The sequence below is a fragment of the Amblyomma maculatum genome, chromosome 7 (assembly GCF_055883805.1).
Source record: "Amblyomma maculatum isolate TAMU_Amacu chromosome 7, ASM5588380v1, whole genome shotgun sequence".
Taxonomy (NCBI): domain Eukaryota; kingdom Metazoa; phylum Arthropoda; class Arachnida; order Ixodida; family Ixodidae; genus Amblyomma; species Amblyomma maculatum.
In genome coordinates, this window is record NC_139350.1 from 70786252 (window position 1) to 70858340 (window position 72089).

Below are 72089 nucleotides of genomic sequence, written 5' to 3' on the forward strand. Positions count from 1 at the left end.
CCACTGTCGGCCATATGTCACGTGGATTCGTGATTTCACCGCCAGCGACCAATCAGCGCTCGGTCATGTCATCGGCTCCTGCCATCTTCCGGAGAACCTCCCAACCCGACCAAATCACGTAGTTCCTTGCGGTCACACAATCCGGCGATAAATAAACGCTCGCGCACGTCCCGTGATCTTGACATCATGTCTGCTAATGTTTACTCTGGTGCTATTGCATTTTTAACTGCTGTATAATTGGGTTCAATGTTCGAAAGCGACCTAGAAAATGAAAGAAGGCATAGTTGAAGGGTCCAGGGATTTCAATTCCCTGGGATTCTTTGAGTTTCAGTACAATAAATGGTCACCCTGCGTTTCTCCTCAATCGAAACGTTGCCGTCGCGCTCAGAATCGAACCCGGGCCTTATGGATCTGTAATCTAGCTCCCGAACCATCTATAGGCACCGCAGCAGTCGAGGAAATGCTTATCCGGAGCATAGATTTCCTGTAGGCTAATTACAAAATAACCAAACCTTCAGTCACAAACGAATTATTATCTTTATTAAGAGCCTACTGAAGGTGCTGTAAGTTAAGTGAACCCTGCAGGAACCTCATATTACGATCACATTTCCGTGTCCAACATTACTCAGGCTTATGTTTCTTCCTAGCAGCATAGGGCTTTTTAATTGCCATATCAAAATACGTGTTTCAGGCAGGCTTCATTCTAGCCCAGTGCCCGTAAGTAGCAGTCAATATTGCAGGCTGTTTAGTGCAATTACGCTTTTGTACCTATGTGTAATGCGAACAAATGTTTATTTCCTCCTTCCCTTATTCACCTTCACTACGACTTCAGCGTGCGTTTATTTGCCCCATTGTCTGTCGCTGCCTTCCTTGGCTCCTGCAGAGATAAAGACAAAGCGAACCAAATAGATGGCGTGGCCGTGACAACCAGGCATTCGGAATGACAGCGCGGAGCCTATGTACAAACACATCCCCGCAGGACAGCGTCGGGGCAGCAAGCATGCCACAGCCATCGCCTTGAGGGCCGAGAGGAGCGAGGACACCCACGTGCGGACAGGCGGCGCGAGTGACAAGAGGGCCACAGCGGCCGCAGCCGGCCACCCGATCAATAGAAATGAGAGCGCACGGCCGCCGTCGTGCATAATACAGCATACTAAGCAAGCTCATATACGCGCACGCACGCGCGTTTCGCTTGTCCTTTGTGCTGCTTGTTAGGAAAATGTGATAATGCTTCGACCAAAATAAACTAAGAGATAGTGGCCCAGTGAACTATAAGCAAAGAAAGGAGTCTGCCCAACCTGGGACTGCTGCAGCATTAGCAGCCAATTAATCTCAACATAGAGCGGGCTTCTTCGAGAACAGCGTGCAATCAGCCAACGACGGAAATTAACATATCGCTGTCTATGACGCAAGTTTAGAGTGATCCGTGCTATTTCACTTCTCACCATTTTGCCTTGATGTAGTTTGTCACCAGCGTGCAGAAGTCCTTTCCTATGGCCTTCTACTCAATGTGCAATCAGCAGTTTCTCGATCATTAACGTCGCCTTTACGGCTGACCTGAACAGTTTTTCTTTGAAATAAAAAATACCGATAGATCGCCATTTCTTGATTGTACCTAGATGATCTCGCGAGCTTTCACCATTCACGAGTTCATCCGGGTTCACCTGTCAGTTAAAACCAAAGCTCACACCCGAGGAATGGCGCATAATTGTTATGCGGATACACGCTGAGCTCAGCCTACGCCAAGCGGGCTGTCACCTGCAGCGAACCCGTGCTCGCAGACATCAATAATCTTGACTGTGGAAACTTTACAAGTGCAACGGATATCATCGCAAACGAATCTGAGCATCATTGTCTAAGAAACAAGAAGAGCCTGCTGACGCTGGCTTCCTTGCAATGCGACGGAATGGCAACGCTATAGCCAGCATTATAAGCGTTAGCACATAACAAAAAAAAAAAAAAACAGCAATTTAACCAAGGTTGAACCGAGTGAGACGAACCATAGCTCGGCATTGCATGGTTTTTCATCGTTTAGAGTTTAATTTTCGACGCTGCTCAGACAATTCATAGCTCATTTTAAACGCCGCTAAAGAAAGGGTCGCCCTTCCCTTGCATAGATGGCCAACTAAGCCTGCATATCACTCCCATTCGAGCGGTACCACGTTTATGCATCCTGGGTATTTACACACAGAAAGAAGTTAACCCTGTCTATAATTTATACCTTCTCGATACAGAACCGGCGAACGATTGCAATGGTGCTAACAAAGATTAGGGATTCAAGGAGGCTATTTCACTCGATTTTTCAGCCATTCGTCATCAACTCCCATGTAAAATCATCTGATTGAGAGAACTAGATTGAACAAAGTGTTTTAAGGCAATTGAAAGCGTTTACGGAACAGTTTTGCCGGTTACTCTGAACAAATAAACAATAGCGATAAAACAGATAACAGTATTTCTGTTGTGAAAAAAATTCACATTCAAATTTCTGACCTAGGTTGCCGTAGTAGGTAGTAGGTTGCCGTAGTGAACTCAAATAAAACAGCGAGGAAGCGCCTGTGTTACAGCTGAAACCGGGTTTGAAGATATGTTTACCGTTTGGACAGCCTCTACAATTCCCAGCACTGAAGGAATTTATAGTGATGGAAAATCTATTGGAGACTGTACCCAACAAGCTATCCTGGTTATGTTTTATTTCAATGGAAAGGCTGAAATACTTCATAAAGCCGAGAAGTAAATGTCATAGTTCGATTTGTCACTTACGGCCGCCCTCGCGATGTTGGCCAGAAGCGGAAACCTCTACTGGAGCATACCAAATCCAAATCAGATGTCGGTACGCACACGGGAAAGCTTACCTTTGACAAACTGTATGAAGTATGCACTTACGCCATATACGATAACCTCTCTATTTTGGTCTATTAACACGACGAAAGACTGCGGGCAAATCTTATTGTTTATCACCATTTTCTCTGCTTTAGCTTTATTCTGCACCACAAAATGGCGCCCCTGATGTCAGTTAAATACCTTGTATGCATTAAACTCCACATTACAAGAGATGGTGCGGCTCTGACAGCCATGACGTGCTGCTGAAGTTAACACACCTGAAAAAAGTGCTCTAAGGAGCAATTTAAAAAGTGCTCTAAGGAGCAATTTTTTCAGGTGTGTTATCTTCAGCAGCACGTCACATGGCTGATGCAATAATGAGCACTCAATCATAGTTTGGTTTGACGTATGGGGTTCAACGTCCCAAACGACTAATTTTATGAGACGCTGTAGTTAAGGACTCCGTAAATTTCGACCACCTTAGGTGCTTTAACGCGCAGTGAATTCCCACTGGACACAGGCGATTTGATTTTCGTCTCTGTAGAATTGCGGCTGCCGCCATCGGGATTCAATCCCGCATCTTTGGGCACAGAAGTCGAACGCCCTAACCGATGCACCACCGCAGAGGGGACAGAATCACAACTATACGCAATAAACTACTGTGAGGTATTTTCGGTTTCCATCAATATTTATCGCATAGATCGGTGAGTTCATGCTGGTGATGTTTCTGCGCTTCTATATTTTCTCAGCAATGAATTTATCGATAACAGCTGAACTGAATCCGTTTGGTGCCGACTCATACCAGGTGGCACTTAGGTCGTGTTGTCGGGACATTTTATTGTTTGCCGAATTGCTATCTTGGCGCTTTTTGTCTCTGCATAAAATTCAATGGGCTATTGAATTTTACCAGGTACTGCACTGTTCTGAGGGGCGACAGTATCCAGCCCGATGTCGCATAAAAAAAAATCTAATGGCGGTTACAATACTTTATAATGCGCAATTAGAGCGCCGCCATTTGTAAGGTCTTGCGAATTATTGCGCCAAAGGGTTTGAGCGATGTATATGAAGTTACAAAGTATCATTTATTTTTTGCGCGTGCCAAAGAAATATTCTCGGAAGGTAAAGAACAGGAATTTTCTTTAGTTCCCGACTATTTCGTTCGGTTGCAGCGGTAACGGTATCAAGGGCGATGCGGCTCAACCGTCGAACGGACGCATAAGAGCTGCGCCCTGAAATGAGTTTTGTTAACCTCTAACAGAAAAGAGCGCTGTGAATTGAAGATAATATCACATATCCTAGGATCTGTCCAGTATGTGTCAGAACTGATTCTCAGCTCTAACACTTGACCCATTGTTTTGTAACGCACCTTACAATTTAACTGATGAGTCCATTGCTCCCGGGGTATGTGATCATGATAAAGTTTCCATAAATTCGGTTCTAAGTACTTACAAACTCAAAAAAATATTAACAGCAGATTCCTTTTTTTTTTCGAGGGAGATTGCAGTAGGATTTCAGCAGTCCTGCAGCGCTAGTTTTTGTCGTTTGAATGCATAGCAAACAACATGGACGCAAATAATTTCTGGAAAGTTTTCAAAGAACGGGTTCAAGATTTAACTCGTCTTACATTCCGGGCATGTCAGCCTTTGAACTAACAAAAAGAAAGAATCCACTGGCTCACTAGTTTTCCTGATATAGATAAAAAGTCGGATACGTGCTTTATATTTCAAAACAAAGTCAGTGAAATACTTCCAGAAATAACATTCCAGTCGATACCACTATAAGTTCCAGGTGAAAGAGAACCTGAATAACTTTCTTTTTCTTAAAAAGCCCTAAATTTGAGGAGCTGCAATAAAGCGAAATTGTGGGTATGCGCTAGGACTGCTGCAGCATAAAATATTCTAAATTATGCACGTTTCCTTGCATAACATGTCTGAAATCATCATCTGGCTAAACTTGGAGACGTTCAATTCAGGTCCGTGGACTCTGTGGCGAGTGACGTTTGGCCATTGCAGCAGCTGCAGTCGCAAGCCATTAAAGACTGCCAACATTGTTTCGAAAGCGCCTCGAAGTAAAGGACAAACAACTGAGGTATTGACCGCAGCATCGCGGACGCCGACCTGTCTTGATGGAGTAGGCTGCTCCGGGCGGTGCCGCGGGATGAATCTGGGATACAATCCAAGAATGTCACGAATAAAGCAAACCTGCACTGTCAGCGGCATTTTGCTGCGAAGGCTGCGAAAATATCCCAAGGCCAGGTCGGCACCACTTGCTTCGTGGAACTGATTTCACGGTAAAGATACAAGTATACGGGAGGTTCAGGAGGGGCGCCCGTCAACGTTTGACAGAGCCCTAGGCGCAGACTGCCCAACATGGCGAACAAGCTAAACATTAATGAAACCATGGTGATGCAACGGAGGTGCAGAGCCATGGGAGTTTAGGAACAAAATACGCGGTTGAACACGGCCCTCAACTCATACTGCCTTACAAGGCGGTAGTGGCGATAACGTTTAATCGAAAGTTGAGGGGAGGGATCGATGTAGATGGGGGGACTGCAGTTTAGGACTCCAGTGGCTTCCACTGCTGCCCGTGCTCCCTCGAGGAGGTTCTCCTGATCTCCGATGTTCGCGATGTTTAGAGCCGCCTGCCACCGTACACCGGTTGCCTAAGTTACTACTTTGATTTGTCTGTTCTCTTGGTGGACGCATGTTTCATAATAAAGGCTCGGCTTATCCCTGCTTGAAAGTCATTCTTTACTGCAAGATATTGCGTCCATGGCGTGTAGTCTAAACAATTACTTGGATTTCTGTTTTGCGGAAACGTGCTGTTTTCTGCTGATACCTTAAGCCAGGGGAGGATACCTTCTTCTTTCGAGCCCCATGTTCTGGATTTTGTCTGCATGTGTAGTAAGCACGTCTCACTAACCCAGCTCACCTTCAGAAAAATAGGAAGTAGGAGGGAAAATTATTGGTCGGTAATGCGTGCAACTCTTTCCCCAATCCCCTTAATGGTCAGGTGCGCGAACAAGGTGTATCTTTTCTTCTATGCTCTTTCAGTTTTAGAGGGCACACGCTGCGAACTGGGTTGACGTGCCCTTAGCAGAATTTTAAAATGCCGCTTTCGAATCGGTGACTATGTGCTGTAAGGTTGTGAGGGGTCCGCTAAAACATTAGCAACCTCCTTTGTTTCACTGGTGCTACCGATAATGATAGTGGTTCCGTCTGCAGCAGTCGCGGGTTTGTTTACTACTGACGCGATGACAACTCCGTTCGATGGACAAGCACTATCTACATAGCAAGTGCCCTCCGAAGAGGCGTAGGGTTTTGCAATGGCAGTGAGTTTATTGGCGTTAGAGAACGGCCATGGCCTCGACCTCGTGAGATGTGGTAGGCATGAATAAGATGAAAAGGCATTAAAGAACTCGTCTTTCCGTGAAATTTGAGACGTAAATAAGCGTAGACTTGTTAGCGAGTAAGGAAGCTTACCCTCTCTTGTGTCATGTGTTAATTCATTCCTTGGGTAATACCCAGAATTGTGGCGCAACAAACACAAACATGCCGGGCAAGTTTGACATTCCTTGTGCTTATCTTGAAAGGAAATTTCAAAGAAAACATAAAGCTTAATTATAAAAATAAATCATTATGGCCCACAGCCGCGTCTCGTTTGGGGTGAGCGCCACTGTGGAGGGGACATTTGTTCATTCTTGCCATTTCTTGATGTCTCAACATACATTGACATGTACGACAAGACTCGTTTTTCAATTTTGCTTCTTTTGGACTGCTACCGCCGCATCACAGCATCACGAACATTACCGGATTTTCAGGATTCACAAGGTCGTAGCGACTCGACAGCCTCCATGGCTTCGAGAGCAGGACTGAATAATTAATCCCCTTGCCAGGGCTTAGTATAATGTATTGAGGTGTAAATTATGCTAAGCTTTTTTTTTTTAGCACATAATTAGTTTTAAAGTACAAAGACAGTGACTGCGTTGCCTAATCAAAGGCACACATGCCTTTAGGATCAACACACGTAATGCAATGTGCAATGGTGGCAACTTTTGTGAGCATGCCAGTCGACGCGTAGTGTATCGTTGGTTTTGTCTTTAGGCGGCCCCTATAACTATTCACAAAGCTAGTAACGCAACGTATGCTTGAAAATGAGCCAATGTCATTTTTGTCTTTTACCATGAGACCTGCGCTGTGGGCAACACTGATTTCTGATTTGCTGATACCACCTATCCCTAAAATGACCTTGCATGTTGTGTTCTAATAATTTTCAAGAAATACGAGGGTACATAATTACGACCAAAACTGGAAGGAAATGAAAGCATTATGATTTATTTTTAAAGCGGCAACACACAACGACAGTAGGACACTAGCGAACTCAGGCGCGTATGTGGGCGCCAACTGGTTCTGCGTGTTCTGTCTTTGTGTGTTACGCGGTATCAAATAGTACGACTGCTCGCCGCATTGAACTGAAAGCATGCACCCCATCTGCACCTATCAAGCAGTATAGAAAGGAAGCCCCCCTACTCATTCGCATTTGTGCACAATTCAGGGCCATGTATTCTCCGCGACTGAAAAGTTTAGAACGCCTTCGTGCGCATGGCACGTCAGATTAACCTCCCTGATTAGGCTAGTTGAGACATTACTCTCCGGTATCTACACCGTGATTCAATACTCCAGGCATCTTGAAAACTAGGTCGTAGGGTGCTGCCATATAGGAGAATGGCTGTGCTCGTAGCAGCGCAGGCGATTGTGAAAGCTTACTTACTGGAAGCCCATCCCACAGGCCATACTTAAAACAGGTGCTTCTGAAGGCGGGGAAGAGGTCTATAAAGCGTTCTATATTGTGCTCGCGAATAATATTTGTTACTTTTCAAAAAATACAAATTGACTATTCGTGTATCGAGGCGCAGTAATTTAATACGCTGGAATAAAGAATCAAGATGGAAAAAGCCACTGGGGTAATTAATCTTGAAGGCCCACTAAGTGGAAAAGAGCGCGCCCGCTTTTCCTGTTACCAATGCGGAGCTTATTCGAAAAGATTGAAGACGCGTTGGAGGTAACTACGCTAGCTCGCTACCAACCTCCTCCCAACAATGTGCAGCCGCAGTTTCTGAAGAGAGGCTACCGTGTCGAAATATTATGAGGGAATTGCTGAGAACGGCTAGTTTTTTTTTTTTTTTTTTTTTTTTTCAGTTTTCCTTGTTTTAGTGCGCTCAGAAGAGAGCTCCTATCAGGCGTTGTGTAATGTCTGAAGACTTGCCTTAAATAGTCTTCCCAGCATGAGCACCACTTCTGAGATGGGAACGGAATCCATCAGAGTCCTTAGATCTCGAGTCAGACACGAAAATACGTTTGTGTGGATTGGTTAACGCGTGACTTAGTAAACATGTCGGGGGTGCTCCTTCGCATAATGCGGCGGCTTGCGATGTATATGCTAATAATTACGTGCAACCAAAAAGTAAACCAAAATCAAAACAGATGTGCTTTCGCACTTATTTCGGATGTACCCTGACCATGCTAAATCGGCTCTCTCTCTGTCAATGAGCCACGGTTATCAGTTGACTAGCGAAAAAAAAAAACGTTTTCATGCGCCACTAAAAAATAGTTTGCTGGAACGTTGGATGATGTCGAAGGTGACAAACACAGGCATTTCTGGAATCCACAAATGTTTTTACTTTTGTTGCTTCTGCTTTACACGCGTTCCTTACTATTTCAGCCCTTACATCTCATCTACCTGTAGGGTTAGGTGAAACAAGTAAATTATCATAGGCCCAATGACAGTTCTTCAAGAAACAGCTGGCTTATCGAAGGTCGTTTTGCAACTTCAATGTAACTGTCATACAGTGTGAAACATCGCCTTCAGTCATTGAGGAGACAAGACATACCGGCACTCTGCAGCTAGAGATTAAAGGGCTTAGAAAAGGAACAGGAAACTGAGAAGAAAAGTAGTTTTTCTATTTTTTCCTAAGCGTGGAAAGCAGGAACAACAAGCACATATATAAAGCACTAAAAAAGTAGAACATTTGTGCTCATTCTTGATATTTATAGGTGTCTGCTTCTCTATAGGAAAGGACACTGACGAGGTTGCAGAACACAACGTTTAGTTTATTTGGTCTTCGTTGCATAATTTAGATTGGATGGGAAGCTTTGAGATAAATTTTTAATCTACTGAACCGCTTCTATATGCTGAAAGGCGGCATTTTCGTTTTTCCCTCTTTACAGTAGTTTCTGCGCGACGCGCAAAGTGCGAAGTGATCTACAATATATTGTTTTTAATCTCTTGTTTTGCATATACGAAAGTGGCTGCACGCAACAGCATTTTAACAGCATGTTTAAGTCGCCCGCTAACTCTTCATTAGTTTCGTTTAGCGCTAATGCAGCTCATATATGGGGAACAAAAATGCTTTTTTAATTACAAAGAACGCCTGTCATTCAATTTTACCTTTGGGCAAGAATAACCATTTTTCATCTACAGAAAAGACTTATAGTCGCCAAGTGCACAGATAACAGTGTTTTATTGTTGGAAAACTGCGGTTGGCAGCAGCAATCACAAACATAACAATTTAGCAGAAAGCTTCTTTCCCTGCGGGACAATAATTGCCGTCACGTTTTCTACAGGATTCACTATAAAAAGCAGTTGACCAGAAAGAAATATGCTCTGCATTTTCACATGTCTAAATGTCGTTAGGGCAGATATTCACTGTCACCATAAAATTTGAATGCGTAGAAAATGAACTGGAATAAAAAAAAAATTCTGGAAGTTCCTCTACCCTCGAACCAAATTTCCCGAGCAATAGCCATCGCCCGCAGCCACAAGCGCTGCTGCCACTTCGACCTTGGTTCGCATCCACGTTTGCTAAGTTTGTCAACAACCGTCTAGTTGACTTCTCGTTGTCCGATGTTCTTGGTAGCCTGTCTGGCCCGGTTGCCGTCTCATTCTCTAGCTAGATGGCGTATGTGTATGACATGTTTATGTGGATTAAATGAAGGAAGAGCGAAGGTGGAACTTTGTGAAGACGACGATGTTCAATGAATAGAGCAAGGTTTTCTTGAAGCTTTGCATGAGTTAGAATCGGCTGCGCCGATAACATAGTGCTATCTTGTCTGTACAGGACAATAACGACGACGACGTTGCTGCACGTGCAGGAATAACGTGAAACTCGCAAGAGAAGTGAGCAATGTTAATGCTCTAAAATGAACCTAAACTTGTCATGAACAAATTAGAACACTCTAGGAAGGTGCTGACACAAAACCATAACTTCCACTTCATGAAATTTCACAAATTCAATGAAAAATGCGGTGAACTTCAAACAAAAATTAAAACTGTTGGCAGTTTATACCCACTGACTAGAAAAAAATCTAAAATTGAGAACACGCCCATGGGGGCCGGAATTCAGTTTTGACTCATACCGCACTCAACGAAAATTTGTAATCTTTTAATGTACCGAAATTGCGCAAAGAAAAAAGAGGAGTTAAAGACATCTGAGGAGTAAAGTATAGCTAAAAATGCCGAACTATATTCAATACCCATTTTCACACGGATGATGATTTCAAGGGGAGTGCGATAAATTTTGAATTGGGCATTAAAGATAACAAAATACAATTGGCATCAGTGAGATTAAGCATAGATAACACCGCAAGAAGAACATACAGAAAGGCGGCCTTTAAATTTGGTTGCATGTTTCACTTACGGAAAAATACTAAAAACCCTGAATAGTACAAGAGAACACTTGAATATGAAAAGTAAATTTAACATAAATATAGAGAAACTACGACAAACTAGAGCGAGAAGTTAAGAACATGGGAAGACCTCTTCCTAGAAGATTGGTTACAAAAAGAATGTCGTATTGATTGAACTCTACATAATATTTGTCTATAAAATCAACTCACAACTAAAATATCGGAGACTAAATGCAAAAATAAACGCACTAGGAAAATTAAGGTACGGATACAAGGCCAGAACGTTGTTCCCTCGGCTTTATATTAAATGTAAAATAGAACAAATGCACACCAGCTGCTGTATTTCGTGTCCTTTGAGCCTACTCTCACTCTTAGTGTGCATACTGTCAAACTTTGACCCTTTCATATATATATGTGAAAGGGTCAAAGTTTATATATATATATATATATATATATATTTCTATAGTATTTCAGAAGAAAGCACTATGAACCAGAAATTATATGCTTATGAAATATGACCACGCCAAAAACATAACAAGGTTTTGCTGACGTTTCGACGGGGGATCAGTCTTTATCGTAGTGGCATTCTACAGATCCAGATCAGTATCTATATGGGCTGGAGGGAGGCAGTTACAGTCCGCCCCCCAGTTAGACCCCTATCGAAATAAAAAGCATAAAATAAAATAGAAAGATACAAAAATGCACATAACACGTTATGAGTCAGTGGTCACAAAGATGTTAATAGTATGAGTTAGATGTACATTGGGGCACAACACAATACCCCTGTCACATGGTCATTTTCAAAGGCGATTGAATTGATAGCCTTCGAGATTTTCAATCGAAATTGAACTCGAAGGAGTTGTGCCGCTGCTACACGCAAAACTGGAATGCTGTTGAAATAGTTACGTTGTTCGGCGCAAAAATATTGTGGCGCCACTATCGTTGCTTTCGGTTTTGCTTAATGAACTAAAATCTTTCTATAATTGCTAAATAAAATATTACGGTTTCCTTTTTTTGGCAACTACAGGCTTTAGTTTGGTAGAACAACTTCGTTTATTTTATTTTTTTTTTGACGCGTTGACGCTCATGCTGCTGTGCTTTTTATTGTGTTTGCTTTCCAAGGCGGCGCAAGGTACTCTGGCAGACAGTACGCACACCAATAATTTACCGCGTAAATTAAAGCTATGAAATAATAACGTTTGTGCATGTTTTCGCACCGTAAACGCGCTGTGCACGAGAGTGCGCGTGGCGCTCCTCGGGTCAACGCTAGCAAAGTTGAAGTTCGAAGGCCTTCGAAATCTCTATAGGGTTCTGAGCTGTTCTGTTCACTCGATAGACTATCGACTCAATGGCCATTGAAAATGCCCGTGTTTCTGTGTTTGAAAGCTTTCGAATCGATAGACAATTATGACCCGTACTCCTGTGTCGTTCACTGATTACCACAAGTATTCTTCTGCGCGACCTGATAAATCTTAGACATGCTCACTGACGTTTATGGTCACGCAATTATCGAACCCCCATCGGTGCTTTTGCGACACCTGTACTCAAATCAAAATCGCGCCTACAAGTTATCGCGGGTTGCTTCAGTAGAACTATAGAGGGCTCTCCGGAAAGATCGGATAGCTCAAATTCCGTCTTCATATGAAGAAGCTCCATGTATAGGCCCTGTTACTGCATGAGACCAACGAGTTTGCAGCCATTCCTAGTTTCTGTGGATGCGTGTCTCCTTCGATGAGGAACCGACGTGTGCTCACCGATACTCCTCCAGGAAAGGTGGCTGTGTATGTTGACACGCGCTTTCCTCAGGCCCGCCTTGCTCTCGAAAACTTGTGTACCCCATATCAGGACATATTTGCAGTGGCAGTCACGTTAAGTAAGGCAACTGTTTAGTTGTGTCACTCTATGTCAGACCTTGCGGTGGCTCTCCCTCCTATATAAATCAGAGATGGTTATTAAATATTAGGCAACGATATCCAGGTTGTCCAGTTTTAATTAGTGGTGACTTCAATGCACCTGACCCGGACTGGGGATACTCCACTTTAAGTCCTCACGAGAGGCGAGTGTGGAACGCCTTTACGGATTCGTTGTTTAGTCTCCTGATCATCCCTATACACCGATGAGGGCTGTGCTTCATACTAAAAGTGGAACATACACTCAGATCTTATGTTGTCAGGACCCGGCATTCTCTCGTGGCACTTAGAGCCGGACACCTGGGGGAGTGGCCATCATCCTATAATCGCAGACATCTATCCATCAGTGTCCCGACGATTACGCCGCAAGTGTTCAGTTGTTCACTGGGACAATTTCCACGCCCTTCTTCAAAGTCACTATGTGGAGTCGAAACCACTGCTTTTAGACCACATAAAAAAGCGCACTAAATGAGGCTACAACTCTTACCTGGGTAGAGATTGGTCGGCCAGCACCGGATGTGCCTCTTCTCAACTTGTGGGCTGCTCGTCGACAAGCGAAATTGACTGCCGCTAGAGACCCAACTTGTGCGCAAGCATGTACAAGACTGAATTACATTACTGCTAAGGCTCGAAGGTATGAGCGTGAACTCTCACGGAGGCTATGGGATGTGTGGGGCGAGCATTTCTCCACACATTCATTGAATGCTTATCTCTGGCGAACTTCCAATGCTATGGGGCACAGTTGTCATCCTCCTGATGCAGCACCTACATTAGGCTTTGCAGCAAACTTGTCTCCGGGTGATTTCGCAAGACAAGCAGCGCGCAAGGTTTTCACCAAGTACAACGTGTTACCTGCCCCAGTTAGAAGAACATTCTTGTGGGGCATGGCAGCCCATGTCGATAAGCTGCTATACGCTGCCCGCACCGAGGGAATGGCGAGCCCATTCTCCATGCCCGAATTGATTGCAGCTATAGATGAAGCCAACCGAAGTCCGGACTCCATGACGTACGAGGTTTACAAGAACCTCAGTGGTGATTCACTTCCTCAACTCCTTAACACCATAAACAAGGTATGGCTAGACGGCCATGTAGCAGGAATCTGGAAATCAGCTATTGTGATCCCTATTCCAATGCTGCGGAAAACGCCAATAGACTTTAGTAATGTTCGATGTATATCCAACGCCAAAAATTTTCAAGCTTGCTGAGAAACTTTTTGCCACATGAATCTCGTGCTGGCTTGAAAATCGCGGTTTCTATCTCGCGGTCGAAACTGGCTTTCCACCATCTATAGGCACAGAAGACGGGTTGGCTTGCTTTGCATTCTTATTATTATTATCCACCCGCAGCCGTGGCGGCGGGTGGATAGTTACAGCGGTGGCGTAGCGGTAGAACATCCACCTGGCATGCAAGAGGAGCCAGGTTCAAATCCCGATGCCGCGCAATTCTCCACCGGATTAAAAAAAATCCGCCAGTCGATAGAATTGCATAAAGAGGTTTGGGGTGCGGCCTGATGCCGTTGAACACCTCGGGCAACGCACTCCTTCACCAGAGCAGGAGTTGGTCACCCTGGCGCAGTATTGGCAACAATGTCTCATGATTAGTTCCATAAAACCCCTGCCCTAAGTCACCAGCGCCTGTGGAACAACTCACCACGGCGGCAGTCAGACCTGTGACGCAGCAGGGGGTGTTAAGAACTTCTGGCTCCGCTGGACAGGCCGCCATTGAAAACTGACCGTGGCAACGTATAACGCTAGTGAAGCTAGTTTAGCAGTGCTGTTAGAGGACTAGAGGGTATGAAATGGGATGTCATAGGGCTTAGTGAGGTTAGGAGGCCGAATGAGCCATATACTGCACTGAAGGATGGGCATGTACTGTGTTATCGAGGTTTAACGGAGAGGTGACGACTAGGAGTAGGTTTCCTTGTCAATAAGTATATAGCGGGTAATATAGATGAATTCTATACTATTATTGAGAGGGTGGCAGGCATCGTAATAAGGCTTAATAAGCGGTATAAACTGAAGGTTGTACAGGCCTATGCACCTGCATAATGACCAGGAAGTTGAAAGCTTCTACGAAGCTGTAGAATCGGCAATACGAAACGCAAAGACGCAGTATACTGTATTAATCGGCGACTTCAATGCAAAGGTAGGGAAAAAGTAGGCAGGAAACCAGGCAGTAGGTGACTATGGCAGTGGTCCTAGGAATAGCAGGGTGGAGTTACTAGTTGAGTTTGCAGAGCAAAAACACTTAAGAATTATGAATACCTTCTTCAGCAAACGGAATAACCGGAAATGGAGATGGAAAAGTCCTAACGGGGTGACTAAAAATGAAATTGACTTCATACTGTGTTCAACCCCCGCCCTTATGTAAGATGTAGAGGTAATCAGGAAAGTGCGATGCAGTGACCACAGGATGGTGAGGTCCCGAATTAGCCTAAGTCTGAAGAAGGAATGCAACAGATTAGTAAGAAAGAAACCCATCAACGAATTAGCGGTGAGGGGGTGGACAGAAGAGTTCAGGATCTTGCTACAGAATAGATATTAAGCTCTAACCGAGGATGGCGACATTACCCCAGAAGCAATAAACAATAATTTCAGAAATGTCGTTGCTGAGTGCGCTGTAGAAGTAGGTGGTAGAATAGTTAGAGAGGATACCGGTAAGCGCGGTCTCAGGAGACGAAAGATTTGATTAAGAAACGCCAGAGTATGAAAGCTTCCAATCCAACTGACCAGATATAATTGGCCGAGATATCAAATCTAATCAATAAACGCAAGGTGGCCGATATAAGGAAGTATAACATGGAGAAAATTGAGCATGCTGTAAAGTACGGGGGAAGCCTTAGGCGGTAAAGAAGAAATTGGGCATATGCAAAAACCAGATGTATGCGTAAGGAACAAGGCGGGCAACGTCACCACGAATATGGACAAGATAGTCAATGTAGCCGAGGAGTTCTATACAGATCTCTACTGTAGCCAAAGAAGTTAGGACCGTAATGAGATTGGCGGTAGGGAAAGCCAGTCAGACGTTCCACCAATGATGAAGGACGAGGTCAAAAAGCATTAGAAACTATGAAAAGGGGAAATCAGCTGGAGAGGATCAGATAACTACAGATTTGTTGAAGGACGGGGGAGATATCGTGCTAGAAAAACTGGCCACCCTGCATATGCAGTGCCTGGTGCCGTCGACGGTACCGGCACCATGGAAGAATGCAAGCCTAATCCTCATTCATAAGAAATGAGACCCTAAGTACCTTAGAAATTACAGACCAATTAGCTTAATGTCTGTTACGTATAAGGTATTTACTAAGGTAATCGCTAATAGAATCAAGACAACCTTAGACTGCAATCAAGCAAAGGATGAAGCAGGTTTTCGGAAACGGTACTCTATTATCGACCATATCCATACCATCAACCAGATGATAGCAAAATGCTCGGAATATAACCAGCCCTTATACATCCCAAGTAGCACACAGTTGGCTATGACGTGGGGGCCCGCGTTGGGCCCGTGAGGGCAGCCGATACTGGCCCCATGCGGGATTTGCAACACGTACCCAGAGAGGCCTCGCGTGGGCTGGCCAATTTTGCCGCGATCGGTCCCAATCTGTATCCGTGTGGGCAGCCCAAATAGGGCGGGCAAGGTAGACGAATGTGGGCAGCCCACCAGAATCATTAATGGGTCCCACGTTTGTGCAGGCAGTGCCATCCCATTGATCAAGGTTTTAATTTTTAAGTCGGTTAATCCCTCCAATACCTAAATTGTGCAGGCGCGGGATTTGCGAAAGCCAGTCCGTTTCAGGCTGATCCACGTGCTGCCCTCATGGGTTGAATGTGGCATTTTCGGGGCTGCCCAAGTTCAAATAATCATCGAATGCGAAACATTAAGCACTATTTTTTTGCTTGTATGCGACACTCAGTCACATGAGAGAAATTTATTGCCAGCACTACAATAATATGGGCTTTCCCATATCACTCCTAGCATGTTGGTGTGAATATTTATTTCGGTGGTGCATGTAGAATAGTAACGCCAAAGGAAACATTTAGAGGTCGTTCAGTACATACTCGTAAAGCGGAACAGTTACTGTTGCATATTTTCTGTCGATACTACATAATTAACGTAGTTTTTAGAGCATAGATATGCTTAGTACAGTTATGTGAAATCTCCAGAAGAGGCAATTAGTGGCCGGTATAACATGATTTACAAAATAAAATGGGCATTAAAATAGGGTGGAGACGTTTCAGAGCGGTAAGCCCGCCTACGGCCAATTTGGGGCGCACTGCTGCCTTTCATGGGCTGCCCCAATTGGGCTGATCTTATTTTACCGCATGGACTACGAATATATTGTTACGGACGACATCACGGAAGAAGAAGTGGGCAGTGGCGCGGACAGAAGCGCTCGCACTATGCCCGATAACATTTCCTTAAACGTCATCTCTCTGTCCTCTTTTCTCTTGTTTTTATCGGCTTGCCGCATCGTAACATTTGGTTGGAGGTGCGAGATACTTCATCATCACCCCCACAACCTGGTCCGAAGCATCAGCGCCCTGCGAATTCTTGCGCCGTCAGCGAAAGGTTAGGAGGCACCGCATGGCTGTTCCCCAGCCTGTCGGACTCAGCAAGGCCTTGCCGCTCCTCCGCCCCGTCCCCTCCGCCCCGACTACAAAACACGACGAAGGAGAGACTGACCCGAGACGCCACACATGACCACAAGACACAAGAAGAAACCCGAACGACCACATGTGGCCCCACTGACCAGATGTGGCGATCAAAGATCCCACGACCCACGACACCGCTACATTTCGTCATCCTCCCCTGCCTATGCCATGCGGTGCGTGCCTCGGCCTCCACCATGAAGTCGTGGCAACGTGTGGCCCGAGAGTCTCCTGGGCCAAGGTTCGTCTGGAATCATCGTGCAGGCAAGCCGTTCTATTCTTCCTTTTTCCTCTTCTTCAAGCATCGAGACACGCCCATCATCATGCCATGCAATCATCAACATCGTACACTTCCTCGTCCACGATCGGAACGATCGCTGGGTGGCTCCAGGCCATGTTACGGACGACATCAAGGAAGAAGCGGGCAGCGGCGCGGACAGGAGCGCTCGCGCTAAGCCCGGCAACATCTCATTAAACGTCACTGTCATCGACTATCTCTCTGTCCTTCTCTCTCCTCTGTTGTCCTGTTTTTATCGGCTTGCTGCATCGTAACAATATGTTGCATTTTTCTGAAAGTACCCGAAGAAATACCCGTGTGGGCAGCGGGGGGTGTGCTCGCTTTTCAGCCCGGCCGCAAACCATGCGGGACCTATTCGGCTTTTGCGAGGGCTGCCTCAATCGGACTAGCGCGTCTTCTATTTGCTTTAGGCCCACATTTGCAACGCATCTGCCCTACATTGCCAGCAGCACTTGCCTGCCCGCTAACGGCTATGCGGAAATTATCTAGGTTTTTGGTGGGCAGCCCTATTTGGGGCAGCCCAGGAATTTTCTGCGTGAATTCCACATTTTTGTCTGACCTTCCCTCAAGTACCCCTCTAGGGACCCATGTAGGGTGTGCAGGCATACCCGTATTTAGCCCCGCCGCGGCCCATGCGGACCTATTTGTCTTTTGAGTGGGCAGCCCCATTTAGATTAGCCCATGCTTTTCCTACATAAAGCCCAAATTTTATTTCTATCGGCCCTAAAATTTTCCAAAATTTCTCTTGAGGGCCAGATGTGGGAATATGTACTCAGTTAGCCCTTCCCACGCCTATATGATTCCTAAAGGAGGCCCTCATGGGTGTTATTGTGGTTGCCCAAGCCCAACATACGCATAAGGGCCTCAGGTGGGCCACGTAATGTGTGCTACTTGGGATAGCAATCATGGATTACGAAAAAAGCAGTTGTTTCCGTTGAAACCTCGGCGATGATGAAGGCACTGTGAAATCATGCTGTAGATGAGCCATACGTGAATGTGCTGGAAGATATTTATAGTTGCTGCAAAGCAACCATAGTGCTGCATAAAGAGAGTAACAAAACCCATAAAGAAAGGTGTTAGGCAAGGAGGCACAATATCCCCAGTACTATTCACAACTTGCTTAGAGGAAGTATTCAGAGACTTGGAATGGGAGCAGTTAGGGATAAGGGTAGATGGAGAATACCTCAGTAATCTGCGATTTTCTGATAACATTGCCTTGCTAAGCAACTCGGGGAATGAACTGCAAATAATGATTGATGACCTAGACAGGAAAATTGAAAATCAATATGGCTGCAGAAGACTAAGGTAATGTTCAACAGCCTCTGGAAGGAACAGCAGTTTACATTAGGTAGCGAAGTACTGGAAGTAGGAGGCGAATATGCCTACTTAGGACAGGTACAACCGCAGATCCGGACCATGAAAAGGAAATAACAAGAAGAATAAGATTAGGATGGAGCGCATTTAGCAAGACCTCGCAGATTATGACTAGAAGCTTACCGGTATCGCTCAAGAGGAAAGTATACAACAGTTGCTCTTACCTGTACTCAGCTATGGGGCTGAACGTGGAGGCCTACCAAGAGGGTTCTACTTAAGTTGAGGACAACCCAGATGGCTATGGAACGAAAAATGGTAGGGGTAACATTAAGAGATAGGAAGCGTGCAGAGTGGATCAGAGAAATAAAACAGGTTACCGACATTCTAGTGGAAATTAAGAAAAAGAAATGGGCATGGGCAGGACGTGTGGTGCGAAGAGAGGATAACCGATGGTCGCTTAGGGTAACAAAATGGATTCCAAGGGAAGGAAAGCGTAGCAGGGGGCGGCAGAAAGTTAAGTGGGCGGATGAGGCTAAGATGTTCGCAGGGGTCAAGTGGATGCAGGTAGTACGCAATCGGGGTGATTGGAGAATGATGGGAGAGGTCTTCGCTCTGCAGTGGGTATAGCCAGGCTGGTGATGATGATGATGCAGCCACTATGTACGCTCCGCCCTCGCTATGGGTGTCAAGAAAGCTTATCATAATAACAGTCATGCAGCCATTCCGGATTCAATGGCTCCATTTACCACTTAGAGTAAGCAATTTTCTCAAATCTTTCCTTGAAGGTAGACGATTTGCAAAACGCCTCAGTATCGCTGCCATAGGGTCGGTAGTTTGTGCCTCCTCGCGGCGTACCCCAGGGATCAGCGTTGTCGCCAACATTATTTAATATTGCATTTATCTTCCTTGCGAGCAGTTACATGACATTTCTGATGGCAAATTCTTAATATATGCTTACGACATCACGGTGTGGAGCCCACACAATGACCTACTGACTCAATCAGCTCCCCTGCAATCAGCTTTAGATATTACGTCTACATATGCTTCTTCCATTGGGCTTCAGTCGTGAACCACTGGGGCCGCCGTAAACTAGCTGCAATGCCTATTCGTCTACATCTGTCCGGAACCCCACTTCAGGAAAGCTTAACAGTAAAAATATTGGGTTCAGCAATTCAAGAGTCGGGAACTGGAACTTTATGGCAGTCTCGTGCTAAAAAACAGGCTTTGGAGACTCTGGGTCCGATCAGACGTATTGCTCCAAAAACGGGCGACGCTCGCTCAAATGTTGCAAGACAGTTCCACTATATTTAGCCTTGCACATTGGAATTTGTGTTTACAAATTTCCGTAAAAGTGATATATCTGTCTGTGTTAATGTATACTTCCTTATGAGGATTTAAGTTCGACATCAAATTCTCCTTCGAACTATTGAAGCGGGTAAGTGAAGTGTACGGGAGGATGTGTGCATGACTAGTGTAGAGGAGGGCCTCAGTGAGCCAGAGTATCATGCTCCCTGAGGGCCTGTAGTCTGTCATGCGTACAGTTACGTGCGTTTGTTGGTTGGGCACTAAATGGTACATTTTAAGCTATTTGGTACATTTTCCTTATTCCATGAGATCGAAACCGAGTACTTTTGTACTTCGCTGACGGGGGAGGCGTGTGCAACGTAGGGTGAAGTCGCTAAGATCTCGAACAGCATTCGCTCGAGCTCGGTGAGGGTGATAGTGACCACGACATATTCAGATTTTATGAGAAAGGGTCAGCCCTACCTGATAAGAGACGTTGACAATAATAAAAATGCCTTGATGAATGTTGTGTTGGGTTTTATGGCGCATAAGCAATTGAGGCTATAGATAGATGGATGTATTTATTGAAAGGAAAAGGCAGAGAGGTTAGCCGGAATATTTCAAATCTGGCCTGCTACTCTGCACTGGGGAAGGGGAAGGAGAGAAAAAAGAAGGTCATGATGGGTGAAGATGTGGGAGAATGCATATGAAATACATATACAGACACAGTAGCTTGTTTTACAAGCGCGAATCAAGTCCGCTGGCGCACAAAAAACGGCAAAGAGCACGCACTGCCTGGGCACCCTTCCCCTTGTCCTGCCAAGTGCCCAGCAGCAGTTCCTCCGACAGAGGCCCCCTGTCTAAACGCTTCAAGGAAGCCGCTAGCACACTTCTTTCGTGCGCATACGCTGGGCACACCAATAATATATGGTCCACAGTCTCTGGGATGCCACAAGTTGAACATTCCGGCGAGTCCATCTGTCCAATTAAATGTAAGTATTTGTGCGTGAAAGCCACGTTCAAACGAAGTCTATGTAGTAAGCATGCCTGATGACGCGGAATATCACGCGGAACATAAAAGTTTAATGTTTGATCGAGCCTTCTTAAACGAATGTGTCGGGCTTCTGGCTGGGCCCAGTAAGCTGCTGTAGCATTATTCATACAGCTCGTTAGAAGGCACGTCGTATCACCTCCTGAAAAAGGCACAGCTGTTTGGAGGCCATTTATGAGTGCACGTTTCGCTTCAACATCGGCCTGTTCATTCCCATGGAGTCCGCAGTGTGCAGGGATCCACTGAAACATTATACTGCGGCCTTGCAGCTGGGCAGATGTGAGGAGCTCCATAATTTTTAGTGCCAAGGACTGATAGGCGGTGTGGCGCAAGAAGTTTTCCAAAATTTGTAATGCCGTTTTTGAGTCCGTGAATATACACCATTTTTGAGGTGGTTCCCCACGTATGTAGCGAATAGCTTCCCGAATGCCTGCAAGTGCAGCAGCGGTTGATGTGGAGGTATGTCCCAAAAGGAAATGCAGAGTCGTTTTCTGAATTTGTATGACCACAGCTGCAGCGGATGCCTGTACTGACACAGATCCATCGGTGAATACGTGAATATAATGAGGATATTCTGACCAGATGTGCGCCAGAGTAAGTTGTTTGAGTCCACTAATTGGTACCTCTGATTTCTTTAGTATTCCGGGAACACGAAGGTGCACCAAAGGTTTATCCATCGTCCAAGGTGGTTGGGCGGGACGATGTGGGAGGGCATATCCTGTCGGTACTTGCGACTGATGGCAGCGGAGTGCACTTGTAAAACTGCAGTCTGGCCTTTCATCCAGAATCTTGCTGAGTGGGTGAAAACTGTGTCTTGTAAGTGCTCGTAAATATACACGAAGTGGTTCGTGTGACAAGTATATGGATATTGGGCGAGCATGTGCCTCTTCAATTGTACCTTTGTTAGAGCTGCATCTAGGCAGTCCAAGGCATATTTTCACTGCCTGCGATTGTACGCTCTCTAAAGTCCGCAAGCATGAAATGCTCATACTAGAGAGTGCAGGAAGACTGTACCGAATGTATCCAATAAACAGGGTCTCGTAAAGCCGTATTAAGGAGCGCTCAGTTGGACCCCATTTTATGCCAGCTAATTAACGAAGTACATGGCAAAAATTAATTAGCCTTTTTTTCACCATAGTAACATGTTTCGACCAAGATAGTCGGTGGTCAATAATTACTTCCAAGAATCTGTGCCTGGAGACGTATGGCATTACGACTCCATGAAGGGTAATCGGGTAGCGGTTGACACATTTCCCCGTAAACGCAATCACTGCACACTTTTCTGCCGCTAAGTATAAACCTTGACGCCGTAAGTACATCGATGTCGATGACACAGCTCGTTGCAATCTCGCACGTAGTTGTGGGCGCGTCGAACCAGAGGCCCAGATGCAGATGTCGTCAGCATATGCACTTATGTGGATGTTAGCTGGAAGTTCACTCACCAGGCCAATTAGCGCAACGTTAAATAAAGTTGGGCTGAGGACTCCTCCCTGTGGAACTCCATGGCCGTCCTGAAAGTGGGTAGTACCTCGTTCAGGCGTAGTTATGTAAACAGAGCGGCCATTGAGATAGCTTACAATCCACAAGTACAGCCGGCCACCAACTCCCACGTCGTCAAGTGCATCAAGACTAGCATCATGTAGGAGGTTGTCGTAAGCTCCCTTTATATCTAAAAAGACAGCAGCTACTAGTCGACGGTGACGCTTTTCGTGTTGTACTGTCGCCACAAAGTCGATGACGCTATCAACGGAAGAGCGTCCGCGGCGAAATCCAGTCATCATATTCGGATAAAGATCATTACTCTCTAGATACCACTCCAGTCTTGTCAGCACCATTCGCTCCATAACTTTTCCAACACAGCTTGTTAGGGCAACTGGCCGGTATGAGGTAAGTTCGAGAGGAGGCTTTCCAGGCTTCAAAAAAGCAACCAGGCGGCTAATCGTCCAGTGTTCAGGAACAGTACTAGAAGCCCATATATCATTGAAGTAATTAAGTAGTGCAGTTCTGCCATCCTTGCCTAGGTTTGCTAAGGTTGTTTAAGTAATCCCGTCAGGACCAGGTGAAGATGAATGCCGACAAGAAGCAAGAGCGGCGTTTAATTCAGCTATTGTAAAGGGCACGTCGTATTGGTCCTTCTGCGAAGGTGACGCGAAAACCTCTGAAATTGGTAACTGTGCCTGGTTTGTGCCCACAACCATTTTACAAAAATATTCAGCTACGTTAACTTCATTGAGGCTTTGATAAAGGGCCAGGGCACGAAAAGGGTGCCTTTCTCGCGGAAGTGTGCGCAAGCTTCTTGCAACATGCCAGATACGCGGCAGGGGCTTACGGGGATCCAGTAATGAGCAGAACGGCCTCCAACGTTGTCGTCCTAACCTCTCCAGGTGGCGTAGAACGCGTCGTTTAGCTTTGCGAGAAAGTGCGAGATCTTGCACGGATTTTGTTCTTCTGTACTTACTTTCAACTCGCCGACGGATTGCGCGAAGTCGCTCGAATTCCACGTCGATGCTGGACACTGACATCGGCACACAAACATAGCGAGTGTTCTCACTTAGAGAGGAAGTAATGAGGCCCTCTATTTGAGATGGTGACCGGAGGTCCACGCTGGAAATCCCTAAAGGCGGGCCAGTCTGTGTATTGCACACGAGGCGAAGTGGCAGGTGAAAACCACTTGATGCATATGTACGTTGGTATGTGATCACTCCCATGTGTTTTCACATCACTACGCCAAGAAACAGAGGGATGGAGGCTTCTGGAAACAAACGCCACATCCAAGCAGCTGCTGTAGGTTGTTCCGCGTAGAAACGTCGGTGAACCGTCGTTTATACTGACGAGATCTTGCGTATGCATAAAGTCTGCCACGTCTCTACCTCGATTGCTCATTATGGCACTACCCCACTGAGGGTGGTGAGCATTAAAGTCCCCCACATTAATACGAGGAACTGTACAGCACTGGATTGTTGAAAATAGATATGACTTGTCCAAGCCATCTCTCGGTGGAATATAGGCGCCAATTACAGAACATACTCGTCCTTTCAGGGTTAATGTCAAACAAATGTAGTGGTTTGTGCTGTGGGGCTTCAGAGCATGGCGGACGCGCGCAATGTCTTGGCGTACACACACCAGCACTTTGCTTGTTTCGTCTACTTCTCGAGACCACAGCAGAACATATCCAGAAAGGCGGAAAGCAGCCGGCATGTTGGGCTCACAGATCACAGTTACGGGAAAGCGGTACTTCTGTACCCGCTGTCCGAAGTCACTCAGCCGACCACGCAGGCCTCGGGCATTCCACTGCATCACTACACTGTGGCGCAAGTGAATCGTCACAGAGGTGGCGTTAGTTTATTGCGCCATTGTGAATTATTGCAATGCCGCCAAAACCGGCTCAAATGCGTCCAAAAACTGAACAGCAAACTTTGCTGTTTGTGTGTTGATGCTGGAGAGTAGCACCCGCATTGAACGAACCAGCTGTTTCAGCATTTCTTTCACCTGCTGGCTGTCGAGGCTGAGGGAATTTTCAGCACGTGTGGCAACCAAACTGGCATGAGGCCTGGTGATGGCCTTTGATGGTAGAGCAGGCCACTCAACATCAGAGGTGGCAGGTAATACAACAGCTTCTGTCTGATCCTTGGCCTGTGACATTGCCTGTGACATTACAGCAAGATTATTCTTAACGGGATTAGACTCAATCTGTTGTGGCACCTGAACTGACGTTAACTCTGAAGTTGACTTATCCAGGCTAGGCTTGCCTTCCGATTCCTTGTGTCGGCGTCGGGAACGGTGTTTGCTACGACGAATAGATGCAGCCGCTTCTTGATGAGTCGAGTTGTCTCGCACCACCTTATTTAGTATACGTCTTTCGTTCCTAATTTTAGGATAGTCCTTAGCCGTTGCTTCATGGGCGTCCGAGCAGTTCGCACACTTGATAGTCTCCGTCTGGCATGTGTCATGAGGATGCGTACCGCCGCATCGACGGCAGGATACCTCGTTTCGACAAACGGCACTCACATGTCCGATCTTGTGGCATTTGTGGCACTGAACAGCTATCATGAGGCTATCATGCTATTGAAGCTATCATGCGCCAAGAGCAATGTATTTCATCGACCTTCATGAATGGTCGATGAAATAGTGTTGGGTCTCCTGCGGACGTCCAGAGCGTTACGTCGTTCGCGTAAAACCCAAAGGAGAGTGACGAAACCCGTTCGAGTAGAAGGCGTAGAGGGAGAAAAGCAAGATTGAAAAAAGGGAGGGAGAACAGAGCCTTGGGGAGCACCAAAAGAGGGTGTCCAGAAGAATTGAAGATGGTTTGGCAGCTGAATAGCGCTGTAAACAGCTAGGAGAAAGTTAGGAATATAATTGTACAGGCGGGCGCTGCAGGTTAGACGTTTGAGTTCTACAGGCATGCCAGAATGGCAGGAGTGGAAAGCTGTTCGAAAGGGGAGACCTAAAATGCAGCGGAGTACTGGAGTACGGATATATCTCTTGCTGAATACGGAACATCGTGTCTTGCCTGCAGACGTGAGCTCGAATTCAGTCATGGTCCAATGAAGGAAATCAGGCTTATATGCAATCTAAGTGAGACAAGCGAGAACCCATCTCCATAACCTAACTTACGCACGATGTGAAAGAGATAGGTCGCAGGGTATCTAGGGTAGCTCTTCTGTCGGGCTTCGGAATGGGAACTAAATGAGACGTTTTTCACTCCTCAGGAAGAATCTCTGTGCGCAATACTGCGTTTATGTGACTGGGAAGGGCTTCCAATAAATTGTCAGGTAGATTGCGAAGAGGGGCATATGTTATGCCGTCGGGGTGAGAGGTGGTTGGTTGTAGAGAGTGGGAAAGTGCAGTGCAGAGTTCAGCCATGCTGAAATCCAAGTCTATTGGAAGGTCAGTGGGATTACTTTTACGTGGGTCTGGTGCAGGTGTAGCAGGATGGGGCGGAAAACATTTTGTGTGCAGTTCGCAAGAAAGTTTGGAATCAGAGTCCGGTAGATAGTTGTAACTGATGAATGTGCTTATGAACATGTGCCTGCCCAATCATCCCTCTGAGGATGTGTCATAATCCGGCTATGTGCAGCTGGCCGCCAAGCAAGTCACAGAACTGGAGTCAGTTGCTGGTCTCCAGCTAGTGCGTGTAGTCGAGAGCCTCCGCTGCGAGGGCTTCCAGTTGGGACTTCAGCAGTCGATTCTGCTTATTGCACCTCCACATTTTTTTGAAGCGCGTGACATCCGTACCAAAGGTGAACTTGGTCACTTTTTATATGTTTGGTAATATCGTCCTCAGTCTGGGTGACATTTTCTTGCAATTCCGAATAATTTTAAGATGACATAATTTCAAGGTGCCTCCTGAAGAGGGCTCCATTTGTCAAGTTAGCTCCGCGGGCGTTCTTTGTACGTTGGGGGCATAGAAGGAGGCGGTAGGTAACGTGGTCGCTGCCAAAAGTGACAGTTTTAGGTTCCCGTATACACAGCCTGGTGTTCGCGCGGACCATGTGAGGTCGGAAACGGCGTCACGCTAAACGCTGTTTACCTAACGTTTTTATGACGTTAGGTTGATACAAACGCTAAAGCCGAAAGTTTGTGGCACCGTCCGAAGGATGCTGCCGAAATGTGCCATACGTGTGTAGAGCCAGTCGGGAGGAGATTGTTGAAATCCCCAGCCCAGACTGGACATAGACGATACTGCTGAAGAAAAAGAAAGCAGTTTCAGAGAACGCTTTGCGGATGGTGTTCAGTAGGTATTGAGGATTAAACTTCGCCAAGGAATGCGAGGAATCTGGGTTAAAGTGCATAAATACTCTGTCTCTGACGTGTTTTAGGGACTGGTGTAGATTTGAACTGCTGGCAGGCTTTTGGAGACATAAGTGACAATGTAGCTTGGTGAATGAGCCTGCCGTTTGTTACGTATGCTTGGTAGGGTATGTGACCTATATCATGGAATATTGTAATGGCAAAGCGCTTCTTGCAAGAAAATGATTGCAGGGGGATTGTTGAGGAACCGTAAGTACAGACGAAAGGCCGCGACCTTCTTGCGGAGTCCGCGTCCATGGTAGTATGTAGGGAGAAGCCATGATCTAAGGTGTTGTGAGGTGTGTGTCGGGTGTTATTGGTTGACTGGAGGGAGGCATGATGAGCACCCGCTCCATTACACTTAGCTTTGCTTAGAGCTGAGTTTGCACCGTTGTTATGTGTTCGACAGCAGAGTAAATCTGCTCCCTGTGGGTGTTCGGTTGTGTTTTCGTAGCATGCAGTTGCTGGATGGTTTGTTCCATCCGTGTTTCGACGGTGCTGACCCGAGTGGTGAGCTACTTGATGGCAGCAAGAACGGTGGTGAGTGTCGATGGGGTCGACTTGACCTCTATGTTTGCATTGGCGGGGTGGGGAGGTGTAGGTGGCTGCGTCTGAGTAACTTTGGATGAGGCAGGGGATATTAGGGCTTGGAGAACAAATTTCTGGGGGTGGCAACTGATTTATGTGGCTCGCTCACTTGATTGGTCATGCTGCTTACTGCGTATGACACGCGGCGTTTGGGAGCAGCCGGCTGCACTGGTTTAAGTGCCGGCTTGAGTGGCTACCGAGGTGGCTGGGGACGATGACGGCGACTGCTGTTCCTTTATGTGGCGAGGTGATGCGAATGAAGTGCGGGAAGCACGCCCGGGAGAGTTGCTTAGGGAGCTGTTGCTGGATTTGTCGCTCAAGACAGAAAAATAGCTGCTATTGCGGATGGCGGTGCGTGAGAGGTGCAGTTGGTTAGGAGGATGAACTGGTGCATCGGGAGAAGATTTAGAGGAATCTTGGCCTTGAATGCCGCCGTGGCCTTGTATACAAGTTTTCATTATTACCTCAGTTGCTGCTTTCTTTTGGGGACAGCGGAAGTATTGCGAGGGTGGTTACCTCCGCAGTGGTGGCAGTGCTTGCGGTTCAAAAAGGCTTTGGTTGTCTCCTTCGCCTACTAGCTGGCTGTAGAGAGCTCAGATCGGAGTATTGAGGTAAGCGTCATGACGGTGTCCGATTTGGTAGCATTGCGTGCACTGCTGGTTCTTTGGTTGAAAGGGGTAGCATCGGTAGAGGCAATTGTTGACCACTATATGGCGTGGATTTACTTTATCTTGAAATGTGATCTTGAGACTGTTCGTGCGGCCCATCTGGTGAGCATCGAGGATGATGAGTCCGTTCATCTGCAGCATTGCTTGCGGTAGAGGCCGGGTTCCTTCGCTTATTCCGTGAATTACGCCGCTGCAGACATTATATCCAGAGGCAGCGTAGGTGTTGACAGGGGCAGTGCTGTTGTGCGGTAGCTTGATCTCGTTAAGCTTTAGTTGCTGCTTTTGACGGAACAGGCATACACGTCTGCCGCTATTAGGTTATGCGTCTTTCGCAACTTCAAAACAGTTTCGTGAACTTCTTCGATGTAAATGCCGCGGCCGGGGCTATGAGCATGGGAAGAGTGTGGTCCCTGATGGTACTCATAGAGAAGCCTCCCTTGGGTCTTATGATGAAGATAGGCATTTCTTTCTAGGGAGGGTGATTGGGCGGCACTGTCTTTCATTGCCCAGAGAGGCAGAGCGCGAGTGAAAGGGATTTCTATGCTGGCACGGCTTGAGTTTCATTGGACTCTGAAGGCACCTGCAGGCGTCTGGTATGGTTCCCTCGGCGGGCGGGAGCCATACCAGACGCTGCACGCCTACACTAGGTATAACCAAGTCAGTTGGAACTCGGCACTGTTGTATTCGCATGGATGACTCGTTTTCACAAGCTGTTCGTTCTATATGCAAAAGCCTTTTTATGTAACACAGCTATAAATTGTTTTCTAAATATTTTACCGACAGTATTTTATAATTCTTTTGCGTATTTTCTGGCGTTCAAATCTGTTTATTTTTCCTGGTTCTGAGGTTTAACGTTCCAAAAGCCACTTAGGCTATGAGAGACGCCATGGTGGAAGGCTATGGAAATTTCGAACGCCTGAGGTTCTTAAAGTGCATTGACATCGTACAGTACATCGACGCCTTGCTTTCAGCCTGAAGTGAAAAGTGGCTGCCGTGGCAAGCTTCCATCCCGCATCTTGTGGTACAGCAGTCGAGCACCTATTCACTGCACCATCACTCCAGGGCGGCGCACTATTAGGGTACGTACACAGCCTATGCAGATACATGTATTATTGGCCTTATCTTCGACAGGGATGATAAAGGGTAGTACATAGTAAGTAGGTTTTTAGGAAAGGCGCGAAAACTTGCAGAGTAATCTATAGGTAGATGGCCCACGGCGTAAGAGAAGGGAGGGAGGGAGGAAGAAAGAAAGAAAGACAGAGAGAAAGAATGAAAGGAAGGAAGGAAGGAAGGAAGGAAGGAAGGAAGGAAGGAAGGAAGGAAGGAAGGAAGGAAGGAAGGAAGGAAGGAAGGAAGGAAGGAAGGAAGGAAGGAAGGAAGGAAGGAAGGAAGGAAGGAAGGAAGGAAGGAAGGAAGGAAGGAAGGAAGGAAGGAAGGAAGGAAGGAAGGAAGGAAGGAAGGAAGGAAGGAAGGAAGGAAGGAAGGAAGGAAGGAAGGAAGGAAGGGGCCTTAGTGAAGAGCTCCAGAGTAATTTTGATCGCCTGAGGATCTTTTACGTGAACTGGCATGGCACGGCATACTGACACCTTTCCGTTTCTTAAAGGATAGTTCAGTAGCTAAAACTACTTTTAAGATTGTTTTGCTCATGATGAAAATGGTTGCAGCAAAGATAATATAGTTGATGAGGTACAGCCGCCAAAGAACAAAAAATAAAAAATTGCAGCAGTCAAGGCCTTCTCAGTGAAATTATGAAGGGGTGGCAAGCCGCTTCCATACTTCATAAAGAGTGTAGGCATATTTTATTACTCTCATTAAGCGAATAAATCCAATTTCCCGTACTAGTGGCTTAGTGGCTAGGGTGCTCGACTCTACTGAGCCAGGAAACCTGCAGATCGATTTCACCTTTAGTAGTCGTATTTTGGTGGGAGCAGGTCTCAAGCCACTCGTGTACTTTTAAGGTCTTCACGTTACTGAAGTTATTCCAGCCCTCACTACAGTATCTCTCATAGTCTGAACCACACACTTTGGGACGTGAAACACCATAAAGAAGCCAAAACTAACCTTTCTGCATATGCATATATTAGATCCAAAGGTGAATTATTTGAGTGCGTACGCTTCGAGTCAAAACCAGACCTCTACGGAAGCCTCACGAGAGCTCGAGAAAATTGGGATGGCAGTGAGATGAAAAAACGAATTGACCATTTTCATATAAGCGAGCGCCACTTTCGTGTAATATAGTAAACTTTGTTGGCACTTTTGGTTGGAGAGGGGTTCTAGAGCTAACATGCGCGAAGTAGCTTTCAATGGTTGATGTGCGTTTTGTTCGTTGTTTAGTGTTGTTCTTTTGTCGGACACGTGTGTCTGCACCAAACCCGTCTAAGTGGTGACTAATCATTTACCCGGCACTGTGGTTTGGTACTGCCGCTTTTACGTTTGCACGCCACAGGATCTCTGGTTCCAGGTTGAGACACATACTTAGGATTATTATATTTTTCGTCAGTTGGTGGTTCACTGTGCGGTTATTATCCTGTGACTTTGTACTCCCACTCTACCCCCCCCCCCTACCTTTTAGGAATAGTCCCCCTAGATATATGCCTTATCAGGGCCCTTTGCATAGCCTGTCCCTTTGTAAGGTGTATCTGCACCAAACCCGCTTAAGTGGTGGCTAATCACCTACCCGGTATTGTAGTTTTTCCTGGTACTGCCGCTTTTACTTCTTTTGTAGGCCACAGAATCCCTGGTTCCAGGCTGATAAATACATACTGAATATTGTTTTCCTCTTTTTGTTTTCTTTTCCTCTTTTTTTCTTTCACTTCGTGACCCACTTTCTTCTCATCCATCCTTTCCTCCCCACTCCTTCGCACCTACTTTCTTCGCACCCACTTTCCCCTCCCCAGCTTTTCTTCTTTGGAAGCAAAAGCGTATTTAAACCCCTGCCAGTGATGATCGCTTTGCCCAGACGAAGACAAGTTCACTTGTCGAAACGTTGGCTCATTTGCGAACTGAGGCGTACCCCATTTACCCTTGTCAGGTCTTCTTCATACCGTGCTAACGCGAGAGGATCGAATGAGAGACTCATTTTCGTTTTTGGAACAGTGTGAAGCGCAGATGCTTCGCGTTGTAGCCTGAAGAACGACCACATGTGGCAATACGTGCACTTGGCCGCCTCAGCTTTTGCCAGGCACATCTTGGCTGGTGCATGCAAGAACGCCACGTCACAAACTTCATGACGAATCTTCTTACCACTGGCTGATGAGTAAGTAATAGAGAGAGAGGGGTGCTCACCGTCTACGAGGACAGGGGTGTTTATGCGACAACGGCATGGTTCCCCGTTGATGTTGGCCACATTGTTTGAAAGCAGTGCGGTTTGGTTGCTGGGTGAAATATTTTGTTTACAAACATGCCCATACACAAACCTGCGCAGAACGCTGAATGAACAAATGCACATTTGTTGCATGGGTGCTTGTGCACTGACTAATGTAACAGTGTAATGGGGTAAACTTTTGTAATACGCTAAGGCAGTTTGTCTACGCTTTCCAGACAAAGAAGGAGTTCCTGCTGATTCTGTACAGCACATTCTGTGGCAAGCTACACTTTACTGATTAGCAAAAGACCCTGTTGTACTATCTCAACCACGCCCGCTCTGATACCAGAGAGCTTCGTATACTGACGGGCCGTTTCCTACGGCTTGTCAGACTCCATTCTGCCATGCTCCGCTATTTAGATAGCTCACCTTGCTATTGTTGCATTTACAGTGGATGTTCATAGCAGTATATAAAATTTGGTTCTCACCGAATGCATACGTCTGTCGATAGCAAAACTCTTGTAGAACAACTGAGGTTAGTGTATTTGGCAGCCAAAGCAAAATGCGGCAAAAACGACCGCTTCTAAACGAGATGGATGCGCGTAAATGTCTCATCACGCTTCGTCTTTCCCGCCTTGTAAGCCGCCATTTCCCTTGTTATATATACGCACACGTGCATCTGCTTCAAGGTATGTGTTTAGCTTTGAAACGCTTTGAAGGTAAATGGCTGTCCTGAAATTTTGTATGCAATAGTCAACAATATTGCGTCTAATTGCTCCTTCTTCAAGGTACTGCGAAACCTGCAAACATATAGCGGGACTGCTGTTGGTTGTTGCTGCGAAGGCAGGTGATGCTCAGTAATGCATGGACGTAATATAAATATCAATACTCCTTGCGAAGGCATAAGACTCACTCCACCAACTGACATGTGAAAGAAAGCCCAAAAACGCTTCGCCTCGATGCGGAGATGGCACCTTTCCGTAAATAAGGCAGCTGGAGAAGAAAAACAAAACATATAAAAAATGGACTGCGGCTCCGACAGAGCCAGTAAATTGGATGATAAAAAAAGCGTGCCTCCGCAGAGGACCAGGGGCAAAGGACATCAAGCACACTGTTTCGAGAACAGACGACGCGTGCTCGGTGACCGGTGAACTAGCCAGGTGTATAATTTTTTGATTCGACATTTCGTTTAAGTAAAATAAGTTTTCCCGAGCCACACAGCGAGAGTGAGACAGGAAGCTCACATAATCCGCCGCACTACAACGCGGGAATGCGCGACTAGACTGCTGGGCTGGGTCATGTTTTCCAACCAAAACGCTTACAGAGGGCGCTAGTTGCGCCTTTTTCGCGCATGCGGAGAGACGTTTCCGCAGATGATAGAGTCGCGGCTAGTTTATATCGATTAAATTCCTGATAGAAGAAGAAGACATATGGTAACTTGTAGTTGAGGAGATAACTCAAATAATGCTAAATATTTATCATCCTTTATTCTAAGTGGATTATTATATCATTTAGAAAGCCTTTCTGCTAGCTCAACAATAGCAACCGATTCATCTCAGTTTAATGAAAAGGCGGGTGTGGGTGTATATTGTCCGCATCTAGACTGGTCTCTTTCTATGCATCTTCCGGACTTCATCCCAATTTTTTAGGCGGAGTTTCATGGCTGTGACACTTGTTCTACAAAAGCTAGACTTCTCTTTTCCTGCAGTGGCTGTAATTACCGAATCTCTAACTTTTTGATCATCCGTCTCTTCATTAGTGAATTCTACTCCTGTAAAAACCTTCCTCTCCCTGATTCCTCGACATGTGAGACTTGTACACATGGTATGGGTACCATGGTTACAGCAATGTGACTTTAAATGAATATGCTGATTGTTTCGCAAAAGAGTCCCTGAATGGCTCCGTATTACCTAACCTTGCGGCGACAGCGAATATCACCGCACCGAGGTTTCGCAGAAACATATTAAACATGCAAACTGGACATCCTTTAACATCTGACGACTACCTGCAACTCAGATATTCTTGGAGTAAGAAATTATGCCATTCACAGCAACTTCAGATTTATCTAACAAAACAGCGCTGCCGAATCCCACCTCTAAATTGTTATCTTCACAAGTCTGGTTTGGAATTTTCCCCACCATGCGCATTTTGCGGTAAATCGGAATCATTAGATCATGTTTTATTGTTCTGCCGCCGCTTCACTACGTTGAGAAGACAGTTGATGGAAAAGTCATTGCAGCAGCTGGCCCTCAGCGTATGTAGCCCGACATTATTATCATTTGGTGCCCTCATCCTTGAACACAGTCAGAGGTCTGTTTTTACAGCCATGCAATATTTATTACTGGAATCAAATTGTTTGCCGTGCTAAATATTTCAAACATCCCTTGTTCTACAAATCCCAGTGTCAATTTCGCGTGTGCGTTATAACTTTCCTTTTTTTTATTGTCATTTATTTCACCTTTTCTTTCCTTTTCCTGTACCCCTCCAATCATATCCCTTTTTTTACACGCAAACATAGTTCAAAAACTTTCTTTGCTGCCAAATTATTGGCCGATCCCCCTGTTTGGGCATGTGCCATATGTTATTGGGTCAACAACTACAGCATAGCTTCTTTGAAAAATCTATACACGTTCACTCGTCTAAGAAGTATATAAGCAACAGGCAAAAATGTATTATCTCTGGTTTCTCAGCTATTGATTACTTAGTTTTTAGCGAAAATATTGCTCTAAGAGCCAGATACCATTCACTTGATGTGGCGAATCGTTGGTCAAAGCACGCGACAAATGAAGCTATATGAATCTTGTGAGCCCTTATATGTCATCCGTCTTTATACAGAAACGGCCTGCCCCGGATATCTGATACCATGGCCAAAAAGGACTGAGGCCGGCAAATAGAGCTGCGCGAACCTGCGAAGGTGGCTTACGCATGTTTGATGAAAGGCGTCTGTCGTGCTTTCTATATGGCCTGCACGCCAAAGCATATATGAACGCCAAGGCCTATATGAGTTAAAGGTGGGAATGTCGCGAAGACGGAAGCTCCTATAGGGAGGTCCCGTTTATTGATTAGCCGTTCTGCAACGGCATAACGCAAGTATCTGCTCCACTTTTCTCTGCCAAATACATTGTGAAGCGTATGATCGATCGAGAAGCGTTTTTCATATCAACCACTACGGCTCAGACCAATATTTAAAAGTAGGTTGGAACTCTTCATATGTTTTTTTTTTGTTACTGCGAAAGCAGGGAAAAGCACTCCATAAAAACTCTTCAGCTGACCCCATTACATTAGCTGTAGAAGAGTGCATTTTCTTCAGAAAAACCTTAGACATAGTTTTGGATAAAATTAGAGGGAAAATATATCATTAAGCTAAGAGCTTCTGATTTCTTTTCTTTGATAAATTACTAAGAAAGCCGACTTGTAAAGACAATGATATAGGACCTCGGCAGGCAATACAGAAAAGTATAGACGAAAAAAAATGAAAGCTATCTTCACTATTCTAAAAGGGCACTACAGGTATTAATAGACAATGAAGCATTGGACTCGCCAAAAAATACATCAACTTAGGGCAGCACTGACGGCTTATCTGGATTACACATGGGAACATCTAGAGAAACAAGAAGGGAAACATCTAGAGAAACAAGAATAGGGTGGAATGGGCTAGGTAGCAACTCTGAAGTGATAAACAGCAGTTTACCAATAACGCTCAAAAGAACCCTATATAAGAACTGTATGTTGCACTCGCAGAAGGGATTGAAATGCGGAGGACAAAAAAGACTGGTTACGTGCGAGAGTACTAATTGGGCTTTGTTTATCTTGGCCAATGGTAGATGCAACTGACGTCACTGTCTTCCACCCACCAACGGCCAGAGGTCCACTCATGCGGAGTATAATCCTGTACGTTACCCCCGTTACCAGAAGCGACGTAGATATAAATCCTTGCGTTAACTACACTTGCGAATATGCCCGAATGTCTTAGGAGCATCGCGTCTAACTCACGCTCCAGCGGTCCTGGAAGTCACCGTCGTAACTTCACCCTGACATTCTTACGATGAAGTCTACGTTGACGGCGCCTCCCTTTTCGACGGCGCGGAAATAATTGCTAGTTAGGCCAGGGCCAAGGGCACTCAAAAGTTTTACAGAAACTGGGACACGCAGCTAGCTGTAGAAACGAACGGGATTGGCGTAACGTTAAATGTGTAGTACTAATCTAGGAACAAACTCTAGTCAATGACAGTGTAGTAAAAATCAAAGGGAAGGACTAGGCGGAAGCAAGGCATCCAATGCGCGAACATCGACGGGGTTTGCTTGTGCCAACGCCATGGTGAATTTAACAAGGCTAGCATGGGAAACGTTGGACGAATGCCGAATAGCTCCTTCCGGGTTATTTTAATGCACTTCGCTGCAATTTGCAGACAATGTGGTGTAGGGTATTATTAGCCTAGCTGTGGGGAGGATACAAAGTCTCTGGTAATATGGTTGGCAGTCGCGGGTACTGTACAACCATTATTTGAAGAATATGAGAAGAGCCTTTGTTCCGTAGTAATAATTAGAACATATGATGGCGATTATGCGTGACCTCGTTCATGCCAAGACTTTTTAAGGGATTTTAATGATCGCCAATCTAGAACCCAGCATACTTCACCTCACAAAGCATGACCAATGTGGAGACCCATTCTCAAGCCTCTTCATTGTTACAAGCTACGTTCGAATGTATGGAATCTAAAGTGGCCAAATAAGTTTTTCATTTTAACATCACTCGTGTCCCTGCAACTCTGGTTGAAGCCTGTTCTCTCGAAAATACGTTTTTACTTAAATATTTGAACTAAAAAATCAAGGAGCTTCGCTTAAGCACCCGAGCGAGTATCCACCATAATTTTTGATGCGATGTATACCCAGAAAGGGTGGTCCTACAACACATGTTCAATAGGTTTGAAGGCCTTGTGGAATCGATGGCAGACAGGGTGGGAATGTTCGCGGTAGGGAACTGACGTTCATAGCCATAGGCACTTAAACTTCATGGGAACAGCCTCTTTCTTATTTTTCTGCATGTGAATAAATTTTAGGGCTTCTTTTGAGAGACTCGTGTCTCAAGACAATATCGGTCAAGCCCTCAGAACGTATGATGATCGAACAAGACTAACTTTATCACCCGGATCATTACGCAATGTGCCCTAAAAACCGCCAGACGTCTGCAGCTGCATTTCAGTGATGACTCACTGACAGCATTCACATGCTGGTGAGCATATGGTGTTGTGTCCTGGTCGTCAGCCCACGTGTGTCGATGAACCGCCTGCAACGAGACTGACTATATTCTTCACGAACAGATAGTAATTTTTCGCATTTTGCTTCGTTCCCACTTAATAAAATATTATTTTATTCAAGGCTATCACTGTTTATAATTTTTATTTCAAGTGGGTAGTTCAGACCACAATTAAGCGCTTTTTGTGGCAACCTATCCACCTCCCTTACGCACCCCGTCTATCGGGTGCCCCCCTCCCTTATAAGAAGTTCTTCGGACGCCCTTGAGCGATGCTGTGTATTATGAACTGTGTTCCTTGCTTACACGAGTTAGGCTTCAGGGGTTTGCGAGGCAAAGAAAAGTTAACTTTTATAACGTGGCTGCTCATGCAAATGACAGAACACAGGTCCAAAGGCTATTCAGATGTCCGACGTTTTATTGGGGTGGTTAAGGAACGATTGTTTTGTGGCACGCATAAGTTTGAGCTGCTTTATATTTGGGTTGATGGAAATGTGCTTCCTTGGCAATGGTGAGTGCGAGCTTACTGCTATATGTAAACAACAAATTCTACCAACTGCAAATAAACTTTTATGTAATAGTACACTTCCAAAGAGTGCTCTAATTAAATGTCGTGGTGAATCCCGCAAGTCCGCTCCCATGCGGGCTTTTCTTCACTTGTATGCCCTGAGGACTGCGGACTCTAGGAATATAGCTGTAATAGATTTCGTGACGGTTATAAAATGTCACCTTCATTTAAATGGTTACATTACTCACAGCTGGATGCCAGTCCTATGTGATGTAATGTTGCATTTTATCTTGTAAATAACTATACACACACGAAAAAAGGTGTGTCTAACAGAACACACCTTTTATGTGCCTTTTACAACTACAAGCTTGACAGTACTGGGGCTGCAGCATTATGCTTTGGTTATATTATAGCTGTATATTCCATCTTATTTTATTACCTTCTGTACTATTTACTGTGCCATGTTGCTGAATGATCACATCCGAGAGCTGACATTAAACAACTGTTCCTTCGCTAATACTCGATTCTGCCTGTGTATTTCGTGGTGTGCAAAGACGTCCACGCTTATTGCATTTATCTGGCCAATCAGTACATGACTTGTCAGCTCCTTACAGCATGGAAAATGTTGATGGATGTAAGTGGTGGAGTAGCGCAGCATGCTTTTACATGACGCCCGCTGAAAGACAAGATAAACGTCGATGGAGACGGAACGATGCTTGTACAGGTCGGCTAACAATTGATCCTGTTTAATATCAAGAGTGGTTGTAACTTGCCAGTAAAATTTCCTGTCGAGTTAAATCACCTCAACAGTTACGGGGCCAATGTCTTGCTGATTTGGCCGAGCACCATTCCGTCTTCGTCGTTTTTTGCCCAGTCTTTCATAGTCTACGAGAAAACATTCGAAATCTGCGCCAAGGATACGTCGCTAGGGCGCCATACGTTTTGTTTATTATTTGCACTAGTCCTTAGAGCAGTTATCAGAGCGGCGTGGCGGTGGCAAGAAATCTGTACCTCACTCAGTCGTCCCCATGGGACGCTGTGAAAGTTTCGCTACTACGGAGTCTGCCTTGGAAGAGCGTGCTTTTCATGCGACCAGTTGGGCGTGCATCTGCGTGGTGATCCTAGCCCTATGTAGCCCGCAGCCTCCTGTGTGTTAGCGTCTTTGCCTATTCAGCGGCTCTACTACTATCTTTCGGCAATAGCGCAATGAACTAAATGAAAACGACCCTCTGCGGCTTTTCCTCCTGCATAAGTTATGACGTTCTAAATACCAGGCGTTAAAGTCGGCCTCAGATAAATTTAGTTCCTTGCGAGCTTGCGTTGTTTTTTCACGTTCATCAATTGCAAATTATGTATGCATCACCCTTAACTGTGCGAAGTGCTCAATGAGCTCATTGGCTTCAAATAATGTAGCATTTCGATCAGCGCTGCTACTAGGCTATTCAATTAACTTGCGCGCGTAGTGCTCCATAAACCTTCAACCCAAACGAGAAGTTTAACGTATTTCTCAAGAGATATAGTCTCGGTTAATTAAATTTTTATATTGTGGTGCTTGCCACATAAGAGCGAAACAGACTGTATATACCTTTTTCAATCGCTCTCTGGTTGTTAGGCTTCTTGGCTCGCGTTTTGGCCCTTGTTTCCGCAGTTTTATTTAACTCTGCGCATAGCCGTGATCAAAACTCGTTCTTTTACATGTCTCTAGGTTGTGTTCGTGCATTTGCTTCCTGCCGAGCCGTAATATTCCACACTGTTAAAGCGCGCGAACACTAGAATATAACAGGTTGCGATGGTTGTGACTGGGATCGCCACATAGAATTATAAGCTGTGCAGGAAGCAGGGGCGTTACGGTGCAAGTGCCCTATTGCGGAAATGCGCATCACGACGAACAGTTTCTGGTGCGACACGCAAAGCAGCACCAAGAACCTTCACCTTTAACTAATCTTGAACGGTGTGCCAGGGCGGTTAACCTGGCATCGAAAATATAGGAAGATTTGCTTGTGTATAGTAACAGGGCGATTCAAGTTCATAGAAAACTTGCATTGCATATGGATCTCCACTGTGCTTGCACAATGACGTGGAATTGCACTGTGCGCAGATATCCCAAGATAAAGAGTCGCATGTCAATGGAAGTAAAAGCCGGCACACCTGATATGACAGCGGGTTGGGTTTCCCTTTGTCGCTCTTGACGGCTGTTTCCCAGACCCTGATTCAGATGCAAGAAGCCCAGAACACCAAGTCAGCGGGTGGCTGCTGAAGGTGAAACATTCAGGCCACTGGTGGTGCCTTATGTTATATGTTTTCACACCACCCCAAGAAAGTTGCAAGCAAGCATTCTTTTTCCTTCGGCGTTTTCTGCCCCGAACAAGTTTTCTATGCTCCGCTCCCGCACTTGCGGTGATGGAAGCCGTGGTTGCCAAATCAGGTGAGGGACTATCCACGTCCCATGCACTATTGGAGTGGTGTATATTTTCCCTCTTTCTTGCAGAAAGACATAGCTGGTGGACAGGGCGCTGTATTAATATGATTGACTCAAAGAGCATGCGCTGAATGTAAAGAACAAAGCAGACAAAGGTACAAAACTTGTGTCACATATTCTTGCTTCTAAATGTATACCGCGTTTTCATAATACGTCGATTCTTGGCAGAAGTGAAAATGAACACGTGCGGTTGGCACTTGCAACGTATCAAATCAATGAAATAGCTGAAGGCTGCATTAGCGACACTTCCACAACTCTTTATGAAGCAGAGCATAAGTGCCTCTGCTCGCGACAGGTTATACTTGGGCAGCATACCACTTGTATATCTGGTTGGATTGCGCGTGTGGTCTGAGGTATATATGTGCGCTGTTGCCAAGAGGAATAATGCAATTTTTATTGTAGCGCCTGCCCTTGTGATTTGTCTTCTCCATGAATCGTCTATTGTTTGCGCTCGTCATCTACCTCAGGAATATCATGCACCAGCTAGCCTCAAACGAAATTTTATTGCTCACAGTAAAATATCTCGGAAACTCGGCCTTCGGAAGGTATTTAGTTATCTTTGGTCATAGGCTTCGAATGACTTTTTTTTGGCTAACACCCAATAAACTGACTGCTACAACTGGTGGCAAGAACTGGCGTTCATTTTAAACTGGTGGTGTATTAAAGTATCTCCGCTTCACCTAAAAACGTTAACAATTACTTGCAACTAGATTAAATTTATTTTCCTCCTGCGCCTATAAAGTCCCTGTAGACTAGGAGTGCCCGGCTTCGACTTCATCAAGTCTGGACCTTTTAAGTTAGTAGTGGACTTTTTTCCCTTTGCGCCATTGACGCAGGCGTAAAATTGCTTTGTATGGTTTCAGTAAGCAGGAACAGTTTTGCTGCATAGCAATTCTAGGGCTAATAGCTGTTCAGAACGTGCAAGGCTGCAGTCAGGCTGAGTGCGAGCTCGCTGAGCGTGGCTACCAGCAGCGATCTTGCAATCCACTCTCTTTATTTTGGTTCCTTTCACGAAAACTACCACTGATGCCTCATTATGCCATCCCAACACGTCGTTCATTAAGGAGAATACTCAGCCCAAGAGCCCACGAGAGTGCCCTTCGCATTTCCCAGAGCTTGGTCGTTTTTGCCTTTTGCCACGTGTTTGTTACGTAAAGATAGGCGCCGTGGGCGTAGCGTTCCCCTCCGCTGCGTCTACCTGCATGCGCCGCACCGCCCGCGCAACTTTGGTGGCACTGCATTTGTTCTGGATCGTTGCTGACCAATTTACTCTTTGCGGAGGGCCTATAAAAATGCAGCTGACGCTCTCCCCACACATGTGGAGGTCGGCTGCACTGGGTTATCAAGCAGGGCGTTTCCTGCGCCCACGACACCGGCCGGACGTCTGAGAACGAGTCTACGTGCGAAATATTCTACAGCGGCTGGATCTCGTTGTCTGCAATAAAAGCCAGTGCTGTTCGTCAAGGCATGTCGTTCTCTAAGATACGCAATCTGTCTGGCTAGTTAGGCCCGCTTTCCTGCGTAATTGAAAGTCCATGAAATGATAGCCTAATGGAAGTCGTCATACTCGCTCCTGATCAGTGTGGACGTCGAGGCTTTGGGAAGGTGGACAGCGCTTGTGTTGTCGGCCCCCGACGGTGCTGGCTAGGATAGATATTGGAATGTAGAAATAGAATTCCCCTCTGCCATCTGTGGCTAAAATGTCCGTCTCGTGATAGTTGTCATTTGTGGTAACTTACACTGAACAGAGAGCGTGCCCGGTACACAATGGTTCGTGTTTCAATTTTAAGTCATTTGATTTTGCTAAAAGCGCAATGGTGCTTCTCTGAACACACCCAGAAATATATATTCGGACTTCAAAGGTTGTGGTCATATACAATATACCACAGCTACCTCACAATTGCTGTGGTATATTGTGAGGAACCTGTATGAACAGACTGAAAGAAGCGATCTAGGCTTTAGATATGCTGCAAAACTTCGCTTCTGATGTTTGACCTGCGCTCACAACCGGCCAGTAGGGCTGTTCCAGAAAACAAAAGGGGGGTGTTTTTGACAATAAATAGCAAAGAGTTGCCGCGTAAGTATCTGGGGGGATATTATTTCTTAAGACACCACTTTAAAATATGTGAAAAAAATAGTTCGAAAAACATCGTGAATTTTCTTTTCTGGGTACACATTTTTAGTCAAGCATCCTGGTTATAGCAAAAGCCGTGTTCAGGCAAAATTCCCTCTCGTTGATAGGAAAATTGGCAAAATCTTTAGAGATATGAGGGGCATCCACTCATTTTAGAGGACAAAACTAAGTTTTTTTTTAATTTTGAGAGGAACCATTTGATAAACATTACAGGACAAAACGGCTGCTACAGGGCCAAGATCGCCGTTTTCCGCTTCCTGTTCTTTTTTATTTATTTCGGAGGTATACATGTACCAGTACTTCCAAGTTCAGGCACATGTCGAATGCCAGGTCATAACGTTCCGCCGCTCCTATATAGACAACATAATGTTCCAGTCGTAATGATAATGTCATCTGCGAGTATGGCGATCGCCCGCGGATTACCGGTAAGTCGACCATGTTCGGCACTTTGCGGTGCTTTGAGGCCAGAGCGCCGTTAGGGGATGTAGAAAGCCGTGCATCTTGAAACCACAACACTTACCGAAGGCCTCATATGTTCATCTTGGGCACGAAGCATGCTCCTGCTTCATTACTGAACAGGGAGCAGAACGCTGGGCTAATTCGGATCCTGAGATCACTGGCGTGATCGCGGCCACGGGTCACGGCTAAGCGTTAAGTGGTAAAACGGAGATACAGATGGACTGCATGCCTTGCACGAGCGCATTTTGAGCTAGTAGAGTTGTAATTGTATGTCTCATTGTTATGATCACAAATACACATATATTTAAAATCAAAGCTTAGGGAAAGCCTGTGACCTCTTTTAGTTTCACACGACTTGCTGTTCGAGGCTTACATGTAGAGACTGAATATTTCGTTGTGGTTTCCAGTGCGCTGGCAATACCTGTCGAGAGCCCTACATAGACATCACTCGACCATTGCTTATACCAAGAAATCGAACGCGGTTTAAAGGCATTCTTGTCAAAATCAACTAGGAAAGTTAATGAGAAGGTTATGTAACACAAATGGAACGTTACCGATGGTAACTAAGAGTATGCGATTATAAGAGAAGGGTGAGCGTACCAAGGGGCTTCAGGAAATTAGATGTCAGCAGCTAAAACAGGACCACGTTGATTGGAAGGCTTAAGAGAGGCGTTTGGCCTGCAGTGGATGTACTCATGCGAAGTAATCACGGCCACAGAGGTAACCAGTGAGACCGACATATGCCTTACATCATCACTGATACGCCATTGACGATTGCCAGTGATACATCGATAATGGTGATTGCTGCTGCTATTTCCTACAAAAAGTGAGCTGCAAATCTTTCTGCCCGTCGAAGACAGGCGCTCCTTCAAGTCTACAGGAAAGAAAATGATATCAGCCATTAGTGGATAAAATAAGACGAACAATGAAGCTTTACTCTTAGGTCTCCTGGACATGGCAGAAAATAAAACATGATAAACTGCAAGGGCCGCAAGTACAATGATGAACTTTTGAGTTGGCAAAGAATGGCAGTGATCCAAGCTTGCTGATTTTCTTTTCAGTGCCCTTTGTTGGGAAAACGCTAGAATTTGACTAGCGCTTCCTGGACTTCGGGTTAGAGCGGCTGTTATAGCAGCCTACCAAAAAACAGAAGCTCGTACCACTCTTTTGCTTGCCGGTGAGGCAGCATCCTTTGCAAAAGCGAGTCAGCCTAGAACAACAGGTGTATAAATCGTTCTACAGTCAATGCATTCCTGCTTTCGGTGCTCAAACACTGCACATTAGCTCTAGCAGATTACAGAACTATCGATTTCCCCTGGGAAGTTGTAGAACAAGGAAGATGAAGGTTTCCGTGGAGAACTGTCCCCATCTGAATCAAGTCAAGTCATGCACTCGCTGTGCGTGTCATCGAGAAGAAAACTGCGTCAAGAATCGGATCCTTCGCCTTCATGTGAATGCCCCTGGTCGTTAGAAGCCACTGATTGTTATAGGCAGTTACGCCATCGATTTCGGTTAGCCCCACAGCAGCTGCGAACTGCCCCTGGCCGCAGTCGGCATGAATAAAAAAGGAAAAGTATACTTTTTGTTGCATTGTCGGCAAGGCGTCATGATCCGCGCTGAAGATGTGCACTACGGCGCCGGTAGCATCCTATGCGCGTCACCTGGTTTAAGCGAGTGATTAGTTGTGGGCGGCAATGTTTAGTTCCGTTGACCATGTTGGGTTGCTGCAAACCTTGTGTTCAAAGAGAGTTTAGAGGGCACCTTCAGTAAATGACTGCAAAGGATAGCTGCTTTCTCATAATGTATGCGCTCCCCAAACAGCGCCCGGAGCTCTCACGGCTGTGAACATGCGCGTCAATGTTTCTACAAGGTAGAAACATTGACCAGCAGGGACAGACACATTGAGGTTTTTGCGTTATTCATGATAATTCTGCACCATGACAGCGCATGGAATGCAGCCTGGTATCCTTCACACAGCCTGTCTATTGCTTGTGTCCCTGGAGTAAGGAGGTCGTTTTCAAGTTCAACTTTTTTAATGCTTCAGACCCTGCAAATACACGCCCTTCAAAAACAATGTCCGCGGCTTGTTTTCAGGACATCAAACGACGCGCAGGAGTCACAGTCTGACGATTAATCATCGTTTCTCGCTTTCCACAGCGCAGAGAAACATTAAATTTCCAACTATAGATTGTTCTAATCTGAGGACTCCAAAATACGGATATCAGGAAACCCGCTTTGGCGAAAGCGCGGCCTTGCAGCACCTATCCACCCCAGTGTTCTTGTTCTGCGCCGGCTACCACGCGGCTGGCTGGCTAAGCCCTCATGCCAGTTCTTAGGGTGCAACTTTGTGCTTACGAATTTAAATTAACGCTTTTTGTTAAACAAGCGTCTTTTAATCGCATCTTGACAAAAAAGACAGTTGCGCAAAAAATTGCACCTTGCGGAAAAAACAAATCTCACAGTATATAACATCTATGACCTGATTTCTTGTATCCTATTCACACTGTTGCCAATGCTCATCGAGAGTGTACATATTTCCGAGGTGTCTGTTTTGTGAGCTGAATATTTACACTGGTGAATGCAAGCGTCTGATTTGGTTATTGTTCTTGTTTCAGCTGTACGTACCTTTCTATACTTTTTGGCTTTTAAACATATGGTCAAGATTTGAGCTGTTCTGTGCATTCCACAACCCCTTCTCGACATCATTTGTATGGCAGTAGATGTGCACAAAAAAAAATTGCGATCGTTACAGTAATGTGTCTTTCGTTTAAATTATTTCTAGGATTAACCTATAAACTGGTAATAGATTACATGACAATGATTGTGCTTTCCTTGAGCTCGGCGTTTGGCTTTCTGCTTTTCTTGTCTTATCTGTTTTTTTTTTGCCAAATGAAGGGGAAAAGTATCTTAGAGACGTACCTAATAGACACGCTTGACTTTATTCTTTTCTTCACATTTGCGCGCCTCTGTGGAAACGCCTGTGTCATATGCACGCTTGTCCTTGTTAAGGGTCCTTCCGTTTGCCCCCCCCCCCCCCTCCCCCCCCACACACACTTTTTTCCATCATAAAAAATAAAAAAAATGACTTTTCGTTGGGCGACTATACTGGGATTATTTCTGTTTGACTGATTACAGCCCGAAAGCATGGGCTTTTTTTCGACATATTCGTTTAACTAAGTGTAATTCTCTTTTTACTCGATACTGGCATAAAAAACATTTGGCTATAGGACTGGAGCACTGCAGTTTCTGCTGCATATGTGGCGCCATCTAGGAGCAGCTACGTCAAATAACGGACGTTTAATCGTGGCCCCTACGTTCAGTTCCGGTGCAATGGCGTGCTTGATTTTAGAGGCCACGGGCTTAACCCTACTTGTGGCGCCATATAAAAGCCTCCCGTAAATTGACGGATATTTACTGTTCCCTAAACCTTGTACTAGCGAGCGAATCAGCAGCACCGGTAGCTCAGTGATACTTAGGTAATGAGCTCGAGTACAGGCAGTCGAATCCTACAAGTTCCACTCTGCTCCGATTTTTTCTTTAATTGTGGAAGCGTGCAAGAACTTATGTTCTGTCATTGGTCAGTAATTGGCTCCATCACTCATTCTGTTGGCTGGCGACCTTGAAAGACCCGTTCATTGGAGCTTGCCTGTGGAGCTCCTGTGCATTGGAGCTTGCCTGACTTTGAATTGCCGGCGTGAGGCCACGTGATTGTGAACTCGGGAAAGAGCTTGGTCAATCAGAGCAATGACACAAACGAGAAATATTCGAAAAGGTTCTTTTTCTTTGATAATATATTATCCGTCCTATGAGTTCCTACCGTGTGCTGTTTCTAAGCGCAAAGAGCCCATGCTCTAACTCAGAGAGTCATAGTCCTGAAGCAACGCCTCAGGCAAAAGAAAAAAAAGATTACTTGCTTAGCATGGATCTAACAAGTGGGCTTGAAGAGGTCGAATATCATTTAAGAGCTTTGCGAAGCGATATAGCAGCGCTAGAGATATTAGCATAAAATGTAAGAATGTGTTGTGTACCAATAAAAGAACTTGCGCTGAACCTTGAGCAAGTATTCTGTGTCGACGCAAATGCAGCCTGCATACGACGAACTGCATGGACGTGACAATTTACTGGCAGGGGTTTGGTTTAATTTATGGGTTTTAGCGACCCAAAGCGACCCAGGATATGAGAGACACGGCAGTGGCAGGCTCCGACCATTTTGACAAAGAGGGGTTATCTAAAGTGGTGCACTGATATCGCAATGTGCACGGACGTCTTGCTTTTCGCCTCCATGGAAAAGCGGCCTCCGCAGCCGGTATTCTTTCCCGCATCTTTGGACGGAGTAGCCGAGCGTACTAACTGCTGCACCGCCGCGGCGGGGCCTGGACAAAGCAGCGTATATCCGTAGGCGCAAATTTAATACCCGAGAGAGTTTCTGCCGCGTCAAGTCAAGAAAGAGGCTTGCCTCTAAAATCACAACTCTTCATCCGTCCTTTGGGCTGTAGAGCAAATTTGTAACACGTTGTTTAATTCAAAGGAGCTGCCGCTCGCAACGCAGACCGCTGCACGCGTGGGCCAGCATGGACCGTGGAAACCTAAAATTGATCAAGTCATGAATGTAAGCTTACTGGCGACGACATAACGAAGAGCACATGGCGCGGCACTTTTCGAGTTCCAATGACGTCAGCGAAGACTAGGGTTGCACGGTACGGTGCGAGTGTATGGAGTGTCAAATCGGGTAGTTTTCAGTCGCCTTTGAGTCCGATTTTAAGAACACTTACGTTTTCAAGTAAACAGATCTCATGAGCATGAATCTAATGCCAAAAGAGATAACTTTGGCGCTGCACTACTCTGAGCTACAGAACGTCCTGCGCTAGTACCACAACCAGCAGCCCCTTCCTCAGATGGCATGAGGCTAGCGGAACCAACCACGTCCGCTGGCCGGGCTAACTTTATGACCACTAAAACCTTCAAACGTAGCTAATATATGCATAGGGAGAGAGGTTATCCGCGTTTTCTCGAGGGATGGTACAAGAAAAGTTATAACGAGATAAAGTTTGACAGTAAAAGCTCAATGTCTCAAAATAGGTAGAAACGGATTCTCCAGTTTTTGCACAAACGGTTGGCGTGTGTATTAGCAATTGTGTTGTTAAGGCTACGCTACCAACTATAGATCAGGTCTTCAGCTGAAATATACATCCATGCTATACGACGGTGACGCGAGTTCTTAATTTGCAGATTTCTGATCCCATGATTTAAGCAGAAGTGTGAACAACGTTCTTAAAAATAAAACGAAACAAGAATCTTCCTGGAAGCTCTGCTACACTTGCCAAATGCTTGATATTAATCGAAATTGAAGTCTTTACTCGTTTTTTTAAGGCCACCGACATCTCGATACTCAACAAGCTACCGGTGTGACAGCACTTCTTTTAAAAATCGGGCTTTCAGCAGCAATGTAGTTTTCCATGCTGTGAACTCGACGTCGGCGACTCGGGACACATCGTCACAGCCTTTGATTCGGAAAGACGTCGCGTGACGACATTTCGAGAAGCCGAAAAGCTGCCGATGTGGCTGCGGTGTCGCGCTGCATGATGATGGCAGTTCTCCGCGATGTTGTGAAAGTGATCATGGAAAGCTATTTCCATTCGAGTGGCCATTGGCTGTTTCACTTTGGGTATCAGCACCCGATACGCCCACAAAAGACGCAGCATCTCTTGCTGTAGAGAGTGGAAGTCAGCCGTCAGCGTGCATCGGCTTTGCATGAAATCTTGGTTTGGAACAGAGTAAGACATTTAAAAAGAAGTGGATGTCATTATTAGCAGAAAATACATGGCTCTCAGCGAAACCTTGGCGCTCATAGTCCTAGGAATGAAGGGCAGGGAATATTGCACAAGCCGACTATACCCCCATCTCATGCCTTTTGCCGTGCCGAAAAGGGCATTCTTTTGATGAAAAAAAAGGCGCAATGCGTGGTGTAGCAAATTTAATTTTTCAAGTTCCCAACGTCACACATTCGGTAACGAAGCATTTTATCGAAAGACTAAGAAGTACAAAGCTGCTATCAGACAAATGAAAAACGACGGAAGAGCGGTTGCAGAGCTCAGCGATTCGTGTGAGACACAGACGGTGCTGTTGTGCTAGACACCAAAACAAACTCGCACAGAGAACTGCTTGAGTCATGAGATTCACAACTGCTTGAGTCAGCGGACATAGGAAACACTTTCCTCTCCATACGCTCAAGGTATACGTTTCGTGAATCGACGGCTCGCGTATGTTAAAACCGATCTACAACTGCACCCCATTAAGAATACCATGTTTTGAAATGTGATTTTTACCTCGTTGGCTTGATTTCTAAACTAATTTGCATCCTTAAACATGACGAAATGATGTAAAATATTTTCGTTTGACTTGGGTAACTATTATTCATGACTAGGCAGCAACGGCCCCAAAATCACGACGCCACATATTCGATGATTGCTTGCTTGGACGCATCGAACCGAACTTCGCTCAATGCGCTTTAGACCTGAATGCGCCCAAACTAAGGATAACGGCACACGCCTGACCTCATAATAACACTTCCACAAGGGTTCCACGAACATGGTCAGGAACGTGTCATGTAACAAAGGATCTCGACATGTTGACATGTCGAGATCCTTGACATGTTTTGTGCGTCATGTTTGTGCGTCAACGTTGACATGTTTTGTGCGTCCACAACGCACACAAGGCGAGGAGCAGCGCGCGCTGATGGCTCTCTCGAGTGGCTAAGTGTTCCTTCAGCTCATCAAAGTGACGACACATCAGACGGCATGAGAGAGGTTTTTTCTCTGCTCTGTCCTCCTCTGCAGCCGTCGCGCTAGGTGCGCCGGAGATTCGAATGGCGCGCATGTAAGCGGCGATAGCGCCGGTGTTTTAAGCACACGTTGATATGAACATTCTCTTTGGTACTCAGAAGTTTATGAAAGAGTAGTGCAGGCAAGGTAACCCGATATCGGCTAAGGCCCAGTTTTATCAGATTTGATGCGCCCAGTTTAGATAACATAATTAGAAATCTTGCATTACTATGGGCCATCTGCAAGATTCTAAGAACCCCTGAATTTATTATCATTCGTGGAGACATAGCGGTATGTTTGCCGGTGTTTTAAAACCACAGTGTATCTTGTTTTATTGCCCAAGAACGCATTACACAAAACAGCTCCAACCTGAAGAAGTTAAATTTGGCAATTTAAAGTCGCCACCGCCTCTGCGACACCAGTAAAATGAACGTGGTGCAGGGTCTAGCCTTGGTTTGGTTTAATTCTTTTTAAATACCTTCCATTGCTGACTATTGCCATCAAAATCAAAGTTTCGCATGCATTAAAAGGTTACAAATCGCTTATGCGGAACGCCGAAACATTTGGGCGATGACAGGAGACAATAACTGACTTCACTTTGTCCTTTTACCGTTGGAAATTACTCTATGGCTACAATTTCAAGGGCGATGGCTTACACCCATCCAGCAGCAATCAAAATTTCAACACGAGTATGACCGAGTTCAAAAAATGTGTTCCGCAAATTTGGAAGCAAAGGTAGAAGCAATATTTGGAAGCAAAATGTCAGGCGTGAATGATGTCATCACATGGTGGAGTCAGTAGTGATGTCTGAATCTGTATGACATGTGGTACATAAACAGTATGCCATGTCATTGCCATGCTCATGTGAGTCATTGTAGTTTAAATTTTAAGTAATATTCTTGGAGTCTTGAGTAAATACATGGTTGAGGGTTTGTGCTGTCATACAAATAATGACTCATATTTATGACAAAAAATGTAGCCTGAGTGCATGAAGCCTTTAAAAAAAATTAAACAAACTTAGGCGCGAACGGGTATCGATCTCACGAAAGCTATAATATATCAGATGAAAAGGCCGCCGCCCTACAGCGCTATCGAGTGGCCGCAGGCCGTTACATCGAGTGTTTAACTGTTCACCCTGTGATGCTTTTAAGGCGAAATCCTTTGATGGCTCACGACTCACAAGCCTCTCTTTGCGTTAGCATGCTCGCCAGAAGTGCCCAACTTCTTCGCGAGATTCCGCGGGATATCGCGGCATTCCACTTGTCAATCATCCTGATTATGTAATCAGAAAGCTCCTGTCTCCATTGAAAAATCCTGTCTCTACCGGAAATCGAACCTCCATTCCGCGAATCCCCAGCATAGCGCTGTATCCAACAGCGCCATGCCCGGGATTGTGAAACGCACACCGTAATTCTCCTTGTCTACCGCGAGGATAGTAGCAGCGGGATTCTGCGAGTGGCAGATAGTGCGCCTTTCATTTGCTGTAAACAAGTCATAGAACGGCGTGAACATTGATGCGTTCAGCGGAATGCTGGTAAGGTTCGACGAGGGGCGCGCCTTGTACCGTGTTCAACAGCAACGCTAAGGCTTTCGCAATTTTCCCCTGCAAATTCTGCAGTGCTCTAGGAAATGATCATTGCATGTCGTCGTCTTCATCAACTTCCATACGGGCTGGGTGAATCGATAACACAGCGCTCTGGCATTTCCCTCCAAACGGTCATAGCGGTGCCAAAATGTTTAATGCGCTTGCACTGAGGTGACCTGTCACCAATTCCTCCGATCTTTAGCTGAAGCGACACATTGAAACCTAAGCATCAAACCGAAAGAGAAGTGAAAAACGACATGCTGGAGCACGTACTGCGCATTTTTCGATCTGAGCAAAATCGGCTGTAAGTTTATAGTAAAAGCATTACTCAATTAAAAAGTCTGCCACCATTTTTTCTCTATGCTTAGACATTTCCTGCTGTTATGATCCTGCGCTCTAGAATAAGTGTGTGTTTGTGTGTGTCTGTTTGTGTGCTTGCTTGTTTGTTTGTGTATTTGCTTGCTTGCGTTTGTTTGTGTGTCTGTTTGTCTGTTTGTTTGTGTGTGTGTGTTTGCGTGTGTTGTGTTTGTGTGTGTGTTTGTATGTGTGTTTTGTTAGTTTGTGTTTGTGTGTGTTTGTTTATGTGTGTGTTTGCTTGTTTGTGTGCGTGCTTGTGTGCTTGTTTGTATGTTTGTGTGTTTGCGTGTTTGTTTTTGTGTGTGTGTGTGTTCAAACTTACACATTCTATACAGGGCAAACGCCGTTATTTTGTGTTGATACACGTTTGCTACCGCCCTTCATATAGATATGCGCTCATTAAGGCGCAGGAGAAAAACTTGTCAGTTAAACATTGTGTGGTAATATGTTTCTTTATATCAGCAAGATGTATTCTTCGAATTCGTTTCAAGCAACATCAAACCCTGATCAGTTCGGATGAAATTTTTTTAATATACTCGTTCCATGAATAAAGCTGGGAAGAAAACCACTCCTAGTATTTTTTAATAATATTATTGTTAGTTTTTTCACATATTGTATTCCTGCTTTGATGCAGTAGGAACAAACGCAGTTATTCGTAGGCGTAGCTGGCGTTCTTGGTGCGCAGAGGAAACTGTATAACGTGTTCACTTTATTTAAGATTAGTCTATTTATTGAACACAATTTCTGAAATCCACAGCAAATACTAGCAATTTCTTTATTCTGTCAGCGTGTTCTTTAAAATGTCAGCGTGTTTAGAGGTCACTGACCTCGCATTGAAGTGAAGACGCTTAGTCGATTTCTTTGCATTGCTCAGTGCCGCAACTTGAGCTATAAAATTTGGAAAGACAGAGTCGTTTGCCATTGTCACCAGATGCGGTGGCCCGTGCCTAGGCCTACATAGTCTATCTGTTTATGCCTACAGAATTGAGTTTATCGATACCACTTTCACGCCATTATTTGTAACATTGCCTACATTTCCGCGTGTACAGCGAGGAGGGCTCCGTTTTTATCCACACAATCTCCCAGTGCTTTGGTTTGCAGTTACGTTGGTGCAGCCCTAAATATTTGGTGACCAGGGGGCAGATGTGTTCATTCATTTAGATTGCCTGCTCTTCGAGTGGCTTGACCGAGGAATTCGTTAGCAGTCTGATATTTTTGTTCATGCATTTTTTTGGGTGTGAGCCTTCTTGGGAAATTTATCGCCTTTCTCACGCTTCTGGAGTTGTACGACTAGCTTCTCCCGATTTTTGCCTGCGATGCCCACTCGACCACATAAGTCTACGTCGTTAATTGATATCGGTTGATCCTCGGCTTTGCTAAAATAATATAGGATGTAGGGCAGCTCTCTATTCTGCTCTTGACATACGCCTTTAATTTTGACATTCCGGTTTTTTGTATACCGGTCTTGTTTAACTAGATCAGTTTAACACACATAAACTTCTTTTTAGAGCTAGCGAACTTGCAGTCTGATGACGTCTTTTTTTTAAGGATTCATTTTCGCTCGCGCTGAATTCAAACCGCTGGATTGCCCCATCCAGCTCAAAAGCAGTTCATACTTTCATTTCCTTTAAGTCCGTACAAACACCTGCGTCCTCAGCACTGCAGTTTTCTTCCATTAACTCTTTTCCGGCCTTTAGTTCAGCCTTGGTGATGTCGCGCAACTCATCAAAATATTTCATGTTTCTTTGGTGATATTGAAAAAAAAAAGAAAATCGATGTTGTAAAATGTAATAGGGGCACTCACAAAGCGTGTAAAAAAGTTTAATTACAGGAGCATCATCACCAGTGAAGAATGGAGAAAAAAAGGCAACTGGCAGGCATGGAACACGAGGCTAATCTACAACGTGCAGGAAGACTCACTCAGGCTCAGTGCGCGAAAGCCTCTGCCTGCGCCGCCACATGCCAAATTAGATTCTCCAGGGCAGGAGCAGCGTGTTTGTCAACGAACACTTTTCAAAGTTTTCAGACATTGCAGCAGTCATTACTGGCTCTCCTCATGAGTTCCTGTGAAGGCAGTACTGTTGCTCAGACGATATGACAAAGACAGGGTGGAAACTATCGCATCTCCCATCGGTCTGTGGCGCTCGACTCTCCTTTGCACCATTCCATAAATTTCCCCGCGGCAGGTGTAATGTACACCAAATACTTGACCATATTCAGTGCTGGTGAAAAAAAAAAGGATATTGTTTTGTTGCTACAAATAGCTGCCATGCTTCGTGAACGCACGGGAGAGGTATTAATGTTTTTTTTTGCCTTTTAATCAACCAGCGTCTCTCTGAAATAAAAGCTTACTAAAACTTCTTTATTTACTTCGCGTCTGACCTCACCCAGACAATGCAAGTCGGGCGTGCATCGCCAAAGGCTTAGAGAATATTAGGATTTTAGAAAGGAATTCCAGTCATTCTTCACAGAAATTTAAAGAAGAATATTATTCCACTACCAGCAGATCAGGTACAGTGTACGTCTATCCAGTTCAAGACCGATGAGTCTGACCTATTGTGTTATGCATGAGAACGTTCAGAACCTCGAAGCGTGGCTTACGACTAACAGATGACCATGTTCATAGTACTACGTCCAGCAGCTAGCGCTGGCTGTGGCGTGCCAGTTGCAAACACTGCATGCTGAACTCAAAGGGGTGTATAAATCTCTGCTTTGAGGAGCTATAGAGAATCCCGAGAGATTCTGCACGATCATTGTGACATCACAAAAGACACTCTCCTCGCTCGTAAATCTTGCTTCTACGCTAGCACAGCTCTCTGACGAAAGCAAGATGAAGTAGCGCTGCGGTCGACTGGATGGGCCAAATGCAGGGGTGAGAAGTTTACTTATAGCCCCAAAGAATACGTGCAAATAAAACTTCTAAACGGTGGTTTCTGCTTTCACAATGTGTCCAATAAATGTCCCTTCGTGAAGAGTAATGATGCAAATTCTAGAACAGGCGCTGAAAGTATGAGACGTCATTTCAAAGGAAGTGTATTTTTAAAATACAGTGAAACGTACGAGGCTAGGAGTTATAGAGCGCGATTTATAATAACAGATGTAACCAAAACTTCACGAAACAGCTCTCTGGTTTCACGTACCGCAAATCAATACGGCGCGTCATCAAAAGTTAGAGAGTGAGTTGAACAGTGTGACAAAATAGGCTACGTAATTTTGAAGGCAATTATTTTCTTTATAAAAGTCCATATATTATGAAGCGAATATGCCTCCTAAATGTTAATTATTGCCAAGGGCTTCTCCGAAGCGCACACATTTTTCAAGTAGTCCAACTTGCTGGCTCGCAAAGTACATTCCCACGCAAATACGGATGTTGAAGCAATACACAGGTTTACAAATAAGTGAGACCTGGCGCAGCACGATAAAGGAACCACACTGTTTAGACACAAAGGTAGCGCTAGCGGACGCCGGAGCCGGTGGCAATCGCTGGTATTGTCTCCGCGTCGTCTCGTATAGTGTGCGGTTTTCCTGCGTTCCCTTGCAATAAAGTTTGAAAAATGTTAGTTTTTAATGCACTTGTGTTTTACACTTTAAAAGCTAATGTTAGAACCCAAGTGTAGCGCGTGTGGCCGCATGCCGGAATACAAGATAAGATTGTTTTATTCGGAAACGTGCCCTTAGTACTGAGAATCGTTTGTGTTTCGGGTGCACGTCCGGCTTCGCAACACACATTTATAAGAGAATTTTAAACGCGGGCATCCCTCAAAATAATTTACAATACTTTTTCGCTGTCGTGTTCAAAGTATCTCAAAATAACAGCTTGAGGGGCAAGTTGGTGCTGCATAGTACCCAGAAATGTGGCGAAACAAACACAATCGCATGTGAAGAAACACAACACAGGCCCACACTACCAACTGTAATATGGATCTGAACACACACTTCCTCTTCACCACTCCTCCTCTTCTACACCATAATAAATACAGCTTCTCATCATCCTCTTCTTGGCCAAGGAGATAGTAGCACTTTCTTCCCCGCAGAACATAAACATCGTCTAAGCATGACAGTCACCAATTATGCACTCACGTACATCTCTACACACCTCTTCTTTGCCCAGCAACTATCAAATCAAATCAAATCGTTTATTTTCACCAGGTGCTTGCTGGCTGGAGCACCTGGGCTAAAAGCTGCTCGAGGAAGCTTGACGAGGCCCAGGTGACCATTACAGAAAAAAAAAGAAAAAAGAAAAACAAAATCAAGGTAGGACGTGGTAAGCATGAAAAGAATTCGTTAAAAACGCAACCGGAAACAACGAAAACCGACGTGTTCACACGTGCGATGCGCAGGCGTTCAAACAACCAAGATATACAGTATGTAGAACAGATTACAAATAAGCAATTCCAGATGCATAATCGCTGATACCAGATGAAATGTTAAACACTCGTCAGTTATACAGAATTTAAAACTCTATAGCACATATGCAAGTTAAAGAAAAACCATCAAGTTAGAAAATACAGGAGCAAAATACAAGATAAATACAGATGCAACAAATGTGTTGCGTCAGATCAACGCAGAGTACATTCTCCTGTCATTTTTATTTTACATGTTAATAAATTGGTTCCTCAACTGGTTGAGCGTAGGCTTTGTATCATAGATGTACCTATTTAGTCGTGTTGGGAGGTTATGTTTTAGTGATCGGTTTTTATAATTATTGCGGAAACACGGGATGAACCAAATTTCAAAGTTTCTTGTTGAAATGATGCTTTCGTGAGGTTTTAATACGCGATGGCAATCAAAAAGTCGTGGAAGGAGCCTCGTGAAAGATGATATGAGCGTAATATACGAAATTCGTACAAGCACGACACAGGAATGATATTATAGGTCGCGAACAAGGGACTGGAGTGAGAGAGGTGTTCATGGCTTGCAATGCACCGGAGGATTTTTTTCTCTAGGATAAATATTTTCTGCATGTTAGTATTTGTTGTGGTTCCCCAGACAAGGTGGAAGTAGTAGACGCGCGAGGCAAATAATGCATGATATAGTTGGAGCTTAACGTGCATTGGAAGAATTGCGCGGCAACGTCAGACAACTGCCTTGGAAATTTTGTTGCATATGTCTACAACATGGATGTCCCAGTTTAGACTACTGCTAAATGTGACACCTAATATTTTATGTGACAACTATTTCTATATTCAGACCTTCATAGGTGATAGGGTAGTCTAAATGATATGTTTTGTTTTTGGCTCTGAAAATTATTATCTTCGTCTTTGATGGATTCATTTAGACAGTTTGACTTTGACCATGAGGATAACTTTACAAGGAGGTTTTGGCACCGCTCTCATAACACATTTGCATCTGGACCGGGTATGAGTAACAACAGTCGTCGGCTTAAATGATAAATTTAATTGATGGGTCAATGTGTACAATATCGTTGATAAAGACGTTAAATAACAGCGGTCCTAGTAGGCTTCCTTGCGGAACACCTTTAGTGACTGCTAGAAAGTTCGATCGGTGATTTCCCAAGCTTATCATTTATTTTCTGTCACTTAAATATGATTTAATTAATTCCAGAGGTATGCCACGTACTCCGTACCGAAATAGCTTTGTTATGAGAATTCTGTGATTTAATGAGTCAAAAGCTTTCGCGCAATCTACGAAAAGGCCAAGGGTAAAAACGTTTTTATCAAAACACAGTTTCTTTAAGAGATATGAGCGCTGTCTCGGTTGATTTTCCAGGCCTAAAACCATGTAAATTATCGCTAAAGACATTGTTTAGCACAAAATATTTCATGCGATGTGTGAACATAAGCTTTTCCAGGCCTTTCGAAAAAACGGGAATAATGCTTCAGTTCAGTTCAGTTCAGTTCAGTTGTTCAGTCGTGTCCGACTCCTCGCGACCCTATGGACCATGTCACACCACGCCTACCGGTCTCCCACCATCTTCCTAACATCACATAAATTCATCTGCAGCGCCTCGAGGATGAGATCTAACCATCGCGTTCGCTGCCTACCCCTTCTGCGGCGACCCTCAACCTTTCCCAACATCAAATCTTTCTACAGCGACTCCTCTCTTCTCATCAGATGACCAAAGTAGCTGAGCTTTAACTTTAGAATTTGACCCTCCAATGAGCAGTCCGGGTTTATGGTCGACAATATCGACTGATTTGATCTTCTGGCAGTCCAAGGAACTCTCAAGAGTCTTCGCCAGCACCACAATTCAAACGCGTCAATTCTTCGGCGGTCAGCCTTTTTCACAGTCCAACTCTCGCATCCCTACATCACAACTGGAAAGACCATAGCACGAGTTATACTGATCTTGGTTGGCCGACTAATGTCTCTGCTCTTTACATGGCGGTCAAGGCTAACCATTGCTCTCTTTTTCCGAGAAGCAGGCGTCTCCTAATTTCATGACTGCAGTCTCCTTCCGAGGTAATCTTGGAGTCCACGAAGAGAAAATCTGTCACAGCTTCCACTTCTTGTCCATTGATGCTCCAGGACTTGATAGGGCAAGACGTCATGATCTTTGTCTTTTTAATGTTCAGTTTAAGCCCCAACTTCTCACTCTCTTCTTGTACGCGCATCAGAAGTCTCTTGAGTTCCACTTCACTTTCTCCCATTAAAGTGGTATCATCCGGATATTTAAGGTTGTTGATATGTTTTCCAGAAATCTTCACTCCAACTGAAGACTCGTCCAGACCGGCCTTCCTCATGATGCACTCTGCATATAGGTTAAATAGGCTGGGCGACAGTATGCAGCCTTGCCTCACTCCTTTCTCAATCGGAAACCAATCAGTAAGACCATGCCCCGCTCTGACTGTGGCCTCTTGTCCTTCATACAGGTTCTTGAGGAGACAGATGAGGTGAATTGGAACTCCCATCTCTTGGAGTGCTTGCCACAATCTGCTGTGATCTACGCAGTCAAACGCTTTCGCATAATCAATAAAGCAGAAGTAGATGGGTTTCTGGAACTCTCTTGCTTCTTCCATGATCCAGCGAAGGTTGGCAATTTGGTCTCTAGTTCCTCTGCCCTTGCGAAACCCAGCGTGCACGTCCGGAAGCGTGCACGTCCGGATCCACATACTGCTGCAGCCTACCGTGGAGGATTTTCAACATCACCTTGCTAGCATGCGAAATAAGCACGATCGTGCGGTAGTTGGAACAGTCTTTGGCACTGCCTTTCTTTGGAATGGGGATGTAAATTGACCTCCTCCAATCCTGTGGCCACTGCAGGGTTGTCCAAATCTTCTGACATAATGTATGCAGAATGTTAACAGCGTCATTTTTGATGTTTTGAAGCAACTCAGCTGGAATGCCCTTAATTCCGCCAGCTTTGTTCTTAGCAAGGCTGGCTAAGGGCCATTCAACTTCACTCTTCAGGATGCCCGGCTCGAGATCAGTAATCACAACCGTCTTATGTTGGGTTTGCACATTCGGGTCCTTCTTGTACAATTCTTCTGTGTATTCCTGCCACCTCTTCTTTATCTCTGAGGCTTTAGTGAGATCCTTGCCTCGTTTGTCCTTTATCACGCCCAGCTTAGCACAGAAGCTTCCTTTGATATCTTTGATTGTCTTATACAGAGCTCTTGTGTTCCTTAATTGGCTGTTGTCCTCAACTGCTTGGTACTGCATGTTCAGGAAGGCATTCTTATCTCTCCTTGCTATTTTCTGAAAATCCGCATTGAGAACCTTGTATCTTTCTCTTTCCCCCATAACTTTTGCCACCCTCCTTTTCTCAGCTATTTGCAAAGCCTCTTCAGATAACCAGTTTGCTTTCTTGCATTTCTTTTGCTTTGGAACTACCTTAGTAACGCTTATTGGCCTGTAATTATTGGCGAGTTTCTTATTACCGCCTTTGAAAATGACCGAAACTCTTGAACATTTCATATCTGCAGGAAAGACGCCAGATTCAAAAATTAAGTTAAATATATGCGCCAGCACTGGAAGCCGGAATTCAAATACGTACTTAACCGGTTTAATTTGTATATTATCGCAATATAAAGCAGCACTGTTACTTAAACTCAAATGTTCTGGACACTTTTGTTTCTTCAGTGGGTTACATAAAAAAACTGCTTACCGGGCTGCAAACTGTATTTTCATCCTGTGTCCCAGGCTGTGCTGTTGCACCTATGCTGACGAAATGATTATTGAAGCAATCGGCAAGCGACTTGCTAGCGAGTTCTATTTACCGTCAAAGATGATCTTATCTGGGGTTGAGTTGAAGTTGCTGCGGCCCAATACTTTGTTTACTGCTTTCCAAGCTAAAGGAGGTTGATCTCTAGATGTACCTGCGAATAGGTAATGATAATACGTATGCTTTGCACGTCTAATCTCGGCATTGAGTTTATTTCGTGTCGCTTTGAATTCCTTAAAAGCCTCTGGCGAACTAGTGCTCAGGAATGAATGGTACAAGCGGTTTTTACGCCTTATCATTATTATGTGAAAACGCGTGATCCAGGGCTTTTTTATTTCCCTAGAGCGTGTACTTCTCTTGAAAGGGAAAGGTTGTTCATATAAGCGCACAAATGTTTCACTAAAAGCGGAATATGCATCGACTGCGCATTTATTATTTAAAATAAAAGACCAGTCATGCGCACTAATTTGATTTTTAAATGACTCCATTGAATCAGCTGTGATACACTTAAATAGAAAAGAATCGCGCATTGTCATACTCGCGTTTGTTGTCTTCAAATAAAACGCAAACACGGGGCAGTGGTCGCTTACATTACATGCAATTGTACCGGCACGGTGGATAGTTGTTTCCATGTTTGTGATAATAAGATCTAGTGCTGATGTACTTGACAACGTGACGCGAGTGACTGTACAGATTATGATGGTAAAACCAGTTGAGGATAGTCTAGTAGTGAAATCGAAAGCTGCGTTACTGTTTTCTAAAATATCAATGTTAAAATCAACAGAACATATTAGTTTCATTTTGGTTCCAGACACATATTCCAAAAATTCTTCGAAAAACTCAAGAAAGCACGACACGTTGCCACTGGGAGGGAAGTAAACAGCAGAGAGCATTTCATCCTTGCTTCGTACACCCAACATTTCATAGTCTGCAGTCACTTTGCTATATTCCGGCAAAATGTCTTAATTCTTAGACACAGCTGTATAGATTGCAGTACCACCACCTCTTCGATCTGTACGGTTAAGAAAAAAACCTCTGTACCCATGCATGTTAAGGGTATTACAGCCCTCGTAGTACCATGTTTCAGTCAACATAATTGCATTAAATTTATAACTAAATTGGTTTAAACCGCTACTGACGGCGTCATCCTTGCTTATTGTCGAGCGAGTGTTCATATGTAGGACAGATGCACTCTGCAAAGAGGGCCGGAAAACGGATTCAGGTAGTTCAAATGCTTGGTAGTCCATGGCTAATGTGTGTTTTTTTTCGCAAGTCAGTTTATCTTAGAAAGCTCGTGTTCTCCGGCAATCTGTATTATCTTTGAGGTCTCTGTCTGCTTTGCGAAGATCTTTCCATTGAACGACCATACTCCCCTTGCTGGCCAATCCAAGCAGCCTTTTAGGTGTAGGACAAAGACGGTCATTTACATATATAGGTGCTGAGCCATTGTCAGAGTCACTGAAACCTATATCTGCGTTCGTGAGCCTTGCTTTTTTTTTTTGGTTTCCTAAGTGCCTCATCGCGCTTTTTGCGTGATTTAAATTGCACTATTAGGTTTGACTTATCTGGGCTGCGAGTTGGCACTCGGTGGCAAACTTCAATATCAGCAGGTGTGATTGGGAATTCGATTGCGCTGCCTATTTTGAATACAATGCCTAGAACACTTTCGTTTTCATGTCTTTCGATATTTTGGATTTCAATGTTCACGTTCCTCGAGTATTGTTCTAAATTCACAATTCTGTTTTCGTATTCCTCTGCCTTACTTTCAAGATGATCACACGTTGCACGAAGTCTGGTTTTAGTCTGCAGGGCTGTGTTTTTAGCAACTTCATTATCTAACTTCGTTTTCAATTCTTCAATTGTGGAATCAGCAAATTCCATGCTTTGGGTAAAGTTCCTTTGTTCATTTCGCACCTCGCGTAGTTCAGTGCGAAGGTCTCGCTCAGATGCCTCACGTAACAACTTCAGCTCTTGACGGAGCTGTTCGTTAAACTTCGCGATATCTGCTTTTACTTCCTCTTTAAGTTTTGCCAGGTTCTTATTCATTGAGGTGACACTCACTAAGTACACACTCACACGTGAAACTTGGCAGCAGCGACGACAGACTACGGCTAAGAGAAAAGTGCACACAAGACACTGACCTGCGAAAAAAAGCAGGACGGCTTTTCACCGGTTGTCCCAGGTGTCGTCGCCGCTACCAAGTGACCACGGCGCGTCAAATGTGACGCCTTATAAGCCCCGAGCGCTGTCGGCCGTGCCGCCTGGTGTTGGACGATTAAGATGCGCTGCTTGTGCTGGTGTATACAGTAAGATGACGCATCAGCGGGGCAGGCACGTGCTCTTGGTTGATACTCCAGGCTTCAATATCGCTGCATCGGTAGTAATCTGCGAAAAAAAGCAGGGCGGCTTTCCAGCGGTTGTTCCAGGCGTCGTCGCCGCTACCACAACACCACAATCGTCCCAGTGTACCACAACCATCATCCAAGCCGGAGAGTCACAAAGTCCACCACATAGTCACACACTAGCAAACAACCACCACACATGTGCAGTAAGGCATGTCCATCCAAAACACATAACTTGTGAAGTCCCTAAGCAAAGAAAAAACTGTAACCTGTCCAGCATTTCTACGAAGCAACGAAGTACATGAGAATGACAAGTACATTTACTTGAGGGAAAGAAGGATCAATAAACAAACATGGCCACAATACATGAGAGGTGTCTAAGAATAACAGCTTTAGGGCTGATAATAAACTCAATTCTTTCCATTACTCAAGAAGATTCCTCATAAAAGTAAATTCTTACCTACGTAAACTCAGCGGGGCTTCACTAGCACATAGGTCTTCTTTCTTCTGTATACAGAACGCCTGTAAAATTTCGCGCGCCATCTTATCCCGAATCTTTCCTAAAATATTAAGCCTGCTGAACAATGGCTCACACTTGCACTTCTGACCGCGCAGGGGTAAATGTGACCCCTTCCCATTTTCTAGGATTTCTCATGTTCCCTTATTCTATCACTGATACATCATCCAGTTAGCCCTATATATACTTTACCGCATGTCAGTGGAATCTCGTAAATCACTCCCACCCCACATCCAAGAAAATTATTTACACGTTTCTTGTGCTTTCTTTCTCCTCCCTATTAATGCACACAACCCACACAGTTTTTTTGGCGCGGAAAACACAACTGACACCTCATACCTATCCGCCACCTTTTTAACGCAGTGCGCCACTCTATGAATATAAGGTATTACTTGTGGGCGTCCTTTAATGGCACAGATTTTAAAATATTTAGGTATGGTGATAATTTCTTAGTCAATTTGGATAACGGCTCTTCAGTGCTTCAAAGTTTGCAACACGTCTTTTCTATTTTTAGGATGCAAAGAAAAGCTCTTACTTTTACCCACGAACTACCTGTGGACAACAAGTTGCAGTTTCTAGATTTAAATATAAAAATTAGTGATGGGAAAGTGTGTTGGAAGTATTTTCCCAGGGCTAAAAAAGAGCTACTTCCATATGATTTAGCCCATTCAAAGACTGTTAAAAGAGCGATAGCTTCCCTTTGTTTGGAGTCGGCCTTGTTAAATTCATGGGAACATATGGCTGAGGATAGTTCAGTAATTAATTACAAAGGCTTCAGGTGGCCGGTTTCCCGGTTACGATTATTTGTGGGGTAGCAGAGACTCTGCTTCAGAAAATGAAAGGAAAAAGAAGGACTGCAGATAAGTTGAGAAATAAGCACCCACAAGTAATACCTTATATCCATAGAGTGGCGCACTGTCTGAAAAAGGTGGCAGGTAGGTATGAGGTGGTGAACAGGAAGTGTGTGTTCAGATCCATATTACAGTTGGTAGTGTGTAGCTGTGATGTGTTTCTTCGCATGGGACTGTGTTTGTAGCGCCACATTTCTGAATGTTCAAAGCACTCACCAGCTTTCAACGATCGGCCACCATTTGCGCTCCGCGAGACGAGAAAAATATTTCAGTAAGTATTGTGCCTGTGAGTTGCACGCCCGAACCCTTCTCCCTTAATTTTGGCTGTGTTTCAAAAGTACTCCTTTTGAAATCACTGTTTCTTGCTGTCATAATCTGCTCTAGAAAGCGCAATGTATCTTTTCGCCAAGAGGCGATTGATGAGTATGTAATAAAATTGAAAAAAGAAAAAAAAATCGATTTGAATACGCTTTTTTTTGTTATTCTAAAGCGATCCAAGATTTCTTTTCTCTTCCATTTCACTGAAGCACCCGCGACCGATCCCATTGTTTTCAACTACGGTGCTGGTTAGTAAAATTTCTTTCCGCTCTAAGTATTTCGCAATCCTATAGAAAATCAGTGGAGTGTGCTTTCATATTGTGTATAAGTGTAAACACAGGAGCGCGTGTCATATAGTATAAAACATTCCTTGTGACGATCGCGGCGTCAGATTTTCGCAACGTGGTGGAAATCGCTTTGCTTTTGTGCTTGCTTCTGGAATTTGAAATAACGCACCTCGCTCTCCAGTCTATTCAGGAATTAGGCCGTGCCGTGGCCTATCGCCATAAGGAGGACCAGGGGCTATCTGCCCAACGATTATTTGTTCCCGCTCATATAGCCCATAATTACACCTAGCAAAAAAACTCCGGCGATGGTTTTGAGTACTCAGCGCCACATAGCACGTGATGGCACCCGTGAAAGTTAAAAGCGTTTGTCCTGACTTCTTCGCCTGAGCTTGTAAGAAATATGTTATTAGAACATCGACTGGTATTCAGTAGAACCTCCAGCAGTGAATGAAATGAGATTTTTGTAATCGCCTTTACTTCAATACAATTCCTATTAGCCGTACAAGTTGTCAAATACCACTACATTTGATACTCAGGAGGTAGGGCTCTGAATGCAATATAAATGAAATAAATTATTCGTGGTATCGTTTTAGGTAGTTTTCTTTTTTTCGCGGGGCTGGAATGAATGAAATAAGCTGCTTCATTGCGTTATTTATGCCAATCGAAGGCTCTGATCTGTGATCTGTTGTCGGACTTGTAAAGTGCATAGATACTTAGTGGCTCTTCGATGCTTTTCTGTCTGTATCTTTTATTTCACTCGACAACTTAAGTTTCACGTGTTGCAAGAAACAAGGTGGCGTCATTAGTAACGCCAGCGTTGCGAGTTCAAACCCCCAGAAAAACAATGAGAGAAGCCGAGAAATTTCATTGGTCGACACGGCTGTGACGTCAAAGCCACATTATCTAGCCCAGGAATTTCTAAATCTCCATATCTATCCGGCAAAGTGAGCCTTCACGCGTGGAATGAACATTAAAAAAGCATGAGAAGAGATTATATTTGTTCTTGCGAAGGCTTTGCACATTTCAAACCGAAACACGGTAATAGAATTTAAAGAAGGAGCTACGCCAGTGACATAATTTGCCAACCGAGGGTGCCTTTCGGATGACTATTTTGATGCCAACAAACATTGTTTGCCCTTTAGAGTCAGTCAAGGTTGTGGTAAGTAAACTTTTGTCCCAAATGATCCAGGCTATGTTTTCCCGAAAATAAATTCGGGTAAGCCGTGAATCGGCATTAAAGTAATAAGCAATCATTTAGGCACGTAAACTTTTTTTAGAAGCCATTTAACACGATTTCATCAAAGAATACACTTCGTTCTTTTTCAGTGTGTGGGTGCCGGGTACCTGTATAGTCTCAGAGATATTCCTTTTGAATTACGTTTGAAAAGCTTAAGGCTAATAAAGCCCCAAAAAGGATAAAAAAATGATCTATCTTGTTTAGTTTCATGTAAACAATTCAGTGGTATCTCCATCGTATGAATATACTTTTACGTTGATGGTCCCCGCATGTCTAAAATGTCACCTTATAAATAAATTGTGTTTGTCTAAATAAAAGTTTCAGCTTTTAGGCAAACTTCGCGCCTAGCCTTGCGGTCCACACAAGACACCTACAAAGCGTCGCAGAGCGCGCCCGTGAAGTTTGAAAAAACTGCGCATTATATATGCATGATGATTCAGAAAACACCATGAAAGTTTCTAAAAAAGAGTTGTTTGAAATAGGAAATAAAGAATTTGAGGGATGAAGCTCTCAGCCGCTGCGCGTACGATAAGCTCGAAACTCTTCCTGTATACGTTTTTTCCGATGCCTAACACGCAACTTTGTATAATACACACTCCTCGTATTTAGAGGCCTTTCACAAAAGCGCCAGTATATCAGACGCACCCTTGTTCAAGATGCACTACGGTTTGCCCGGTTAAGGCCATGGGACTTGACAGAGATCGCGATGTGCTCCGTGCATTTCAAAATACTTGTTCTGCTCCGCGAAATGACAGAAAAAAAGAAGAGGAAGCAGTCAATCTGTCTCCCAAGAAACTTTCGCATAGCGGGAGCAGCAGCACTTCATTGTTTACACAAAGCCTTCAAAAGTTCCATTTTTGCTCGAGTCGTCTTAACCTTCGCCGATTTCTGGCGGCTGCCCTAGCGGCAGCAGTGCTGAGACATGATCTTCGAAATCAGAATAGCTGCTCTGATTGTCTCTGTGCGCGGCCGTCGAGCTCAGTACACGTAGGCGGTGAAAACCACCCTGGCAGTAGCCTGCAAATAATAATATTGTGCGCATAATAATATTGTAAATGGCAAATGTAAAAGTTAGTTGGCTTGTCCTGGCTTGTGTTGGCAATGTAGGCAGGCGTGGAATGCGCATGTCGCCATCGTTTGTTAACTCATATTTATAGTCCTGTAATCGTGTAGTCGATAAGGGAGGCACTTCGCAATAATGTTCACCAAAGAACGCTGCGTAAAATGAAACAAAAAAAAAAGAAATACATACAGGACGCAGTGTTTCACGTAAAACCCTGTTAAACGTTATGTAAACAATTCAACTCATACACCGTAAAATGCGGTACCAGAATAATGAAAAAGGTTCCACTAAGCACATTTATAATTATCGACGTAAGTGGTTAGTGTCAATGAGGAGGTTCAATTGGTTGCACAAAACGATACCGTATCGGCTTTTGAAACGAAGAAAAAGTCATTTTCTAAAGCTCTACAGCGCAAAGAATCCGGAGGTTTTTTCCCTATGGAACCGAAACGGCAGAAAGTTAGGTGGGCGGATGAGATTAAGAAGTTCGCAGGGGTCAAGTGGATGCAGCTAGCACAGAACCGGGTTAAGTGGAGAAATATGGGAGAGGCCTTCGCCCTGCAGTGGGTATAATCAGGCTGATGATGATGATGATGATGATGATGAACCGAAACGGATCGCGAGAAATGCAGAGAAAGGTCGGTAATACCAAGTATTACGCTACGTCCGGTAATGGGTTATGGCTCAAGCTCCGACTCGCAAGCGTTATTGGGTCATATCGTGCACCTTCTCTTGCCTCACACCTTGGTGCATTTGTGAAAGGCCAGTCATTGTCAACCGCGCGGTCGTTACTTTTGACAACGTCGAGGCAAAGTAAAGTGTTTTACACGCCCCTGTAGAGTAGAAAAAAGTTGGCGCGTAGCCACTACACACGTTAATGCCACGAACATGTTTTTGGCAGATGGTAGTTCGCAGGTGATATGGCCTGGCTGCAGATTGTAAGGCGGGTTGCGTGTGGTCCCAATACTACATGACTAGAATAGTTTGCGGGTGTGTGTGTGTGGAATTGTGTGTGTGGGGGGGGGGGGGAGGGGGGGGAGGGGTTCAATAATACGCAAATTCTAAGGCACGCAGGCACCTTGACAATGTATTGCTAAAGCTTGGCATTATATATTTGTTGGATAGCTTTGTATATAATGCGGTAACTTATACGCCTTTATGCCATGGTGCTAGATAACAGAAGCACAGATTTGAAGCTACGCGAATAGCAAAGCGCTTGTAATCATAATAGCATGTGCAAGGGGTATTTCAGACAGGAGCTATTAGCCTTGAGTAGTGTTCGACATAACTTCAGTGCAAAGAAGACAAACTTATAGGAAGAAAACACATACGGACACGGACAGTCGCTACACCCACAACTGATTTACATCATCAGTGCAAGGCAAATATAAAGGCTTCGGCGCGTAACCGCAAACAAAAATTTTGCAGCTCAATCCCGCCGCGGTCGCTGAGTGCTTTGCGGCGCTCAGATGCTCCATTTGAGGATGCCGGATAAAATCCTGGCCGTGGCAGCCATTTTTCGGTGAAGGGGTAAATCAAGGCACCCATGTACTGTTCCATATCAGTGCACGTTAAAGATACTCAGGTGGCTATGTCTCTGGAACCCTCCTGTACGACTTGAAGATGTTAAAGTCTATAAACCAAATTAACCAAACCTTCTTGACCACTAACCACAGCGCTGCTACTCAAAACTCGGACGTGCTTGTTACTGAGAATGGTATGGTATGTTTCAAGGAAATAAATAATGATAAACAGAACAATGCCAGTCCTGTCATCTCTCGCCTCCGTCCCATTCCTTTGGGTCTGTGAATTTACAATGAGCTTTTTTATTCGCCTAAGTGCATTTCAATGAGAAAGTTAAAGGGGCTAGAAAAGAAGAGGTTGTTATTTTTTTACGATACAATCAACGTTTATTTTGTGGCCGTGATGTGCTGTTTTACTTAACTTGCAATACATTGAACCTATCTGTCCTGCGTAACCTCGATACGTCATATCCTCACTGTGTTGCTCCTGGAGAACTGTCTACTGACAACCACTCATAGACTATCTGCATTACAAATATATGTGTGTGCTGAGCGCTCCCGACCGGATGAAGCAAGAACTAAAAACTGGCTTCTGTTGTGAAGGCACTTTAGGCTCACTGCTCAAATGTTCCCAGGTCACGTTGCCGACGGCCAGTTTACATTTGCCTCCGTCAAACCACGCGTTTTGAATATCAATGCTCAATTCCAAAAACCCTGTATGCCGATAACTGCGGAGCACTTTATTATTCTTAAAGTTTTCAGCTCCATGTGCACGTGCTAGGAGCCCCGAAGTCCTCTTAGAAGCTATGCGATGCCTTTTTTTTTCTACTTCTTATCATCGCGGCATCATCAAGGTGGCACAACCTCACAAACGTGCCCATAAACAGGAAATAATTCAGCATAAAACGCAATTCTCACCTTAGTAATTCATTTGGTTTGAGAGGCTCCTGGGACCATCTCAGAAGAGGTTCTCATTTCAAGCATAACCTTCAAGATTCCGCCTATTGAGAGAAAACTTCAAAAAACAGCAATTTTATCAACACGTGGATAACGTTCCTGGTTTAAGTCAGGTCATCTTTTTTTAGGCTTCTTTGAACAGCGACTTCCTTGAGCTTCCCTAACAGTAACACTTCGAGGAAGTTTGAGAATAGGTGATGGCTCGTCACCGTTTGTGTGTGCCTGTGATACAGAGAGAGAGAGAAGGAATGGGTGTGTCTATGTGTGCGGAATATTCATGTTGTTTTTTATTTAAAACGACATTATTTTGGGTTTGCTCCAAGTAATAACCAATCATGCACGCGCGTCCCGTTTTTTATATATGCTGAGCCTTTCTCAGTGGCAAAACTATGGAAACGAACCCTTGATTTTCTGTTTTTCATTGATGTCAAAAGGGGCTAAAACTTCTGTGAAGAGCAAAACTTAAAATCTTGGGGTATAACTGTAGCTTTTACATATTGTCACGTGTCTATCACCGCGCGGCCTCGGCGCTGGGCCGCAACGGGGATCAAGTGGTTGTTGGCGCGTGGAGAGCGCTCGCGGAGAAAGTTGATGTTCAGGATAACGTCGCAGGAGCATTCGCGCAGAACGAGAAAAGTGGCAACGATCCTGCAGCCACGCACCGTAACTCGGGCCGTACACATACCAGTGGTGCGACAACAAGACCTCCGGCAGCACGTAAAAGGGGACCATCCCACGGCGTCGTCATGTTTTTCAGGGCCATGACTAATCATCCGCTAAGAATAAGAGCAATTCGCCCCGGTGTTGATTAACGCGCTGACGTCCTGCGCGTCGACGAGAACAGGGATGACCATGGAGATCCGGTCGTTTGTAGTCCCGCCGATGTCGTGTCGAATTGAGGTTAAAGTGGTTTACTCGGTACGGCGGAGGGAGCTGTTCGGTGATGCGGTGATCTACTTCGGAGGGATTCAGCCGGTGCGGAAACGGGAGATGTTCCACGATATGGCGGTCAGTTCCAGTGCCATTCAGTCGGTGCGGCGGCGAGAAATGTTCGGGGTTGGGGAGGACCGCTTCGGAGTTATTCCCTCGGTCAGATGATGAATGCTGATCGGTGATACGGCGTTGTCGAGGCGATACGATTGAGGCGGCGGTGGAAGCCTTTCGGCGAATCTGTGTTCGGCGGCCTCGCCTCCAAAGGTCGCCAGAGCTAGTTTTCCCGACGTGGGGTGTAGGTTGACCCAAATGGTGCAGTGGCATAAAGAGATCCGGCAGGCGATGAGCGACAAGCCAACAGTGACCGCGATTGGCAGCGTGGCGTAGATGGCGGAAAGGCCTGACGGGTGACGTACTCGGCAATTTAATGTAGCCGCTCACCAGACCTTGGGCGAGAGCTGTCGATGGAAAATCCGCGGAGCCCCAGTTCGCGGTAAGGGCACGCACCGCCGGTAGAGGTGACCGGCCTCGCCACAGTGGTAGCAGAGAGGCCGCCGTCGATCTGGAGTGCGCCTGGCGCCGCCACTCCCAGTAGGGTGCCGGTTGAGCAGCGCGCACCGCAACGATCGAAGGAGTCTACGTCGGTGGAGCAGAAAGTGGGGCAGGACGGCCTAGCATGACCGCATAGGTCACCGGCTGAACCAGTGCCGGTGGGCTGACCGGAACGACTGGTGCCCTGAGTGCGCTCTGGACTTCGCGCATTAGGCTACTCATGGTATCCACAGAAGGAGAAAACGATCATTGAAGCTCCTGGATCTCGTTGTGGACTACAGAGCGGATTAGTTCACATAGAGCGCTTGGATTGTTCAGAGGTTCACAGTCAAGTTGGTCCAAGGTGGACACTGGGGCCGTTGTATGGGATCACTGGCTGGATCGCTGCTGTAGCATTTTTTCCATAAGAACGGCATCAGACAAGAACGCCACGACGGTGGTAGGTGGGTTCATGATGAGTCTGTAAAACAACTGTCCTTTCACACCACGCATCAGGTGCCACACTTTCTTGCATTCTAGCATGGAAAGGTCTGCCCGATAGCAGAGACACTTTACATCCTTAACGTACATTGCGAGTCCCTCGTTTGGGAGTTGGATGCGCAATTTCAGAGCCCACTATGCCTTCTCCTGGCGGTCTATGCTAGCAAAAGTGCTCAGGAGCTGACTTCGGAAGCCCGACCAGGTGCATAGTGTAGCTTCGCGATTCTCAAATCACGTCCAGGCAGCATCCTCAAAACTGAAATAAACGTTGCGGACTTTTGCCGGGTTGTCCAAGTTGTTAAATGCGGCGATCCGTTCGAACTAAGTCAGCCAGTCTTCGGCATCTTTGAATTGGTCCCCATGGAATGGGGGAGGATCTGTAGGATGACGTATGCGGTAGCAGCAGAATGAGTACTCACGTTATGAATTGAAGGTGACAATTCCATATCTGCTGGAGTGGTCTGCATGGGTGTTCCCTCAAGAGGAAAGGCCTCGGGTGACAAAACCTCGAAGACTACGGCTTGTACGTTGCACGGGGGGGGGGGGGGGTTACAAGAGATAGGTGGGTCGCATTTTCTGCCCCAGATGGAAGCATTCAGGGCACCATTACCAGTGTCACGACCTAAAGTGCCTCAGACGAGCTGACGCAGAGTGACGTGCAGGCAGGCCCATTTCTTAACCAAGCGCCACTAAAACAAGCGTTAAAGAAAATGAAACTAACTAATGTAACACCTTCGGACTTTTTTGGCGTTCTGTACCAGTGTAACTATGGGGGTCCTTTCTCAATATTTCATGCTGCCACCGATTAATAACGGTGGGCAGACTTTTAATTCAAACAACGGATTTCAGTAGTATTATATTCTTCTTTTGCATAGTGTTCTCAGTAGGAAAGATATAGATGCAGCCATGTAATGGTGTTCAGAAATTTTTCTTGATAGTGTGCCGGTACAGCACCTGCTTCCTGTTGTCCGAAACACTTGGTAGCTGAAGTTGATCAAGCGATGAATGTCCAGTATATTTAAATCACATTACGCTTACTTTAGTTACTGCTTCCGGTTGTTTTATCATAGCGCATCTAACAAATGTGTTCACATAACCAGAAATCTCGCGCGAGTTCCCGGAAGGCGTTTCTTGGTGGAATTTCTACACACATTGCATAACTGAGCAATAAAAATCAATATATCTACAAATCCTCCCTCGAGTGGCCTGCAAGGTTTTTCTACTAATATTATAGAAATGCACTTCATTGATTTTCTATGGAAGTCCTAATTCTTTCCTCGAGTAGAGGCTCGATTCCCAAAAAAGAAAATAAAGATGACTTTTACTTTTTAAAAACTAATTTGGGATGCCCTTAATATCTTTCCCATTATTTGTTAGTCGGCAATATACTTCCACGGAAAACCTTTTTCATGCAAATCATTCTCTCTGTTTCGACACTTGCACCAAGCATGTAGTAATATCACTGAGAAAAAAAGAAACACTAGAACGTGTAGCTGCTGTGAGCAACATGTTTCCTGAATGCACAGAAATAGTTATTTCTGAAAGTGCAGGTTTTTCGCATAAAAGCAATTTTCAATCACAGCTCCCAGACCAACAACGTCGTTTCCTCCGAATGTCTCGAGGAGTTATTTTTAGCCTATGTTTCTATATCCATTTTCATTTTGGTCTCAGAAGAAACTGGGAGATCTCTATTACGCAAAAGTTGTGCTAGTAGTTGACCGTCGAAATATTAGAACACACCTCATTTTACGTACATGTTCCGCGAAACTCGTCCACTTTATATTGCGAAGAGGCACCGAAACTATCCATCGTTATCGTTGCGATCTATCAGAAAAGCGAGCACCAACTCAGAGCCTACATACAGTACTACCAAAAAAAAGAAAGGAATTAGGCAATTTCAACAATTGGAAAGACCGTGTGCTCTCAAAAATAAAATTCTACGCCAG